We start from the raw sequence: 72089 nt of genomic DNA on the forward strand, positions 1-72089 counted from the left end.
GGGGGTTCATGGCCACCAAGAACAAGTGAGTGTTCTTGGTGTTCTTGGTGAAAAGATGAAGACTTGAAGATCTAACCCAAAAGAGATGAATTCACAGATGAAATCAAAGGGTTTCATAAGATCAAGAAGGATATCTAGAAATAATGGAAGAATCACTTACAAATTTAAAGAGAAAAGGAAGTTTTCTTGATGATACTTGAGAGAGAAATGAGTGTTCTAGAATTGAAGATGTGAGAAGTGAAGAGATAATGAAGGAAGTGTATTATATAGGGAAAGGTTCACGGCTACCAAAAATTTACGGTCGTAAACTCTATTTTGTGGCCGTAAACTCCTTGTGATGGAGTTTCTGGCTTGAATGCAACATAATGAACTATAGCTAACACATCCTATAAAACAATCCTTGAATGTACTAGGCTTAGAACACTCAAACAGACCCTTAACAATGCTAAAAGATAGCAGAAACAAGTCTGACTTGTGATTGAATTGATTGGCTTTACAAGATAGAAATTGTGGGTTGTCACATCATGCCCCCCCCCCCCCCCTTTAATAGAATTTCGTCCCGAAATTAGAGATTAAGTAAATAAAAATAACTAAGTAAAAAGATGAGGATATTTCAGTTTCATTTGATCCTTGCACTCCCAAGTGTATTCAGGTCCCCGCTTGGCATTCCAACGAACCTTCACTATCAGGATACGGCTTTGCTTCGTTTGCTTGACCTCTCGGTCCACGATCTCTACTGGTTCTTCCATGAAGTTAAGGCTCTCATTGATCTCAATCTCGTCGAGTGGGATTACAAGAGTCTCATCGGATAGACACTTTTTCAATTTTGAAACATGGAAAGTAGGGTGTACGTTACTAAGTTTGTGAGGTAGTGTAAGTTTGTAAGCTACAGGGCCGATTCTAGTGAGAGTCTCGAAAGGCCCTACGTATCTTGGATTTAGCTTTCCACGCTTTCCGGAGCATATCAAGCCCTTCCAAGGTGAGATCTTCAATAGAACACGATCACCAACCTGGAATTCCAAAGGTTTCCTTATCTTGTCTGCGTAGCTTTTCTGTGGGTCTCTAAAGGCTTTCAATCGGTCACAAATCTGAACGATCTTCTCGTTAGTTTCTCCATCTTGTCAGTTTCTTTAATAGTAGGAAGTGTGTGGACTTGGTTAACCTGTCTACGATCACCCAAATGGTATCAACACCACTTGTTGCCTTGGGCAACTTGGTTATGAAGTCCATTGTTATCCACTCCCACTTTCATTCCAGTATCTCTGGTTGCTGTAGTAAACCCGAGGGTTTTGGTATTCGACCTTAACCTTGGCGCAAGTAAGACACTTACTCACGAAGGTAGCAATCGCTACTTTCATGTTAGGCCACCAGTATAGCTTTTTGATATCCAAATACATCTTATCTAAATCTGGGTGGACGGAATATCGAGTGTTGTGCGCTTCAGTCATGACCAGGTCTCCAAAACCACCGTGGCTCGGTGTCCAGATCCTATCCATGAGGTATAAGGCTCCGCCACCCTTGACTTCCAATTTTTTATCCATCCCTCTCAGGGATTCACCCGCCACATTTTTAGGTTTCAAGGCTTCTAGCTGAGCCTCCTTAATTTGTGTGGACAGATGTTAATGGATAGTCATAGTCAATGATTTAACTCTACGACCAGAGTCTTCTTTCTGGCTTAGGGCGTCAGCTACTACGTTGGCTTTACCGGGATGATAACGAATTTCGCGTTCGTAGTCATTGAGTAGCTCGACACACCGTCGTTGTCTCATGTTGAGCTCCTTCTGGTTGAATATTTGTTGATGGCTTTTGTTTTCTGCAAAGATAGTGCTTTTTGTACCATACAGGCAGTGTCTCCAGATCTTCAGAGCAAATACTACTGCTCCTAACTCAAGATCATGTGTGGTGTAGTTGACTTCGTGTGTCTTTAGTTGTCTTGAGGCATAGGCGATGACCTTTCCTTGTTGCATAAGAACACAACCAAACCCTTGGTTGGATGCATCGCAATAAACCACAAAGTCTTCTATCCCTTCTGGGAGGGATAGTATCGGTGCGCTGCATAAGGCTTGCTTCAACGTTTGGAATGCCTTTTCTTGTTTCTCTTCCCAGTCAAAGGTCACGCCTTTCTGGGTCAATATAGTAAGCAGTTTCGCGATCCTAGAGAAGTTCTGAATAAACCTACGATAATAGCCAGCAAGACCTAGAAATTGACGAATTTTTGTAGGCGTCTTCAGGGCTGACTGGTTCTTAATGGCCTTTATTTTGGAAAGGTCCATGTGAATTCCTTCTTCGCTAACCACGTGACCCAAGAATTCAACTCCTTGAATCCAAAATTCGCATTTAGAGAACTTCACGTAGAGCTTCACCGATCGTAGTGTTTCTAAGACCTGACGTAGGTGTTGACTATGCTCCTCCTTGCTATGAGAGTAGATAAGTATGTCATCGATGAATACAATGATGAACTGATCCAAGTAAGGACGGCACACCCGATTCGTTAAGTCCATGAATAATGTGGGCGCATTGGTCAATCCGAATGGCATCACTACAAACTCGTAGTGTCCATAACGAGTTTGGAAGGCTGTCATGGGAACATCCTCCTCTAAAACTCGTAACTGGTGATAGCCGGATCTCAGATCAATCTTTGAAAAGTAATTCACCCCTTGCAGTTGGTCGAACAAATCGTCTATGCGAGGTAGAGGGTAACGATTTTTGACGGTAAGCTTGTTTAGTTCTCTATAGTTGATGCACATACGGAACGATCCGTCTTTCTTCTTCACGAACAAGACCGGTGCTCCCCAAGGTGAGAAGCTTGGTCTTATAAGGCCCTTGCTGAGCAGTTCGATAAGTTGACCGAATAGCTCCTGCATCTTAGCTGGTGCTAGAAGATAGGGCGATTTGGCTACTAGGGTAGCCCCTGGAACTAAGTTGATTCTGAACTCGACTTGACGTTGTGGTGGTAATCCTGGTAGTTCTTTTGGAAAGATGTTGGGAAAGTCGCATACTTCTTGGATGTTCTTTATGTCTTTCGTTTCTTGGCTCATATCAACCACATGAGCAAGGAATGCATGGCATTCCTTTCGTAAGTACTGATAGGCTTGTATACTCGAGATGATACAAGGGTTCGTGCTGGGTTTGTCGCCATAGATAACTAGAGTTTCGTTAGATGGTAGATTAAGACGAATGGCCTTTTCATAACACATGATGTCAGCATGATGAAGACTCAACCAATCCATGACGATAATGACGTCGAAACTTTTAATTGAGACTGGCATGAGGTCGATCGGAAATGAATGGCTATCTAGAGATAGGGTACAACCTATTTATATGCAGCTAGTGCTCTTAGTCTTTCCATTAGCCATTTCTACAGTGAATGGTTCTTTCAGTGCATGTAGTTTTTGTTTACGTATGTGTGCAAATTTCTGGTTCACGAAACTCCTCTCTACTCCAATCTTAAACAGTATGCATGCATATGAGTTATCGAGGAGAAACATACCAGCGACCATTGTAGGGTCTGCTACCGCTTCCTCGTGACCTATAGCCAAAACCCTTCCCACTCCGCTAGTGTTCCCTTCCTTCGAGCAGTTCCTCTTGTAGTGACGTACCTCGCCACATCCGTAGCAAGCCTAACCCACACCAACGTTAGGGACTTGGTTGATTGGCCTAGTCGGAGACTTGCAGAAACAGGCAATGTGCCCCTTCCTGTTGCAGTTAATGCACTGCATTTCCCGACAGGGCCTGTTGTGGTGGAAGCTGCACTTGGGCAAGCCTCCAGCATACTACTTCACCGACGCAGTGGCAATAGGTGCTATCGCGGCATGAATAGCCACGACCTGCTGCTTTTTGGCAGATTTTTGCACGGCATTGTTGTTCTTCTTGTTATCCCAAAACTTCCGCTTGTTGTTAGCGGCCTTGGATGGTTCTGGGATGTCCATGGTTGTTGTTGTCGGCGTGCGGACTCCGTGATCGATGAGCCAATGTGCCAGTCATTTGGCACTGTCGAAGGTGGTGGGGTTTGAAGCTAACACATTCCCCTGGAATGGAGGCACCAGCCCCCAAATGTACCTTTTTACTTTATTCTCCTCAGTATGGACCATTCCCGAACATAGAGCCACCAGATCGATGAACCTGGCGGTGTAGGCAACTATCTCGGAGCCCTTCATGGTTATAATTCAAAGCTCCTGTTCAAGTTTCTGAACCTCGCCCCTCGGGCAATATTCCTCAATCATAAGCTCCTTCAGAGCTTCCCAGCCCATTGCATTAGCCACTACCAGAGTAAGTGACTTAACATGGACATTCCACCATGTCAGGGCTCTGTCCGCAAAGGTGAAGGCAACAAATTTAACTTTGCTCCCTTCCGGACAGGAGCAGATCTCGAAGATCGACTCCATTTTCTCGAACCATTACGAGAGGCCAATAATTCCTCCAGTCCCGTTAAAGGTCCTAGGCTTGAAGTTGGTGAATTCATTATACGAGCACTCTCTAGAGCGCATGGGAGCATCACCTTGAGTAGAATGTACAGCTATTCCACTCACGCTAGTATCATTAGCGCTGAATTAGGCTAAGGCTGCCGTAACAGTTGCATATACCGTAGCTTGGAAAGTTGCAGGATCATATTGTGTAGGAGGTGGTGGTTAAGTTGGAGTTATCGGAGGGTTATTTCTCAGAGAGCGACGTGGAGGCATCTTTCAACTAAAAGTTTACAAAGATAAAGATGATAGTAAGAATTTGATAGTAAGAATAATGAGAGTGCTCCACGAACTAACTTGCCATAATTCAACAAATAAATGAGAGTATGATTGAAATAGAGATCTAAAAATAGAAGGATGAAAGTATTTGTATAAAGATTTCCCATGAGTTTAGATGTCTGTCAATATCATTGGCATTAAAGATGTAACAAGTTCGGGAAAAATGACCTTGGAGTAGGTCTTACATCAAACGAGAAATGAGAAAATTTTGATAGCACTAAGACCTAATAGACTGAAAGTTCAAGGTCTTAACCTAAGCAGGAAGTTAGTACTAGAGTCTATACATAGACCTAATTATATCCAAAAGGCAGAGTAGAGTAGACTCTACTTGCGAGGGGAGTTGTTTTGGTTGGTACTTGATTTAGCCTTGGCTTCAGCCAGCCGCTGTTCCATTTCCTAAACACGTCTCTGTAGTGCCACCTGGTTCTGACAAAGATCCTTGATCTTAGATTGACACGTATTCAGCTCCACTTGTAGGGCGTCAGTGCGAGACCTTTCAAAGTCCTGGTCATCGGGTAGATGATGAAGACGGACTGTGTTGACTCCAGAGTTAGCACGGATCTCTATGACTTGGTCGAAGTTCACTCTTCCCTGCTCAACATTGCGAGAAATACGCTGCACCAAGATAGGAAGGAATCTGTTTGCTGAGCCTCCCTCATTTAAGTTATAGTAACTCCGTTCTCCGTCATAGGGTTCTGGTTGTCCCTGCTCGTGGCTCCACCTGCCCAAGTTCACTGCCCATAGAGGCGTCCGACATTGAAAAGTCGGACGAGGGTTAGGATTTTCTACAACTTGGGGTGGATTGTAGACCTCCGGTTCTGAGTCTGAGTCTTCTTGTACTTGCTCCTCATTCTCTTCATCAGAACTCTCTTCGGGGTCTTCTTCTGCTGGGACCATCGGATTCTCGTTTTCAGGTTCAACCTCGAGCCATCCACCGACTCCTTGCTCGGGAAAGTATAGGTCGCCAGGGAGATGGAATCCAACCATGTTATCTAAGCGAGAAAAGGGATGTAAGAATCATATAATAGACGTACTACTTAAGATAATTATAGGAGGATCCTTATCAGTTACTCCAATACTTGCGTAGTACATACCAGGTATATGTAACCGAGATAGAATAGGCCTTCGAATAAGTGACCCTATCTTAAAATCCACAGCCAAACAAGGAACAAGAAATAAAGCAAAGATCACAGATTCTAAGTCTATGACACCCTAGTAACATATAACCTTAGCGTATCCACTCAACAACTATTGACATACTAATAAAGATCCTTTTAGTTCTCAAATAAGTAATTATAGTAACACAAAATACTCCTAAAGTATTTTAAGTTTATGTTATGTTCCAAAGTTTTCATTGTAGTAGTGTTGGTAAGTTTTTAGACTTGTTGCAACACCACAACCATTCCTAGGCACATGTTAATCACTTCTCGGAAAGATATAGTTGATCCAGCTATATCACTCCCAGATCTGATTATATATCCCCAAGCCTACTTGTGTTGTCCAACAACTGCAATACTTTTGTTCTGTTCTAGTATGCACTGATCCTAGTATGAGCGCTTGTATGTATACTTTAGTTAAATATTTTATTATTTAAAAAGTATAAACTCTTGGTCAGAGTATTTTAATCCCATTGTGTTTATAGTTGTATATCTTTCATGGGTTGATATACTCAATTCACTATAAACAAAGCTCTGATACCAATCTGTCACACCCCCAAACCAGAACGGCGGAAAGGTTCAGGGGCGGAGGACGTCATGTACAGTATCATAACAATGCACAATAGTAAGCAAGCATTAACATCATCCATTGCATTAATAATACAATTTAATACAAGTGTTTTGTGTATAGTTTGAGAGAAACCAAAATATGAATTAAAATAAAAGACGAGTCTCAAATGTGCTCCGTCTTCTCAAAACCTGGTCAATGTACCTGTCTACTGGTGACCTGAGAATACAAGTTATTTTGAAAGAGTAGATCAACATTTAAGCCGGTGAGTTCATAAGTATTTTAATTTCAATGTTTATATAAGTTTGATGAAAGTGTTTGTAAGTGTTTAATGTAAATGTTTGTAAGTGTTTGATGTAAATGTTTATATCTCCTAGAAAATCCAATATTTTCTACTTATAATGAAATGTAGTCTTTTACCAAGACCCGACTGTTCTGCATGTTTGTTCTTTTGTAAAAATCCCAAGTATAACTATCATTTCCATAAAATAGTTATAAATCACATGTGATTGATACTATAACTATAATGTTTTTTACTTGTCTTCCCCTCCCCCCCCCCCATAAAAGCATTTAAAATCATTTAAAAGATACGTTTAGGGGTATGAACTCACCTGTAGTGAGTGACTCGAATGAAAGATTGATATAGGATGCTAGGTATGCCAAGTGATGTCTTGAGCACAAATGGATCCTATTAAGCATATAATGACACATATATGTATATAATTAGTGTATATAACAACTAATCATGTAGGAGAACAACTTTAGGGACTAGGAAACACTTGGAATGAAGTTTTACAATCACATATGATTGTATGAAGGTTGTTCACGGCAACACAAGGATATGTTCATAGCAAAGGGGTGTTCACGGCCAACATGTTTACAGCCGAAGAGTGTTCACGACCAATGAGTTTACGGCCTACATATGAACTTGAAGGGTTTACAGCCATGACTTGAAGGGTTCACGACTATCATGATCTTATGAAGGGTTTACGGCCACTTGAGGAGTTTACGGTTATAAACTCTTGAAGATCAAGCATTTTTGTTCTTGATTCATGAATAAAGGGTGTTTGTTTCATGTGGTTTCAAGAGTTTCAAATGGGTAACAAGAATATGGAAAGGATACTTACGATTTGGAAGCCCTTGGGGGTTCACAGCCACCAAGAACAAGTGTGTGTTCTTGGTGAAAAGACGAAGACTTGAAGATCTAACCCAAAAGAGATGAATACACGGATGAAATCAAAGGGTTTCATAAGATGAAGAAGGATATCTAGAAACAATGGAAGAATCACTTACAAATTTGAAGATAAAAGGAAGTGTTCTTGATTATACTTGAGAGAGAAATGAGTGTTCTTGACTTGAAGATGTGAGAAGTGAAGAAATAATGAAGGAAGTATATTATATAGGGAAAGGTTCACGGCTGCCAAGAGTTTACGGCCGTAAACTCCATGTGATGGAGTTTCCGCCTTGAATGGAACACAATGAAATTTAGCTAACACATCCTAACACACAATCCTTGAATGTACTAGGCTTAGAACACTCAAACAGACCCTTAACAATGCTAAAAGATAGCAGAAACAAGTTTGACTTTTGATTGAATTGATTGGCTTTACAAGATAGAAATTTCGGGTTGTCACACCAATTATGTAAGTCACCTCCACAACTGATCACTCAAGTTCCTAGCGTTGGAGTAGTTCGGGCATGTTATGAATGCGGTGACACTGGACACTTCAAAAAGGATTGTCCAAAGGCGAGGAATGCTGGTGGAGTAGGAAGAATACTAGCTATTGGTCATGAGGAAGACGTGGCAGACCCTACGGTGGTCACGGGTACGTTTCTTCTCAACAATACATATGCATGCATTCTATTTGATAGTGGTGTAGAAAAAAGCTTCGTGAGCCATAAATTCGAACACCTACTTAAACAAAATTCTCACCGCTAAAAGATACCTTTACCGTAGAAATGGATAACGGGAAAACCGAGAACACTAACAATATATACATAGGATGTACCCTTACTCTAAATAACTTTTCCTTCCCAATCGACCTGATGCCGGTCTCCATAAAATGTTTCGGGATTATCATTGGTATGGATTGGTTAAGTCCTAATCGTGCTGACATCCTATGTTACGAGAAATCCATTCGCCTTAACCTACCTAGCAACGAAACCCTTATCATTTACGACGACAAATCTGACGCGAACCTACAAATCATTTCTTATATCAAGGCGCAAAAGTATCTTCGCGAGGAGTAATATGCTTTTCTAGCGCACGTGGTAGACAAGAAACAAGAAGTGAAGGACTTCGAGATCATTCCCGAAGTCTGTAATTTCCCCGACATTTTCCCCGATGATCTTCCAGGAGTCCAACCTGAAAGACAAGTCGAATTCAGAATCGACTTAATCCATGGAGCTACCCCCATAGCCAAATCACCTTATCGTCTTGCACCGAAAGAAATGCAGGAACTATCTAGCCAGCTGAACAAACTTCTTAGCAAAGGATTTATTAGACCAAGCTTCTCACCCTGGGGAGCACCGGTCTTGTTCATGAAGAAGAAGGATGGATCTTTCTATATGTGCATAGACTATCGCGAGCTAAACAAACTGACCTTCAAGAACCGATACCCTCTACCGCGGATAGACAAATTGTTCGACCAAATTCAGGGAGCAATCTACTTTTCAAAGATTGACTTAAGATCCGGGTATAACCAGTTACGAGTTTTAGAGGAAGACGTTCCCAAAACAGCCTTCCGAACTCGTTATCGTTACTATGAGTTTGTAGTGATGCCTTTCGGATTAACCGAGGCGCCCGCGGTGTTCATTGACTTGATGAACATGGTGTGTCGTCCATATTTGGAAAAATTCATAATAGACTTTATAGATGATATCCTTATTTACTCACGAAGTGAGGAGGAGCATAGCCAACATCTCCGACAACTCTTGCAAACATTTAGAGTAGAGAAGCTATATGCGAAGTTCTCAAAGTGCGAATTTTGGATTAGGAAAGTAGCTTTCCTAGGTCACGTGGTCAGTGAAGAGGGAATACACGTGGACCCATCCAAAATAAAGGCAATCGAGAATTGGTTAGCACCTAAAACGCCTACAGAAATCCGTCAATTCTTAGGCCTTGCTGATTACTATTGCATATTCATTCAGAATTTCTCCCGAGTTGCTAAGCCACTTACCACCCTGATACAAAAGGGTGTAACTTTTAACTGGGAGAGAGAAACAAGAAACAACATTCCAAACGCTAAAGCGAGCCCTATGCAACTCACCTATTTTGTCTCCACCAGAAGGGACAGAAGACTTCGTAGTATACTACGATGCGTCTAACCAAGGGCTAGGCTGTGTTTTTATGCAGCAAGGAAAGGTCATATCTGATGCCTCGAGACAGCTTAAGACACATGAGGGCAATTATACTACTCACGATCTTGAACTGGGAGCAGTCGTATTTGATCTGAAGATATGGAGATATTACCTTTATGACACGAAATACACAATATTCACAGACCATAAAATTCTTCAGCATATCTTCGACCAGAAAGATCTAAACATGAGACAACGACGTTGGGTAGAGCTACTAAACGATTACGAATGAAAAAAATCGTTATTATCCAGGTAAAGCCAATGTAGTAGTTGATGCCCTTAGCAGAATTGAATACTCGGGACGTCGAGTAAAGTTGTTGACCATGACTATCCATTCACAACTGATCACACAGATCAAAGAGGCTCAACTTGAGGCCTTAAAACCCATGAATGTGGCAGGTGAATCCTTAAGAGGAATGGACAAAAAATTAGAAATCAAAGGTGATGGAGCCTGATATCTCATGAACCGGATCTGGACACCAAAGTTCGGTGGTTACAGAGAGGTTGTCATGAATGAAGCACACAAGACACGATACTTTGTTCACCCGGGATCAGACAAGATGTATATGAACCTTAAGAAACTTTATTGGTGGCCTAACATGAAGGTTGATATTGCTACCTTTGTGGGCAAGTGTTTTACTTGTGCCAAAGTCAAGGTAGAGTACCAAAAGCCTTCATGTCTACTATAACAACCGGAAATCCCTTAATGGAAGTGGGAGTGGATTACAATGGATTTCGTAACTAAGTCACCCAAGATAACGGGTGGTCATGATACCATTTTGGGTAATCGTCGATAGATTAACCAAATCCGCACACTTCTTACCAATAAAGGAAACAGACAAGAGGCAGAGGCTAACTAGAACATACATTAGAGAGATAGTTAGATTGCACGGTGTACCCATATCTATTATCTCTGACCAAGATAACAGGTTACCTCCTGATTCTCGCAGTCACTTCAGAAAACTCTGGGAACTAGGATGGACATGAGCACAACCTACCATCCACAAACAGATGGACAGAGTGAGAGAACGATTCAAACGTTAGAAGACATGTTAAGAGCATGTGTGATCGACTTTGGTAAAGCATGGGATACCCATTTACCACTAGTCGAGTTCTCGTACAATAACAATTACCATACTAGCATTAAACTTGCTCCATTCGAAGCCCTCTATGGTCGCAAGTGCATATCACCTCTGTGTTGGGATGAAGTGGGTCACACAAAACTAACTCGAGGTCAAGTTCCAAACAGTACTCTCACTGGCCCGGAAATCATTTAAGAAACTACTGAGAAGATAATACAAATCCGAGAATGACTTAAAGCTTCCAGAGACAGTCAGAAAAGCTACGCTGACAAGAGAAGAAAACCCTTGGAATTCCAGGTTGGTAACCGCGTCATGTTGAAGGTCTCACCCTGGAAGAGCATGATACGCTTCGAAAAGCATGCAAAACTTAATCCAAGGTACATCGGACTGTTCAAGATTCTTTCTAGAATCGATCCAATAGCTTACAAACTCAAACTACCTCAAGAACTCAGTAATATACATCCTACCTTCCACGTGTCTACCCTAAAGAAGTCCTTATCCGACGAGATTCTTGTAATCCCACTCGATGAAATCGAGATAAATGAGAGACTCAACTTTGTGAAAGAACCAGCAGAAATCCTAGACAGGGAAGTAAAGAGAACTAAAAAAAGCCATATCCCGATAGTGAAGGTTCACTGGAATGCAAAGCGGGGACCTGAATTCACTTGGGAGCATGAGGATCAAATGAAACAAAAGTATCCACATCTCTGTCCCTAGTCTTACTGTATCTCTATAGTCTTAATTTCGAGATGAAATTTCCTTTAATGGGGGGATGATGTGACAACCCGTTATTCCCTATCTTGTAAAAGTCAATAAATGTCAAACATATCAAACAAAAGTCAAACATATTGATTTGTTAATTTAATAAAATAAAATTAATGTTTTTTAGTAAAAATGTTGTAGAAATAAGAAGTTGAAACCCAAGGAAATCCGAGGATTCTCGCCCTAAACGAAAACCCTCGCAAATCCCTTCTTTCTTCGGACCACAAACCGAAGGCATCAAACCGTTTGCAATCGAGAACCTCGGACCGCAAACGTACGAGGCCGAGAACTACCTTCAGTAGAAAACTTCCTCGGAGGGTTTCCTCTTAGGACCGAAAATGTTAAGCCGACATAAGGTTTACAGCCGTAAACCTCGCATGCTGATCCCTCAGTTTTAGTTCCTAACCGAGAACCCTTCCTCGGGTTGGGTTCTCGGCCGAGAACCACTAATAGCCACACTTTACTCTTCTTATATACATGATGTCCGAAAACACTCCTCATTTATACAAGATTCAGCCGAAAACTTCCCTTTTCTCTAAAGTATCATCAACCGAAGCCTCCACTCTCCTCTCAAGAACATGCGAAACCTCTCATTTCTTTGATTTCCATGCGGAAAAACCATTGATTCTTCTTGAAGATCTTGCAAGTATCATCCATTGATCTTGTTATCATTCCAACAACACTTTTTAATCTTCATAGATTGGGCCGAAAACACCCAATTTAGCTAGTTTTCATCAAAAACACACGAAGAACACGAAAAACACCTACACGCTATTCTAAGGATTATTATAAGTATTTTACAATAATTAAGTGTTGTTTAACACTTTAAACTTCATTAGATTATCTAATTTATACTTAATATAATGTTAATATAAATTAGGATTCGGTTTTTATCGCGGGTTCTAACTTGTGGAATTAACGATACTAGACTGTATCTTCAACCGGAAACTCACAAAAGGTGAGTTCATACCCTGTGTTTTTACTATTTTTCACAGTTTTAGGGGAGGGGGGATACAATTCTAACACAAGAAAATTGTGTTTACAATCAAAGGATATTTAAATATTTCTAAATCAACTTTAAATTACTGAAACTCTTTTAAATATTGTCAAACTCTTTTAAATGTTTTAAAAATTCTTTTAAACTTATATTTTACCAGAATCATATATATATATATATATATATATATATATATATATATATATATATATATATATATATATATATATAAGATTTAAAGGGCTTAGGACTAATAATTCGCTTTATTTCTTTTTCCTTGTTTGGATGTGGGGTTAGGATAGAGTTATTTGTCCGAATGTTGTTTCAATTTTAATTATATATATATATATATATATATATATATATATATATATATATATATACACACACACACACACACATATATATATATATATATATGTATATATATATATATATATATATATATATATAAGTTATTTCAATCAGATTCATATTCCCTTTGTAACATGTCGAGCAAAAGGGGATATACTTTCCTGAATATTACATATCAAGTAGAACACATATATAAATTATAATATGTATAATTTATGGAACTCTCAAACTATTTTCACTAACCAGTTATATAAATTTTAACGGTATACTTACGTACAAATACTTTACATTCAAGTATATTAGAGAAAGATCATACTATCAGTTCATTTATTTCAAAATGCCTTTTCACTATTGTTATATATGTAACCATCAATATGGTTTTTGTGAGACAATGTTCAGTTGCTTATTCATTTAAGCAATACTATTAAAGTCCAAATATTATAACCAGAATCTCCCACCAGATTGTTCGCTAAAGTTGGGTTGGTATGCCTATGAGTGACAAATGTCGTTACAATTCTGATGCCTACAAAGCGTCATATCAGGCCATCTAGTCATTTCATGGTTATAATAACGCACAAAAGATATGAACAGATACGATTAGTATATAATTAATTAAACCAATGAGTACGAATACAAAGTACTAGTTTTACAATAGTACGATTTACATTATTACATTACAATTTACAATTACAGCTGGTGGAGCCAGGCATACTCACTTTTACATGGTTTTCAAAGAATACAATTACAGAACTTGGAAAACTTAAACAATACAGACAACAGTTCTCTTATAGTTTTACAGTGAACTAAAATTATGTTACACTATTTTATAGTACAACAACACTTATACAGAACGGTTTTATGGTATTAAATCTACTTTTCAGTTAAAATAGAAAATATTGGATTTTCTTGAACAGTAAACATACTCGCTATTTCAAGGAACAGAAAACAAACTTTTAAACATAAATACTTATGCACTCACCAACTTAAATGTTGATACTCTCCTTTTCAAAACACTTGTAGTCTCAGGGAACCAGTAGACATGTACGTTCCCCAGATTTTGAGAAGACGGAGCAGTATAGAGTTGCGTCTTTTGTCTTTTGCTATATATAACTTTTAATGTCATATATACAATAACTTGAATACTATGTAAAATTTATACATTATTAATGAAATGGTTGTTGTACTTTGATTACTATGATGCATGTGTTGTGATACTTAACATGAAGTCATCCACCCCTGGACGTTTTCGTCGCTCCGCTTTGGGGGTGTGACATTCTTAATTATGATTTAACATTCAATAGTTTTATAACTTATATTATGTTTAATTAGCATTTAGTGAAAAGTTTACTATAAAAGCCCAATCTTTTGGGTAGACATGCATACAAATCATATACAAATTTCAGAAAGAAAACAAACTTCAAGATTTTTGTGTTGGGTTTAGGTCTTATGACCACTTTTGGAGATATGCTATTATATTAGATCTTTTAATTTGTAAGTTTGTTATACTAATTCGTTTTTTATATTTTCTTCATTTTTGGATTATTGTGATACACTTTTGGAGATATGCTATTATATTAGTGCTTTTTAATTTGTAAGTTTGTTATACTAATTCGTTTATATATTCTTTTCGTTTTTGGATTATCGTAATACAATCGTTGTATATTGTGGTTTAATTGTTAATATATTGATCATATGTTATGTATGGTGATGTCGAAAATAATTAATTAAATATTTTAAATATGTTTTTTTGTTTTGTAATTGTACCGTTTCAAAAAGATAATTAATTAAAACACATACATATATTATACTTTCCATCTCTCTCTCTCTCTCTCTCTCTATATATATATATATATATATATATATATATATATATATATATATATATATATATATATTATAATAGAGGTCAAAACACTTCAACCAAAATTCATTTGAAATATAATATTTCAAATGCTTTTGAATAATGATTGTAAAAATTTCAACATGTGTTACTTAATTGATTGATTAATAAAAATATTAATGTTTTGAAACCCCTAACTCATAAACTTATATTATTTAATTTGTTATTTAACTAAAATATTTTTCATACATAAAGATAACATTTTTATGTTTGGTTACTCATATTTGTTTATGTAATTAGAAAGCAAGGTGTATATAGAATGACTACTTCAATTTCACATAAGAATCGATACCACTAGAGAGCTATGTTGTCTTTAACCAGTGGTAAGAGATCCACATACCCTTTTTAATTATTTATATTAATGTTTAGTAATATCTATTTTATATTCCTATTCGCCTTAATTTTTTAGGTACAAATTAAGGAAGAGGATTCTCGACGCACCAACATAAAGTGAAACGTACGCCTTGAAAAATATGTAATTAAAATTAAATATCATATTTACTAATCGACTTAATTTTAAAACCCTTGATGACATTTATGTATAATGATATATTTTGTATGAATTCATTCTTAATTTCAATGTTTAATATTTGAAAGTTCATATATGAAACCTTGGATGTTTTGGTGTAATATAAATAATGTAATACAAAGTTTATTAGTTCAATATTTTTATTAATAGCTCATTGAAAAAAACTTATTTCTTATTTTATCCAAAAAAATATTATCGTACATAAAAAAAGTAGATTATATTAATGTTATATAAAAACTTATAATATATATTGGATATTATAAAAGTAAAAGTAAAGTTTATAAGGTATGGACTATATTAGATAGTATCAAAATATAAGTTGATGGAATTTTATGTTATTTGATAATTCGGTTAATGCCCAAAACATTGCTAAAAACGTGAATTTCCAATAATTATTTTAACCACTTAAATGAATTCTTGCGCAACACGCGAGGTTACGCCCATTATATATATATATATATATATATATATATATATATATATATATATATATATATATATATATATATATATATATATATATATATATATATATCATTTCATTTCGTTATCATATCATATCATATCATCATATTATATACTATATTATAAAGAAAACATGTTTTCTTTCACCACATTCATTTGAAACTCCCATTCATTTTTCCTTTCACCATATTCATTTGAAACTCTCATTACTTTTCAATTTCTTTCTAATAATGATTATAAGTTGGTTAATAAGATTAAATAAATATCAAACCTAAAGTGTAATCATATATAAACTAAATTTCAATATTAAAAGATTATCTTTACTTCTATTTAGAAAATTATGTTTTTTTTTTTAACTTTTTAAATATTATACTTAATTTATTAGTTTTAATATATTGTTGGATGTAACCATTATCATTTTAAGGCTACAACTTTTGAAGAATTTTTATAAAATATTTAAGTTATAAATTTAAATATAACATTATAGGACCAACTTAAATATAAATTTTAGTTTAACTTAAACAACCCAAATAATATTTTGTAAATAGTTAAAAGTGATAAGTTGTAGTGTATTTCTAATAATGATTATAATTTGGTTAATAAGGTTAAATAAATAACAACCCTAAATTGTTATCATAAATAAACTAAACTTCAATATTAAAATTATATCTTTACTTATACTTATACAGTTATGTTATTAACTTTTAACATATTATACTTAATTTATTAGATTTAATATGTTGTTGTATGTAAACCATTATCAATTTAAATCTACAACCTTTGAACAATTTGGAAAAAATAGTTAAAGTGTTAATTTAAATATAACATTATAGTGTCAACTTAAATATAAATTTCAGATCCACTTAAAAAACACAATGAATATTTTGTTAATAGTTAAAAGTGAAAAATTTTAGTGCTAAACGTAAAAACTAAATTATAATATCAATTTAACTAAAATATTTCCTAAAATTATTTGTATAATTGTTAAAAGTTTTCAAATAAGTAGCTTAAAATAACTTACAATAACAATAGTTTAAAATAACTATATATAAATGATTATATTGTTACCTTTAAAAATAAAACACAATGTTTGATGTTTTAAATAATTAAAATGATAGAGATTAAAACGTTAAACTAATAAATCTTAAAAAATAATTAACAATAACAACAACTATATAACATTAAACCATATATTATTTTTATTTCTATTCATGAGTAACCCGCGGGTAGAGGTCATTCAAACGATTGAGATAATGCAGTTTTAATAGATGTATATATTATCATATAATTCAAAATAATAAATATATTATATCAACTTAGTATACGAATTATTATATCAAATTTAACAACAACCTTATTGTTATATTTAAAAAAACATATGTTTGTAAAGTTTTCAACTATATATGTGTTTCTGCACAACGCACGGACATTCACCTAGTATACTTATAAAGGAAGCATTTTTCCTTTCATCACATTCATTTGAAACTCCCACACATTTTTCCTTTTACCACATTCATTTGAAACTCCCATACATTTTTCCTTTCACCACATTCATTTGAAACTCCTATGACTTTTAATTTATTCCTAATAATGATTATAAGTTGGTTAATAAGGTTAAATAAATATAAAACCTAAAGTGTAATCATATATAAACTAAATTTCAATATTAAAAGAAAATATTTTCTTAAACTTATAAAGTTATGTTTTTAACTTTTAACATATTATAATTAATTTATTAGGTCAAATATGTTGTTGTATGTAAACTATTATAATTTTAAAGTTACAACTTTTAAACAATTTGTATATAATACTTAAATTGTTATTTTAAATATAACCTTACAGGATCAACTTAAATATAAATTTAAGTTCAACTTAAACAACCTACAGAATATTTTGTAAATAGTTAAAAGTGATAAATTGTAGTGTATTTCTAATAATGATTACAAGATGGTTAATAAGGTTAAATAAATATCAAACCTAAAGTGTAATCATAAAAAACTAAATTTCAATATTAAAATAATATTTTTACTTCTACTTAGAAAGTTATTTCTGTAACTTCTAACATATTATATTTAATTTTTTAGATTTAATATGCTGTTGTACGAAAACCATTATCAATTTAAAGCTACAACTTTTGAACAATTTGGACAAAATACTTAAATTGTTAATTTAAATATAACATTATAGTATCAACTTAAATATAAATTTCAGTTCCATTTAAAAAACCCAACGAACATTTTGTGAATAGTTAAAATTGATAAATTTTAGTGCTAAATGCAAAAACTAAATTATAATCTCAATTTAACTAAAATATTTCCTACATTTATTTGTATAATCGTTAAAAGTTTTCAAATAAGTAGCTTAAAATAACTTACAATAACAATAGTTAAAAATGATTTTATATAAATGATTATATTGTTACCTTTAAAATCAAAAAACAATGTTTGATGTTTTAAATAATTATAATGATAGAAATTAAAACGTTTAGCAAATAAATTTTAAAAAATAAATTAAAAATAACAACTATAAATAACATTAAACCATATATTATATTTAATTTTATTCATGAGTAACCTGCTGGTATAGGTCATTCAAAAGATTAAGATTATGGAGTTTTAATAGATGTACATATTATCATATAATTCAAAATAATCAATATATTATATAATCTTAGTATATGAATTATTATATCAAATTTAACATTAACATTATTGTTATATTTAAAAAAACATATATTTGTAAAGATTTCAGCTATATAGATGCTTTTGCGCAACGTGCGAGCATTCGCATATTCATCATATCATATTATATCATATCATAATTTACTATAAAGGAAGCATTTTTCCTTTAACCACATCAATTTGAAACTCCTAACTATTTTTCCTTTCACCACATTCATTTGAAACTCCCATGACTTTTCAATTTTCCTTATAATAATGATTATAAGTTGTTTAATAAGGTTAAATAAATATCAAATCTAAAGTGTAATCATAAATAAACTAAATTTCAATATTAAAATAATATCTTTACTTCTACTTATAAATTATGTCTTTAACTTTTAACATATTATACTTAATATATTAGATTTAATATGTTGTTGTATTTAACCATTATCAGTTAAGGCTACAAGTTTTGAACAGTTTGGATAAAATACTTAAATTGTTAATTTAAATATAAGATTACATGGTCAACTTAAATATAAATTTCAGTTCCACTTATAAACCCCAAATAATATTTCTTGAATAGTTAAAAGTGATAAATTGTAGATGTAAATCCAAAAACTAAATTGTAATCTCAGTTTAACTAAAATATTTCATAAATACATTTTTATAATCATTAAAAGTTTTCAAATAAGTAGTTTAATATAACTTACCATAAAAATAGTTAAAATAACTTTATATAAATGATTATATTGTTACATTTAAAAACAAACAAAAAAAACATTGTTTGATGTTTTAAATAATTACAATAATAGAAATTAAAATGTTAAGCAAATAAATTTTACAACGATTGAGATTATGCAATTTTAATAGTTGTATATATTATCATATAATTCAAAGTAATCAATATATTATATCAACTTAGTATATGAATTATTATATCAAATTTAACAACAACTTTATTACTATATTTAATAAAACATATATTTGAAGACTTCAACTATATATGCATTTTTACTTGCACCACATGCATTTGAAACATCCATGACTTTTCAATTTCTTTCTAATAATTATTATAAATTGGTTAATGATGTTAAATTAATGCAAAAGGTAAATTCTAATAATAAATTAACTAAATTACATAGTTAACTTATTAGTTTAGGTATGTTGTTTTATGTGAGCAATTGTCAATTTAAAGTCACAACTTTTCTATAATTTATGATTTTATGCAAAATAGTTAAAATATTAATTTCAATATAATGTTAAACGACTAACTTAAATTAAAATTTCAGTAAAACATTAAAAAAATCGAGAGACTATTCTATAAATATCTAAAAGTTATAAATTATAGTGTTAAACCTAAATTGCAATCCTACATTAACAAAAAAAATGAAACTACTTTTTATAATAATTAAGAATTTTCAAATAAGTAGCTTATAAATAACTTACAATAAGAATAGTTAAAACTAATATTATATAAAAAAAAATTATATTTTGTCTTTAGAAACAAAAACAATGTTTTTTTTAAATAATTACAATCAAAGAAACTAACAAAGTTCATCAAAAAAAATTTTAAAAATTTAAAATTTTGAAACCAAATTAAAATAATTAAGAGTTTCCAAATATTTTATTTAAAATAACTTACAACAACAATAGTGAAAAGTAACATTGTATACAAAAATTATATTGTTACCTTTAAAAACAAAAACAATGTTTGATGTTTTAAATAATTACAATGATAGAAATTAAAATGATAAACAAATAAACTTTTTAAAATTAACTAATCGTAACAACAACTATAAACATCATTAAACCGTATATTATATTTAATTTTATTCATGGGTAACCTGCAGTTAGAGACCATTGAGACAACTGAGATTATAGAATTTTAAAAGATATCTATATTATCATATAATTCAAAAAAACAATGTTATAAGAGTAAACAACAACATCATTGATATATTTAGAAAACATATATTGATAAATATTTCAAATATATTGTTGTATTTCTTTCAACGTGCAGGTATTCGCCTAGTCTATCTATATTTATCTATCTATATCATTATATCATTATTATCATTATCATTATCATTATCATTATATCTTTATATACTTATAAACCTATCATTTTTCCTTTCACCACATTCATTTGAAACTCTCATTCATTTTTCCTTTCACCACATTCATTTGAAACTCCCATTACTTTTCAATTTCTTTCTAATAATGATTATAAGTTGGTTAATAAGGTTAAATAAATATAAAACCTAAAGTGTAATCATATATAAACTAAATTTCAATATTAAAAGAGTATATTTTCTTTTACTTATAAAGTTATGTTTTTAACTTTTAACATATTATACTTAATTTATTAGGTCTAATATGTTGTTGTATGTAAACCATTATCATTTTTGTGAAAACCCGAAATTTTCATTTGTATAATTTCCACATTCGAACACTTCAAATTGTAACATCCCGGAATTCAGGTTCAACCATTTAACCCTTCATCTTTTCCAAGTTGTCATATTAGGTCCCTTTGTGTTAAGTGCTAAGCTTGTGAGTACGCTGCGCGTACTCGCGCTCTTATTTTGTACACGGTTTCATCCAGGTACGCTGGGCGTACCTAAGGTTACGCCGGGCGTAACCGGCCCAGATTCAAAACCCTAATATGACTTTAGGTCTATAAAAGGAATGAGATGGTCTTGTCCCTCAGCCACCATCTTTCAGAAAGAAACCCTAAGAGAGTATTTCCTTCGTTTTTAGCTTGGGTGTGAGTGTTCTAAGCTTCAAAGTGCCATTTCAAGGTGGTGAAAGAGAATAGGAGACCATTGTGGAAGCTAGAAGTTGCTGGACAAGTGTAGATCTGAGGACTACAAAGGTTGGAGCTTCTTCCTGAGGTAAAAAGTTCGGATCTTGCCTTGTAGTTTGTGTGGTGTGCTTCTTGGACCAATTTCTAGGGTTTTTGGTCCCAAGATAGAGACTTTATGAGCAAATAGTCTCCATTGGCCTAGATCTATCATATTCTAGGACTATATGAGTTGTATGTTCATAAAAATGCAATCTTGGTCGTGAATGTTGAGCCATGCATGAGATCTAGACTTTTGGAGGAGAAAGGAAAGGTGTTAGAAGGTGTGGGGAACCTTTATAGCCATGCAAAGGCTTAAGGGTTTCGACTTTACGGATTAAGAGGTATTAGAATGGCCAGATCTGAAATGTGGGGTTATGTCTTAACCGTTTAAGACAATAAAATGAAGAAGTAAGAAACTGGGATGTACGTTGGGCGTAATCCCTGTACACGCCGCGTAGTGGGTCGCGTCCCCCGTTTCTGGAGTGCAAGGGTACACCCCGCGTACAGGAGCTGCTATGCCCCGCGTACTGCTTGCTGTTGACTTTTAGGGTATTGGTCAACATGTGGACTTTTGAGTCAGGGAGGGGTAAATGGTCTCTTACCCTTCTTTGGGATAGTTGAAACGAGTGTAGCATAGCCTTAAAAGCCGTTAATGATTGGAATGATTATTTGTTGTGATTAGGCGAGGCTAGGTCGTCGTTTCGAGATTCAGAGATATCGAGCACGTGAGATTCTAGACATCATACGAGGTGAGTCTTCTCACTATACTGTACCTAGAAGGGTACCTATGTGTGACCGGAAGGTCTGGTATGCTATGACATATATGCGTTGCATGCTATGCGTTGTCTATTTATGTGCTATGTATGTGATATGTATGCTATGTTTGATATGGGCTGGAAGGCATTATGATATGGACCGGAAGGCATTAAGATATGGGCCGGAAGGCATTATGGTGTGGACCGGAAGGTCAAGGAGTTATGGACCGGAAGGTCAACACGGGTAGGACTGGAAGGTTTACCGGGTTGGGACGGAAGTCCCCTGAGACACATGGACCAGAAGGTCGTGTGGAGTATGGCCTGGAAAGGCGTATGTTTGTAAGTGGTATTTTGGGGAACTCACTAAGCTTCTTGCTTACAGTGTTTATGTGTAATGTGTTTCAGGTACTAGTGAGGACCGTGGGAAGGCGCCGGCATGACTCGTACACACACGCAGACGGATTTGGATATGATTGATCTTGGGGTCGATATGTTTTGTATTATGACTATGTTACATTGGATTTTATGGTTGTCTTAAATGAAATTATGTTTTAAAGAAATGAAAAATTGTTTCGAAGATTTACGTTGTTACACGTTGGTATCAGAGCCTTGGTTTGAGGGATTCGGATGCACCTTCGGGCGTAACTGAACTCAAACTGAGGATTTGAGGAAAATTCCAAACGATAAAAACTAATTTTTCTAAAAAGCAAGAGATTTTGAGACAACCAAAACGGAGCAGTGTGTACGGTCAGCCAGCGCCCGAACGGTGAATCCCCCAAAATGCCCTTACGTATGTGTTATGAGATATGATATGTTATATTATGCATGCTAGAGCTGGCTAGGTATTCATATTAGGACTAGAGTGGCCTGATTTTGTGATGCCTTAGCCTAGGAAGGAATGTGCTGCCATGTGATGCTTGTGAGCGAGTAGGTAGCAGTGAGGGGCTAATGAGAGGTCTACCGAAGGGTAGCCTATGCCAGTGAGATATAGAGTACTTGTGATCTAGGTTCCAAGGATGAGGACTTAGGGTGAATACTGATGCGGTGTAGGCGGTAGTATAAGGGCCCGTACTACCGAAGACACCGGAGCAATGCGCACTCTAAGTAATAATCTTTTGGGTACTAAGGAACAAGTAGGGTCGAGATATTGAGTGTGAGCATGCTCGAATGAGTCTTTGATATTATTATGTTATATTTCAGAGACATCATGGTTGGGACACACCACAGACCTGAGGCGAGCGGTGTGAGTGACGAGGAGCTTCGTCAGATGATCGATGATGAGGTGGCTGCGGCGATCAGGGCTGAGATTCCGGAGATGTTTGGGTCTATCAAGACCACACTGATGGAGACTTTTGATGAGCGGTACGCCGCGGTGACTAAGGCTGCAGCCGCTGCAGCTACAGCAGCTGTGGCTGCTGCCAGACCTCAGGGAGGCGACTCATTGTTGTTCCAGGAGTTCAGCAACACGAAGCCACCCGAGTTTCATGGGATGCAGGATCCGATCGCTGCGATGAGATGGATTGCTGACATTGAGGGATGCTTCTATACGTGTTCATGTCCGGAGCATCTGAGGGTACGGTTCGCTTTGAACCAGCTTCGCTTGGGAGCGAAGGATTGGTGGAAGTTCGTGACAGCGAGCTTCACTCTTGCAGAGATTTCAGCGGTGACCTGGGAGAGGTTCACCACCATGTTCAGAGATGAGTATGTTCCCCCAGTGGAGAGGGAACGATTGGTTCAGGAGTTCTTGACCCTCAAGCAGGGTAATGATTCGGTTACTATGGTCACCCGGAAGTTTCATGAGAGGGCGATGTTCTGCCTTGAGCAGGTGTCTACTGAGCAGCCACATATGAGCCGGTATTTGGGAATTATGAGGAGGGACATTCGGGAGTTCGTATCGAACTTGACGTACCGAACATTTGCTGAGCTCCAGGAAAATGCCCGAAAGAGGGAGATTGAGTTGGAGACACAGGTCAGGGAGGAGGCCGAGTTTCAGAGGATGGATCGGTGGCCGGCTCAGTCTCAGCCGAAAGGCCAAGCGGACCAAGTTCGCTGATTCGAGGACTGGAGGCCAGAAGGGCCGCACTTGCGGGAAGTGCGACAAGGGTCATGAGGGGGCATGTTGATCGGGTGCTTGCTAAAAATGTGGCAAGGAGGGGCGTATCGCCAGGGATTTCCCCAAGGGATTTATGGTTTGCTTCCATTGCAACCAGACTGGCCATCGGAAGGCTGAGTGCCCACAGTTCCATCAGGGGTCAGCACAGGGATCTGCACCTACTGCTAGGGTTACCGAGGTTCGACCGGTGAAGGCTGAGGCCCCGAAGGCTCGTGGGAGAGCTTTCCAGTTGACTGCGGATGAGGTCCGCACGGTGCCCGATGTTGTGGCTGGTATGTATTCTATATTTTATCTTTTGTTTGAGATATTGTGCTTATATGATGATATGCATAGGTACTTTTCTTGTAAGTTCTGTACCTGCTTTGGTGTTATTTGACTCGGGTGCAAGACGGTCATTTTTTTCCTTGACATTTAGTCAGCACATTAGTATCCATCGAGAGGCATTGAGTCGACCTCTGCGAGTTTCTATAGCTGATGAGCGAGCAGTGTATGCTTCGGATGTGATTCGAGGATGTATCCTTGAGATCTTCGGTGTAGAGTTCCCGATAGATCTGGTCCCGACTACGATGGGGGATGTGTGTGTTATAGTGGGCATGAATTGGTTAAGCCGATTTGGAGCTGTTATAGACTGCGAGCGTCAGTTGGTGACGATACGAGACCCCAGTGGGGGAGTGCTTACGGTGTATGGCGAGGGAACCCGATGTGCGTCAGCGTTTTGCTCAGCTGCCAGGGCAAGACAGAGTTTGCAGCAGGGTTGCAGTGGATTCATAGCCTATGTGTTGGACACGCGAATGACCGCAGGGAGGCCAGGTTCGATTGACAGGGTTCCGATAGTGTGCGAGTTCCCGGATGTTTTTCCTGAGGAATTGCCGGATGTCCCTCCCGAGAGGCAAGTGGAGTTCCATATCGATTTGGTTCCGGGATCAGCACCTGTCACCAAGGCGCCTTATCGCCTCACGCCGCCAGAGATGCAGGATTTATCCTCGCCGCTTCAGGAGCTGCTGGGGAAGGGGTTTATTCGACCGAGTAGCTCGCCTTGGGGATCACCGATCCTTTTTCTCAAGAAAAAGGATGGTTCACACCGGATGTGCATTGATTACCGAGAGTTGAACAAGTTAACAGTCAAAAATTGTTATCCGTTGCCGAGGATCGATGATCTATTCGATCAGTTGCAGGGGCGTCTTGGTTCTCCAAGATAGACTTGAGGTCGGGTTATCATCAGATGAGGGTTCGGGATGAAGATATCCAGAAGACAGCATTCAGAACTCATTATGGGCATTACGAGTTTGTGGTGATGCCTTTTGGGCTCACCAATGCACCAGCTGCGTTCATGGATCTCATGAACAGGGTATGCAGGCCGATGCTGGATCGGTCGGTGATAGTTTTCATTGATGATATTTTGGTATATTTGAGGTCTAGAGAGCAACATGAAGAGCATTTAAGGGAGATCCTTGGTGTTCTGAGATCGGAGAGGCTATATGCCATATTCTCCAAGTGTGAGTTCTGGTTACGAGAGGTTCAGTTCTTGGGACATTTCGTCAACTAGAATGGGATATTGGTTGATCCGGCCAAGATTGAGGCAGTCATGAGGTGGGAGGTGCCGAGATCGCCCACCGAGATCAGGAGCTTTCTGCGATTGGCCGGTTATTATCGGAGATTTATTAAGGATTTCTCCAAGATCGCCGTGCCACTTACCAACATGACCCGGAAGGGTGTCGCTTTTTCCTGGGGTCCGGAGCAGCAGACCTCATTTGAGACACTTCGCCAGAAGTTGTGCGAAGCCCCGGTGCTCGCACTCCCAGAAGGGGTGGAGGATTTTGTGGTGTACTGTGATGCATTGATATCTGGGTTGGGAGCAGTGCTTATGCATAGGGGGCACGTGATAGCGTATGCATCGAGGCAGCTGAAGCCTCATGAGTCGAGATATCCCACCCATGACCTAGAGCCGGGGGCTGTGGTGTTTTCCCTCAAGATCTGGCGTCACTATCTGTATGGGGTTCGGTGTACCATATACACAGACCACAAGAGTCTGAAGTACTTGATGGATCAGCCCAACCTAAATATGCGCCAGAGGAGATTGTTGGATGTGGTAAAGGATTATGATTGTGAGATCCTGTACCACCCGGGCAAGGCTAATGTTGTAGCCGATGCTTTAGTCGTAGGGCGGAGAGCGCCCCGATTCGATATGTTTGTATGAGGTTGACAGTGATGACTCCGGAGTTGTACACCATTCGAGGGGCCCAGGTGGAGGCCATGAGACCGGAGAACCACAAAAGGGAGCGGGTGATCGGGCAGGTATCGGAGTTCGTTACCGATAGTCGAGGACTTATGACTTTTCAAGGCCGGATTTGGGTAACATTTGTGGGCGGAGCGCATACCATCTTGATGGAGGAGGCCCATAGGTCGAGGTTCTCGATCCATCCCGGGGCCACTAAGATGTTTTTGGACCTAAAAAGGGATTATTGGTGGCCCTGTATGAAGAGGGATGTCGCGTGGTTCGTGGAGAGGTGCTTAACCTGTCATAGGGTTAAGGCCGAGCACCAGTGTCCACATGGTAAGTTGCAGCCATTGGAGATTCCCGAGTGGAAGTGGAAGCAGATTACCATGGATTTTATCACCAAATTGCCAAGGACTGCTAGAGGTGTCGATGCAATTTGGGTGATTGTGGGCAGGTTGACGAAGAGCGCTCACTTTCTTACTATCAGTGAGAGCTCTTCTGCGGAGAGTCTGGCAGAGTTGTATGTGAGGGAGGTGGTATCGCGGCATGGAGTTCCGATCTCGATTGTTTCAGATCGAGATGTGCGGTTTACTTCCAGGTTTTGGAAGAAGTTTCACGAGGAGTTGGGTACGAGGCTTCATTTCAGTACCGCATACCACCCACAGACGGACGGACAGAGTGAGCGGACGATTCAGACGCTTGAGGATATGCTTTGGGCATGTGTATTGGATTTTGGAGGGAGTTCGGACACGTATTTGCCCTTGGCTGAGTTTTCCTATAACAACAGCCATCACTCGAGCATTGGTATGCCACCCTTTGAGCTGTTGTATAGGCGGAGGTGTCGGACCCCCATTTGTTGGGGTGAAGTAGGGCAACGTGTGATGGGTAGTACGGAGATAGTGCTTCGGACGACAGAGCAGATACAACAGGTCAGACAGAGGTTGTTGACCGCTTAGAGTCGCCAGAAAAGTTATGCAGATAGGCAACGATCCGAGCTCGAGTTTCAGATTGAGGATTTTGTACTCCTGAAGGCGTCTCCTTGGAAATGAGTGATTCGATTCAGGAGGAGGGGCAAGTTGGGGCCCTGGTATATTGGGCAGTTTAGAGTGATTGCGAGAATAGGCAGAGTAGCATATCGATTGGAGCTACCTGTAGAGTTGAGTCAGATTCATGATACCTTCCACGTGTCTCAGTTGAGGAAGTGTATAGCCGATGAGTCGGCAGTAGAGCCACTGGAGGATATTCAGGTGGATGCGGGCCTGAATTATGCCGAGAGACCAATCGCGATTCGGGATCGGAAGATCAAGGTTCTGAGGAACAAGGAGGTGCCTTTGGTGCAGGTTCAGTGGCAGCATCGGAAGGGGTCCAAGCTGACGTGGGAGTCAGAGTCAGAGATGCGGGAGCAGCATCCGGAGTTGTTTTTGGTATAAGACTTTGAGGGCGAAGTTTGGTTCTAGTGGGGGAGAGTTGTAACATCCCAGAATTCAGTTTCAACCATTTAACCCTTCATCTTTTCCAAGTTGTCATATTAGGTCCCTTTGTGTTAAGTGCTAAGATTGTGAGTACGTTGGGCGTCCAAGGAGTACGTTGTGTGTACTCGCGCGCTTATTTTGTATGCGGTTTCATCCGGGTACGCTGGGCGTATCTAAGGTTATGTCGGGCGTAACCGGCCCAGATTCAAAACCCTAGTATGACTTGAAGGCTATAAAAGGAATGAGATGGTCTTGTCCCTCAGCCACCATCTTTCAAAAAGAAACCCTAAGAGAGTATTTCCTTCGTTTTTAGCTTGGGTGTGAGTGTTCTAAGCTTCAAAGTGCCATTTCAAGGTGGTGAAAGAGAAGAGGAGACCATTGTGGAAGCTAGAAGTTGGTGGACAAGTGTAGATCTGAGGACTACAAAGGTTGGAGCTTCTTCCTGAGGTAAAAAGTTCAGATCTTGCCTTGTAGTTTGTGTGGTGTGATTCTTGGACCAATTTCTAGGGTTTTTGGTCCCAAGATGGAGACTTTATGAGCAAATAGTCTCCATTGACCTAGATCTATCATATTCCAGGACTATATGAGTTGTATGTTCATAAAAATGCAATCTTGGTCGTGAATGTTGAGCCATGCATGAGATCTAGACTTTTGGAGGAGAAAGGAAAGGTGTTAGAAGGTGTGGGGAACCTTTATAGCCATGCAAAGGCTTAAGGGTTTCGACTTTATGGATTAAGAGGTATTAGAATGGCCAGATCTGAAATGTGGGGTTATGTCTTAACCGTTTAAGACAATAAAATGAAGAAGTAAGAAACTGGGATGTACGCTGGGCGTAATCCCAGTACACGCCGCGTAGTGGGTCGCGTCCCCCGTTTCTGGAGTGCAAGGGTACACCCCGCGTACAGGAGCTGCTATGCCCCGCGTACTGCTTGCTGTTGACTTTTAGGGTATTGGTCAACATGTGGACTTTTGAGTCAGGGAGGGGTAAATGGTCTCTTACCCTTCTTTGGGATAGTTGAAACGAGTGTAGCATAGCCTTAAAAGCCGTTAATGATTGGAATGATTATTTGTTGTGATTAGGCGAGGCTAGGTCGTCGTTTCGAGATTCAGAGATATCGAGCACGTGAGATTCTAGACATCATACGAGGTGAGTCTTCTCACTATACTGTACCTAGAAGGGTACCTATGTGTGACCGGAAGGTCTGGTATGCTATGACATATATGCGTTGCATGCTATGCGTTGTATGTTTCGTATGTGCTATGTATGTGATATGTATGCTATGTTTGATATGGGCCGGAAGGCATTATAGCGTGGACCGGAAGGTCGGGGAGTTATCGACCGGAAGGTCAACACGGGTAGGACCGGAAGGTTTACCGGGTTGGGACGGAAGTCCCCTGAGACACATGGACCGGAAGGTCGTGTGGAGTATGGCCTGGAAAGGCGTATGTTTGTAAGTGGTATTTTGGGGAACTCACTAAGCTTCTTGCTTACAATGTTTATGTGTAATGTGTTTCAGGTACTAGTGAGGACAGTGGGAAGGCGCCGGCATGACTCGTACACACACGCAGGCGGGTTTGGATATGATTGATCTTGGGGTCGATATGTTTTGTATTATGACTATGTTACATTGGATTTTATGGTTGTCTTAAATGAAATTATGTTTTAAAGAAATGAAAAATTGTTTTGAAAATTTACATTGTTACACAAATTTTAGTCAAAAATATTTTAGTACATTTTTGGCCGGATTTAAGTCCGTATGGTGTTTTATTTTATTTTTCGTCAAACGGTTAAATAAAAAGAAATGTCGTTATTAGTGAGGTGTAACGAGCAAAACAATCCAACACCTTAGCTAGGTGTTTACGGCCAAACAAGAGGGTTTGGGCCACAAACACCATTTTCCCAAGACTCATGAATATAACATGAGTTTACACTTCTTATCCTCATTTTTCCACTTCCCACTCAAGAACACCAAGTTTTTCTCTCAAGTAGCATAAGCTCATTCTTCCAAATCCGCCAAAAATGTAAGTTTTCCTTCCCAAAGTCGTTCATACAACACTTAATCTAGTGTTTATACATCATTTCATCCATGGTTTTTCTATTTTTACATAGCTCTTCAAGCATCTTAAAAACACCAAGAACACACTAGTGTTTTTGGGTCCTAAACACTCTTAAGAGCTTCCTATAAGTAAGTATACTCTTCCTAACTAGTTATTTACTTAGTGTGCTTGCAAATACATGGAATGAACACCAAAATCCCCCAAGAACATGTGTTTACGGTTTGGGAACCTCCCAAAACCGTAAACACCCCCAAAGGGTGTTTTAATGCCCTTAACACATTCTAATGCTTGGACAAGAGGCTAACAACTTGCATGCATGATCTAAGAACCACAAAACACGAAATGGTTGGAGCAACCATGAGTTTACAGCCGTAAACTCATGGTTTTACAGTAGTAAACTCCCAAAGATGGTCTAAGGACCGTAAACTCCAAAAAGTGTGCCATTTCGAGCCCTAACCACTTCCTAAGCCTTTGATTCAACCCTAGGACCTTTCTTTGTGAAGCATGAGACCTTGAAACACACAAATACACCATTCCCATGAGTTTACGGCCATAAACTAATGGGGAAATGGTCCCTTAACCATAAACACATATAGGGTGACTATTTGAGGTGTAAACTCCATAATGAGACCATACACTCCTTTGATGCAACCCGTAGCACTCCTAGAACTTGAAGCAAAGTGTTTTCATGCATTAGAGTGTCTTTACTTACTTAATTAATGATTAAATAACTAATTAGATTCAATTATGTATCACTACATGTTACATAGGATCCGCTTGTGGGTTCAAGACCTCACTTGATACCTAGCATCCTACTCGGCACTTCCATCCACTCCACTCACTGCAGGTGAGTTCATACCCCTTAATTGACCTTTTAAATGTTTTTAAATGCTTTTATGGGGGGGGGGGAATACAAGTTGAATCCAACTAGTTATAGTATCAATCACATGTGATTTATAACTTCCAACCAAAAAGGATTTTCTATATTTTTAACTGCTTTGCCAACAAAATTGCATTAAATGATGGTCAAACTAATTTTTCATGTTAAATTGTTATAAAAATATTTCCAAACTCTTTTAAACTTCTTTTTTTCCCAAAATATATCTACACCCATATATTTATATAAGTGAGCCTTGAAGGACTTAGGACTGATAGCTCGCCTTACTTCCTGTTCTTGTTTGACTGTGGACTTAGGGTATATTGTTATCTGTCCGACTGTCGTTGAATTCTTATTTATATATCATATATATTTGTGTTGTATATAAAAGTCTTCACTTCCGTTCTTTACCTTTGTGTATCAAAGGCATGCAACCAACACATCTATTTAACTATAATAGGTATAGTTAAAGATTACAGCTCATTACTACTATTACCATGACGCTTACTATAGTTAGTACAGTTACGAGTCAATACGTGTTAAATACTGTGCAAAGAGAATACTATATACTATACAAGAGAACACTCTATACATTATACCAGAAAGTACATTATACACTAATACAAGAGAATATATTAAAACAGAATGTGACATACTATTCATCGATACGACACTTCACTGTGCTATCACCGTGTAACCAGAGTCTCCTGGAGGGAGAGCGGGCATTATGTGTATAGATCTATACGGGACAGACACTCCCACATCCCGACTGCTAACTACAGTCCGAGCCGACTAGGCCCAGGGGTGACAAAATGTAACCATACTATGTGTGACCTGGAGGGTCATTAGTTATTCGATCGTCAACGGCATGGTTACATACGAGTTCACCTTCGGACCTTTAATTAACACATTAGGAATTAAAGGCGAAACAGACTCCCCGAGGTGTATTGTACATTCGATACTACCTGGAGTCTGCATTTTTATTACATTCAGCCGGCAGTGACACTGCTGGGGTAAAACATTATTTTCCCAATTACTTTACATGTATAAAGTCTAAAACTATATTTTCGTATTGATAGTTTCATTGGGAAAACTTTTAAACTTTCAAAGGATCACACATACAAATAACCGAGTCTTGGTAGAAGACTACTTTTGCTGGAAAATATAGGATTTTCTAAGGATCATACTATTTTCAAACATTGATAACAACTAATATATTACATGATTATAAACACTTTTATACAAGCAATGACACTAAATACTTATGAACTCACCATCTTTAAGCTGATACTCATTTTCAAAATAACATGTATTGTCGGGTCATCAGTAGACAGATACAGATGCAGCTTTTGAGAAGATGGAGCACATACAAGACTCATCTTTTATTTTGATTATACTTTTGGTGTCTAATAAACTGTACAGAACACGCTTGTATTACAATTATTATATTAATGCAATGGATGTTGTTGCTTGACTTTACTATTATGCATTGTTATGATACTGTACATGACGTCCTCCACCCCAGAACGTATTCCTCCGTTCTCGGTTTTGGGGTGTGACAGATTGGTATCAGAGCATTGTTTATAGTGAATCAAGTATATCAACCCATAAAAGATATACGAACTATAAACACATCAGGATTAAAACACTCTGACCAAGAATATATACTTTTAAATAATAAAATATTTAACTAAGTATATGTATACATCCATTAATACAAAGGGTCAGTATCATACTAGAACAGAACAAAAGTATTAAGATTGTTGGAACAACACAATTAGGCTTAGAGACATATAGTCAAATCTGGGTGAATGTAGCCTGATCAACTACATTTTTCCTAGGAGTGACTAGCATGTGCCTAAGAGTGGTTGTAGTGTTGCAACAAGTCTAAAAACTTACCAACACTACCACAAGAGCATTAGAACAAGAATACTATAGGAGTATTCTGCATTTCTATAATTTACATATGTGAGAACTAAAATGGTCGTTACTAGAAGAGCAATAGTTGCTAAGTGGATACTCTTGTGATTAAGGCGTTATAGACTTAGAATCTGTGACCTTTGCTTTACTTCTTGTTCCTTGTTTGGTTGCGGATTTAGAGTTAGGGTCACTTATTCGAAGGTCTATTCTGTTTCAGTCACATGTAATTAGTATGCACTATGCAAGTATTGATTTAACTCATAATGATCATCTTATAAGTATCTTAGATTGGAACGTCTATTAACTATTCTTTCCCCATTCTTGCGTAGATAGCATGGCTGGCTTCCACCTTCCTGGCGATCCGTACTATCCGAACCAAGGCATTAGAGGATGGCTCGATGAGGAGCCAGAAGATGATCACCCGATCCCTTTCGACGATCACTGTGTTGAGGGCTTTTCGGATAGCTCCGACTCCGAACCAGAAGTCAACAACCTACCCCCACTAGCTCCAAACCCCAACCCCCGTCCAACATTTCAAGGTCCCACTCCCATGTGGGGAACAACCTTGAATTGATGGAGTGATGAACAAGGTGAGCATGTACCTTTCAACGGAGACCGAAGCTTCTATAACATAAGCGAGGGTGGCTCGGATGATCGAGCCCTACCCGTCATGGTCTGTAGGATTTCTAGGAACGTCGAACAAAGTCATGCAGCCATCAGCAGAGTTGTGGAAATTGATGCCAACTCTAAACTTAACACTGTCTGTATCCGCCAATTGGAAGAAGCCATGGATAGGACTAAGAGGACAAATGAGGCTCTGCAGCAAGAGCTAGCTGCATCCCGAGCCGAAGTCAGGGAACTCCAAGTGCGTCAAAGGGCTCAGGAGCAACATCTTCAGGAAGTTGTACACCAACTGGCTGATCTTAGGGTTCACCCAAGAGATAACCATCGCCAGTAGAAGATGTCAACTCATCTTTCTCTTTTGTTTAAGGAATAGCCTTTTCTTTTCTATGATAGGTAGATCACTTGTTTGTAAACATTCCTAAACTTGAAAGTACTCTAACTAGACTTCTAAACTGTCAACATTTTCCTTATGGTTTGATGTAAGACCTACTGTTAGGTCGTTTTTCCTGAACTTAATTACATCAGTAATACCAGTAATATGGACAGTTATTTAATCTGTTGGAAAAGTCTATATTCTTACGTTTCCCTACTTTGCGTTATGACCCTATCTGTTAGTTGGATTATGGCGATTTAGTCCATGAAACACTCTCATTATGCTCATAATGGATTCTTACTGTTATCATCACTTATCATAAATTTTCAGTAAAAGATGCCACCTCGTCCTCGTCTAACCAGGGGCAGACTTGCGACTCAAACTCCACCTCCGCCACCTCCTCCTCCGCAGTTCGATGCAGTGATGTTTCAAGTAGCCCTAACAGTAGCTGTGACCATAGCTATGGCCCAAATAAATTCCGGTGATGCAAGTGGAGCTGGAATGGGCATCAACTCTAGACATGGCGAAATCCACCCACGTGCACAAAGGTGTACCTATAAGGATTTCATGAACTGCAAACCAGCATTCTTCAATGGGACCGGAGGGATCCTTGCATTGTCCCAATGGGTCGAAAGAACTGAAGCCGTCTTCGAAATGTGCTCGTGCCCCGAGGAAAGCAAGATAAAGTTCGCTGCTTCCACCTTCACTGAAAGGGCCCTGACATGGTGGAATGGCCATGTCAATTCACTCTCTTTAGTAACAGCCAACGTCATGGGCTGGGACACAATGAAGGACCTTCTGACAAGGGAGTACTGTCCTAGGGGTGAAATTCAGAAACTCGAGGAGGAACTTTGGAACCTCAAGATGAAGGGGACCGACATAGTGGCTTATACAGCCAGGTTCTGTGACCTGGTAACTCTATGCCCTAACATGGCCCCCACTGAGGGCAAGAAAATTGCACGATACATCTGGGGTTTAATGCCCCCGAATCGAGGGAACGTTTTAGCATCACACCCTACGACCTTTGACAGTGCCAAGGAATTGGCCCAAAGGTTGATTGATCATGAAGTTCTTAATACTCCATCAACAACCACAACATTTGCCACTGCACCGACCAAGACATCCGACAACAAGAGGAAGCGGTGGGACCGAAAGAAGGGCAAGTCAACTCAATCCTCTTCCAAAAACCAACAAATTGTGGTTGTCCATGCTACCACTATTCCTGCTACCCCTGTACCAGCTAAAACATATGTTGGAAACCTACCCAAGTGCACCAAGTGCTCCTTCCATCATAACGGCCCCTGCCATGAAATGCACTGCACTAACTGTGACCGGAAGGGCCATACCGCTCGGTTTTGCAGATCTCAACCCAAACCCACCAATCAAGTTCCCAGTACCGTAGTGAGTCAAGCTTGCTACGGGTGCGGTGAGACAGGGCACTTCAAAAGAAACTGCCCAAAAGCTGGGAATACGGGAGGAATAGGAAGACTACTTGCTATTGGCCACAATGAAGCAGTAGCGGACCCCATAGTAGTCACGGGTACGTTCCTTCTTGATAACTCTTATGCTTGTATCCTATTCGATAGTAGGGCAGAAAAAAGCTTCGTAAACCAAAACTTTAAACACTTACTTAAACAATTCCCACAACCATTAGAAGAAACCTTTGTCGTAGAAATGGCTAACAGAAAGACAGAGAGTTCTAACGAGATCTACATAGGTTGTACCCTCACGCTAGATAATCATTTGTTCCCAATCGACCTCATACCAGTATCGATCAAGAGTTTCGATGTTATTGTGGGTATGGACTGATAGAGTCTCCATCGTGCTGATATCCTATGTTTTGACAAAGCAATCCGTCTAAATCTACCGAATAACGAAACCTTATTAATCTACGGAGACAAACCCAGTACGAGTCTTCGTATCATCTCAAGTATGCAAGCCCAGAAGTACTTGCGTAAGAAATATCGTGCATTCCTTGCACACGTCGTCGATACAAGCCATAAAACAAAAGACCTAAAAGACTTCCCCATAGTGCGTGACTTTCTCGACGTCTTTCCAAAAGAGCTACCAGGTTTACCTCCCCAACGTCAGGTCGAGTTCAAGATCGACTTAATTCCAGGAGCTACTCCCGTAGCCAAATTGCCCTATCGCCTAGCGCCTGTTGAAATGCATGAACTGTCCTGTCAACTTAACGAGTTGCTCAGAAAGGGCTTTATAAGACCAAGCTTCTCACCCTGGGGAGCACCGGTCTTGTTCGTAAAGAAGAAATACGGATCGTTTCGTATGTGCATCGATTACAAAGAACTCAACAAGATGACGGTCAAAAATCGTTACCCTCTTCCTCGTATAGACGATTTATTTGACCAACTGCAAGGGGCGAGTTACTTTTCCAAGATTGATCTGAGGTCCGGGTATCACCAGTTACGAGTGCTTGAGGAGGATGTCCCGAAAACAGCCTTCCGAACTCATTACGGACACTAGGAGTTCTTGGTGATATCGTTCGGATTGAACAACGCGCCCGCAGTATTCATGGACTTAATGAATAGGGTGTGCCATCCTTACTTGGATCAGTTCATCATTGTCTTCATTGATGACATACTTATCTACTCTCGAAGTAAGGAGGAGCATAGCGATCATCTACGACAAGTCCTGGAAACCCTACGATCGGAGAAGCTATACGCGAAGTTCTGAAAGTGCGAATTTTAGATCCGAAGAGTCGAATTCTTAGGACACATGGTTAGCGAAGAAGGAATCCATGTGGACCCGTCCAAGATTAAAGCTATTGAGAACTGGTCAGCACCGAAGACGCCTACAGAAATTCGTCAATTTCTAGGCCTCGTTGGCTACTACCACAGGGTCATACAGAACTTCTCTCGAATTGCGAAACCCCTTACAACATTGACCCAGAAAGGCGTGGCCTTTGATTGGGGAGAGAAACAAGAGAAGGCATTCCAAACCTTGAAGCGAGCCTTATGCACCGCACCGATACTATCCCTCCCCAAAGGGATAGAAGATTTCGTGGTATACTGCGATGCATCCAATCAGGGGCTCGGTTGTGTTCTGATGCAACGAGGTAAGGTCATCGCCTACGCCTCAAGACAGATGAAGAAACACGAGGTAAACTACACCACACACGACCTCGAATTAGGAGTGGTTGTATTCGCCCTAAAAATATGGAGACACTACCTGTACGGTACGAAGAGTACTATCTTCATAGACCACAAAAGTCTACAACACATATTCAACCAGAAGGAGCTCAATATGAGGCAACGACGGTGGGTCGAGCTACTCAATGACTACGAATGCGAAATTCGTTATCATCCGGGTAAAGCCAATGTAGTAGCAGACGCTCTAAGTCGGAAAGAATATTCTGGTCGAAGGGTCAAGTCATTAACAATGACTATCCATTCGCATCTATACGCCCAGATTAAGGAGGCTCAGCTCGAAGCCTTGAAACCTGAAAATGTAGCCGGAGAATCCCTGTGAGGAATGGATAAGAACCTAGAAGTTAAGGGTGATGGAGCCTTATATCTCATGAACCGGATCTGGACACCACGACACGGTGGCTTCAGAGACTTGGTCATGAAGGAAGCGCACAACACTCGATATTCCATCCACCCAGGTTCAGATAAGATGTATCTGGATCTCAAGAAATCATACTGGTGGCCTAACATGAAAGCGGAAATCGCTACCTTCGTGAGTAAATGCCTTACTTGCGCCAAGGTCAAGGTCGAATACCAGAAACCATCAGGTCTACTCCAGCAACCGGAGATACCTGAATGGAAGTGGGAGCGGATCACTATGGATTTCATAACCAAGCTACCCAAGACAATGGGTGGACTTGATACCATATGGGTCATTGTAGACATATTAACCAAGTCCGCACACTTCCTACCCATCAAGGAAATAGACAAGATGGAGAAACTCACAAGAACATACATTAGGGAGATCGTACAGCTGCACGGTGTTCCTACGTCTATTATCTCCGATAGGGATAGCAGATTCACTTCGAGGTTCTGGCACTCATTACAAAGCTCTTTAGGAACGAGACTGGACATGAGTACAACCTACCATCCGCAGACCGATGGACAAAGTGAGAGAACTATCCAAACCTTAGAAGATATGTTGCGAGCCTGTGTGATTGACTTCGGGAAGGCGTGGGATACTTACTTACCCCTCATCGAATTCTCTTACAACAACAATTATCACACGAGCATCAAGGCTGCTCCATTCGAAGCCCTCTACGGCCGAAAGTGCAGGTCCCCTCTATGTTGGGCTGAGGTGGGTGACACTCAGTTAGCTAAAGGGCGAGTTCTTGACAGCACTCTCACGGGTCCGAAGATCATTCGAGAAACGATTGAGAAGATCGTTCAGATTCGTGAACAATTGAAAGCCGCTAGAGACCGACAGAAAAGCTACGCAGACAAGCGAAGAAACCCTTGGAATTCTAGGTGGGAGACCGAGTCCTTTTGAAAGTCTCACCTTGGAAAGGCTTGATACGCTTTGGAAAGCGTGGAAAGCTGAATCCAAGATACATAGGGCCTTTCGAGATTCTTACTAGAATTGGCCCCGTAGCTTACAAACTCAATCTACCCCGTGAGCTTAGTAACATACATCCTACCTTCCACGTCTCGAACTTGAAAAAGTGCCTATCCGACGAGACTCTTGTAATCCCACTCGACGATATCGAGATCAATGAGAGCCTCAACTTCGTGGAAGAACCTGTGGAAATTATGGACCGAGAGGTCAAACGAACGAAACAAAGCCACATCCCAATTGTGAAGGTTCGCTGGAACGCCAAGCGAGGACCGGAGTTCACTTGGGAGCGCGAGGATCAAATGAAACTTAAATATCCTCATCTTTTCGCTTAGTTATTGTGTAATAACTTACTCGTTTGAACTCTAATTTCGGGACGAAATTCCCTCTGAAGGGGGGATGATGTGACAACCCGAAATTTTCATTTGTATAATTTCCACATTCGAACACTTCAAATATTAGTCAAAAATATTTTAGTACATTTTTGGAGGGATTTAAGTCCGTATGGTGTTTTATTTTATTTTTCGTCAAATGATTAAATAAAAAGAAGTGTCGTTATTAGTGAGGTGTAACAACCAAAACAATCCAACACCTTAGCTAGGTGTTTACGGCCAAACAAGAGGGTTTGGGCCGCAAAGACCATTTTCCCAAGACTCATGAATATAACATGAGTTTACACTTCTTTCCCTCATTTTTCCACTTCCCACTCAAGAACACCAAGTTTTTCTCTCAAGTAGCATAAGCTCATTCTTCCAAATCCGCCAAAAATGTAAGTTTTCCTTCCCAAATTCGTTCATACAACACTTAATCTAGTGTTTATACATCACGTCATCCATGGATTTTCTATTTTTACATAGATCTTCAAGCATCTTCAAAACACCAAGAACACACTAGTGTTTTTTGGGTCCTAAACACTCTTACAAGCTTCCTATAAGTAAGTATACTCTTCCTAACTAGTTATTTACTTAGTGTGCTTACAAATACATGGAATGAGCACCAAAATCCCCCAAGAACATGTGTTTATGGTTTGGGAACCTCCCAAACCGTAAACACCCCCAAAGGGTGTTTTAATGCCCTTAACACATTCTAATGCTTGGACAAGAGGCTAACAACTTGCATGCATGATCTAAGAACCACAAAACACGAAATGGTTGGAGTAACCATGAGTTTACAGCCGTAAACTCATGGTTTTATAGTAGTAAACTCCCAAAGATGGTCCAAGGACCGTAAACTCCAAAAAGTGTGCCATTTCGAGCCCTAACCACTTCCTAAGCCTTTGATTCAACCCTAGGACCTTTCTTTGTGAAGCATGAGACCTTGAAACACACAAATACACCATTCCCATGAGTTTACGGCCATAAACTCATGGGGGAAATGGTCCCTTAACCATAAACACATATAGGGTGACTATTTGAGGTGTAAACTCCATAGTGAGACCATACACTCCTTAGATGCAACCCGTAGCACTCCTAGCACTTGAAGCAAAGTGTTTTCATGCGTTAGAGTGTCTTTACTTACTTAATTAATGATTAAATAACTAATTAGATACAATTATGTATCACTACATGTTACATAGGATCCGCGTGTGGGTTCAAGTCCTCACTTGATACCTAGCATCCTACCCGACACTTCCATCCACTCCACTCACTGCAGGTGACTTTATACCCCTTAATTGACCTTTTAAATGTTTTTAAATGCTTTTATGGGGAGGGGGTAATACAAGTTGAATCCAACTAGTTATACTATCAATCACATATGATTTATAACTTGCAACTAAAAAGGATTTTCTATATTTTTAACTGCTTTGCCAACAAAACTGCATTAAATGATGGTCAAACTCATTTTTCATGTTAAATTGTTATAATATTTCCAAACTCTTTTAAACTTCTTTTGTTCCCAAAATATATCTACACCCATATATTTATATAAGTGAGCCTTGAAGGACTTAGGACTGATAGCTCGCCTTACTTCCTATTCTTGTTTGATTGTAGACTTAGGGTATATTGTTATCTGTCCAACTGTCATTGAATTCTTAGTTATATATCATATATATTTGTGTTGGATATAAAAGTCTTCACTTCCGTTATTTACCTTTGTGTATCAAATGCATGCAACCAACACATCTATTTAACAATAATAGGTATAGTTAAGGATTACAGCTCATTACTACTATTACCATGACGCTTAATATAGTTAGTATAGTTACGAGTCAATACATGTTAAATATTGTGCAAAGAGAATACTATATACTATACAAGAGAACACTCTATACATTATACCAGAAAGTACATTATACACTAATACAAGAGAATATACTAAAACAGAATGTGACATACTATTCATCGATACGACACTTCACTGTGCTATCACCGTGTAACCACAGTCTCCTTGAGGGAGAGCGGGCATTATGTGTATAGATCTATATGGGACAAACACTCCCACATCCCTACTGCTAGCTACAGTCCGAGCCGACTAGGCCCAGGGGTGACAAAATGTAACCATACTATGTGTGACCTGGAGGGTCATTAGTTATTCGATCGTCAACAGCATGGTTACATACGAGTTCACCTTCGGACCTTTAATTAACACATTAGGAATTAAAGGCGAAACAGACTCCCCGAGGTGTATTGTACATTCGATACTACCTGGAGTCTGCATTTTTATTACATTCAGCCGGCAGTGACACTGCTGGGGTAAAACATTATTTTCCCAATTACTTTACATGTATAAAGTCTAAAACTATATTTTCATATTGATAGTTTCATTGGGAAAACTTTTACACTTTCAAAGGATCAAACATACAAATAACCGAGTCTTGGTAGAAGACTACTTTTGCTGGAAAATATAGGATTTTCTAGGGATCATACTATTTTCAAACATTGATAACAGCTATTAAATTACATGATTATAAACACTTTTATACAAGCAATGACACTAAATACTTATGAACTCACCAGCTTTAAGCTGATACTCGATTTCAAAATAACATGTATTCTCAAGTCATTATTAGACAGGTACAGAAGCAGCTTTTGAGAAGATGCACACATACAAGACTCATCTTTTATTTTGATTATACTTTTGGTGTCTAACAAACTGTACAGAACACGCTTGTATTACAATTATTATATTAATGCAATGGATGTTGTTGCTTGACTTTACTATTAAGCATTGTTATGATACTGTACATGACGTCCTCCACCCCAGAACGTATTCCGCCGTTCTTGGTTTTGGGTGTGACAATTTTAAAGCTACAACTTTTGAACAATTTATATAAAATACTTAAATTTTTAATTTAAATATAACCTTACAGGATCAACTTAAATATAAATTTTAGTTCAACTTAAAGAGCCTAAAGAATATTTTGTAAATAGTTAAAAGTGATAAATTGTAGTGTCTCTCTAATAATGATTATATGTTGGTTAATAAGGTTAAATAAGTATCAAACCTATAGTGTACTCATAAATAAACTAAATTTTAGTATTAAAATAATATTTTTACTTCTACTTATAAAGTTATGCCTTTAACTTTTAACATATTATACTTAATTTATTAGATTTAATATGTTGTTGTATGTAAACCATTATCAATTTAAAGTTACAACTTTTGAACAGTTTTGATAAAATACTTAAATTGTTAATTTAAATATAACATTACAAGGTCAACTTCAATATAAATTTCAGGTCCACTTAAAAAACCCAAAGAATATTTTGTGAATAGTTAAAAATGATAAATTGTAGTGCTAAATGCAAAAACAAAACTGTAATATCAATTTAACTAAAATATTTCCAAAAGATATTTTTGTAATCGTTAAAAATTTCAAATAATTAGCTTAAATAACTTACAATCACAATAGTTAAAAATAACTCTATATAAATGATTATATTGTTACCTTTAAAATAAAAAAATTGTTTGATATTTTAAATAATTACAATGATTGAAATTAAAACGTTAAACAAATAAATTTTAAAAAATTAATTAATAATAACTACAACTATAAATAACATTACTATACATTATATTTTATTTTATTCATGAGTAACTCGCGGGTAGAGGTCATTCAAAAGATTGAGATTATGCAGTTTTAATATATGTATATATTATCATATAATTCAAAATAGAGTAAATTACATGAATGGTCCCTATTGTTTAGAGTAATTTGTATGTTTGGTCCCTGACTTATTTTTTTAATTCGGAAGGTCCCTACTATTTAATTTTGTTACGCACATGGTCCATGTCTTGCCTGAAAAGACTATTTTTTCCCTTGATTTTCTATTTTTGTTTAAATAAACATACCCCCAACCCCACCCATTCACCTTACCTTACCTACCCCACAATTTTTTCCTATTTAAACAATAGTCTTTTTAGTTAAGATAGAGACCAAACGTGTAACAAAAACAAACAGTAAGGACAAAGCGCGTAACAAAAACAAATAGTATGCACCTTCCGAGTTAAAAAAAAAATAAGTTAGGGACCAAGCGCGCAAATCACTCAAACCATAGGGGCCATTCGTGTAATTTACTCTTCAAAATAATCTATATATTATATCTCCTTAGTATACAAATTATTATATCAAATTTAACAATAACATTATTGTTATATTTAAAAAAAACATGTAAAGATTTCAGTTATATAGATGCTTCTGCATAACGCGCGGGCATTCGCCTAGTCATATTATAAAGGAAACATTTTTTCTTTCACCACATTCATTTGAAACTCCCATACATTTTTCCTGTCACCACATTCATTTGAAACTTCTATGACCTTTCAATTTCTTTCTAATAATAATTATAAGTTGTAATAAGGTTAAATAAATATCAAACCTTAAATGTAATCATATACAAACTAAATTTCAATGTTGAAATAATATCTTTACTTCTACTTATAAAGTTGTGTTTTTTTAACTTTTAACATATTATACTTAACTTATTAGTTTTAATATACTATTGGATGTAAACCATTATCATTTTAAAGATACAATTTTGGAACAATTTGTATAAAATACTTAAATTATTAATTTAAATATAACATTATAGGGTCAACTTAAATATAAATTTTAGTTTAACTTAAACAACCCAAAAAATATTTTGTAAATCGTTAAAAATGATAAATTGTAGTGTCTTTCTAATAATGATTATAAGTTGGTTAATAAAGTTAAATAAATATCAAACCTAAAGTGTAATCATAAATAAACTAAATTTCACTTTTAAAATAATATCTTACTTCTACTTATAAACTTATGTCTTTAACTTTTATTATATTATATTTAATTTATTAGATTTAAAATGTTGTTGTAAGTAAACCATTATCAGTTTAAAAAGCTACAACTTTTGAACAGTTTGGACAAAATACTTAAATTAATAATTTAAATATAACATTACAGTATCAACTTCAATATAAATTTCAGTTCCACTAAAAAAACAAAGAATATTTTTTAAGTAGTTAAAAGTGATAAATTATAGTGATAAATGCAAAAACTAAATTGTATCTCAATTTAACTAAAATATTTCCTTAAGATATTTTTATAATCGTTAAAAGTTTTCAAATAAGTAGCTTAAAATAATTTACAATAACAATAGTTAAAAATAACTCTATATAAATTGTTATAGTGTTACCTTTAAAATAAAAAAACAACGTTTGGTGTTTTAAAAAATTATAATGATAGAAATTAAAACATTAAACAAATAAATTTTAAAACATTAACTAACAATAACAACAACTATAAATAACATTAAACTGTATATTATATTTAATTTTATTCATGTGTAACTCGCCGATAGAAGTCATTCAAATTATTGACTAAACTACAATATTAAAATCTCATATTATATTTCTATTCAAAAAATTATGACTTTAACCTTTTAACATATTATAGTTAACATATTAGTTTAAATATGTTATCATATGTGAGCAATTATCATTTTAAAGTCACGACATTTGTATAATTTATGAGTTGATGCAAAATAGTTAAATTATTAATTTCAATATAACATTAAACAATTAACTTAAATCAAAATTTCAATTAAACTTGAAAAAAATCGAGAGGCTACTTTATAAATAGTTAAAGATTATAAATTATAGTGTTAAACCTAAATTGTAAAGCTAAGTTAAAAAAAACATGAAACTACTTTTTATAATTATTAGTAGTTTTCAAATAAATAGCTTAAAAATAAGTTATAATAAGAATAGTTAAAAGTAATATTATATAAAAAAAACTATAATATTTTTTATAATCATTAAAACTTTTTAAATAAGTAGCTTAAAATAACTTACAATAACAATAGTTAAAAATAACTTTATATAAATTATTATAGTGTTACCTTTAAAATAAAAAAACAACGTTTGATGTTTTAAAAAATTATAATGATAGAAATTAAAACATTAAACAAATAAATTTTAAAAAATTAACTAACAATAACAACAACTATAAATAACATTAAACTGTATATTATATTTAATTTTATTCATGTGTAACTCGGCGGTAGAAGTCATTCAAATGATTGACTAAACTACAATATTGGAATCTCATATTATATTTCTATTCAAAAAATTATGACTTTAACTTTTTAACATATTATAGTTAACTTATTAGTTTAAATATGTTGTCACATGTGAGCAATTATCATTTTAAAGTCACAACATTTGTATAATTTATGAGTTGATGCAAAATAATTAAATTATTAATTTCAATATAATATTAAACAATTAACTTAAATCAAAATTTCAATTAAACTTGAAAAAAACCGAGAGACTACTTTATAAATAGTTAAAGATTATAAATTTTAGTGTTAAACCTAAATTATAACTCTAATTTTAAAAAAAACATGAAACTACTTTTTATAATTATTAGCAATTTTAAAATAAATAGCTTAAAAATAAGTTATAATAAGAATAGTTAAAACTGATATATAAAAACTATAATATTTTATTTAAAAACAAAAACAAAGTTTTTTGTTTTAAATAACTACAATCATAGAAACTAACAATATTCATCAAATAAATTTTAAAAACATTAAATTTCTGAAACCAAATGAAAATAATTAAGAGTTTCGAAATATGTTACTTTAAATAACTTACAACAATAGTTAAAAGTAAAATTGTATACACAAAATATATTGTTGTATTTAAAAACAAAAACAATGTTTGATGTTTTAAATAATTACAATGATAGAGATTAAAATTTTAAGCAAATAAACTTTTTAAAATTAATTAATCATAACAACAACTATAAATATCATTAAATCGTATATTATATTTAATGTTTTTTCATATGTAACCTGCAGGTAGACGTCATTAAGACACTTAGGATTATATAATTTTAAAAGATATCTACATTATCATATAACTCAAAACAAACAATATTTATACCAACTTATTATAAGATTTATTATATAAAAACTAATAACAATGTCATTGATATAATAAAAAAAACATATATTTGTAAAAATTTCAAATATATTGTTGTATTCTGCGCAACGTGCGAGTATTCGCCTAATACACTTATAAATGAAACATTTTTCCATTCACCACATTCATTTGAAACTCCCATGCATTTTTCCTTTCACCACATTCATTTGAAACTCCCATTACTTTTCAATTTATTTCTAATAATAGTTATAAGTTGGTTAATAAGGTTAAATAAATATCAAACCTAAAGTGTAATCATATATAAACTAAATTTCAATATTAAAATAATATATTTCATTCTACTTGTAAAGTTATGTTTTTTAACTTTTAAAAGATTATACTTATGTTATTAGTTTTAATATATTGTTGGATGTAAACTATTATCATTTTAAAGATACAAATTTGGAACAATTTGTATAAAATATTTAAATTATTAATTTAAATATAATATTATAGTGTTAACTTAAATATAAATTTTAGTTTAACTTAAACAACCCAAAAAATATTTTGTAAATAGTTAAAAGTGATAAACCATAGTGTCTTTCTAATAATGATTATAAGTTGGTTAATAAAGTTAAATAAATATCAAACCTAAAGTGTAGCCATAAATAAACTAAATTTCAATTTTAAAATAATATCTTACTTGTACTTATAAAGTTATGTCTTTAACTTTTAACATATTATACTTAATTTATTAGATTTAAAATGTTGTTGTATGTAAACCATTATCTGTTTAAAGCTACAACTTTTTAACAGTTTGGAAAAAATACTTAAATTGTTAATTTAAACATAACATTATAGTGTCTAATTAAATATAAATTTTAGTTCCACTTAAAAAACCAAAGAATATTTTGTAAATAGTTAAAAGTGATAAATTGTAGTGATAAATACAAAAACTAAATTGTAACCTCAATTTAACTAAAATATTTTATAAAAATATTTTTATAATCGTTAAAAGTTTTCATATAAGTAGCTTAAAATAATTTATAATAACAATAGTTAAAAATAACTCTATATAAATGATTATATTGTTATCTTTAAAATCAAAAAACAATGTTTGAAGTATTAAATAATTATAATAATGATAGAACTTAAAACATTAAGCAAATAAATTTTTTAAAAAATAATAAACAATAACAACAACTATAAATAACATTAAACCATATATTATATTTAATTTTATTCATTAGTAACTCGCGGGTAGAAATCATTCAAACGATTGAAATTATGCATTTATAATAGATGTATATATTATGATATAATTCAAAATAATCAATATATTATATCAATCTAGTATACGAATTATTATATCCAATTTAACAACGTTTGAACAATTTGTATAAAAAACTTAAATTGTTAATTTAAATATAACATTACAGGGTCAACTTAGATATAAATTTTAGTTGAACTTAAACAACCCAAAAAATATTTTGTAAATAGTTAAATGTAATAATTTGTAGAGTCTTTCTAATATGATTATAAGTTGGTTAATAAGGTTAAATAAATATCAAACTTAAAGTGTAATCATAAATAAACTAAATTTAAATATTAAAATAATATATTTACTTATATTTATAAAGTTATGTCTATAAGTTTTAACATATTATATTTAATTTATTAGATTTAATATGTTATTTTATATAAACCATTATCAGTATAAAACTACAACTTTTGAACAGTTTGGAGAAAATATTTTAACTGTTAATTTAAATATAACATCACAGTGTCAACGTAAATACAAATTTCATTCCATATAAAAAAAATCAAAGAATATTTTGTGCATAGTTAAAAGTGAGAAATTGTAGTGCTAAATGCAAAAACTAAATTTGTAATATCAATTTAATTAAAATATTTTGTAAAGATACTTTTTATAATCGTTAAAAGTTTTCAAATAGGTAGCTTAAAATAACTTACAATAACAATAGTTAAAAAAAAAACTCTATATAAATAATTATATTGTTACCTTTAAAATCAAAAGATAATGTTTTATGTTTTAAATAATTATAATGATAGAAATTAAAATGTTAAGAAAATAAATTTAAAAAAAAATAATTAACAATAACAACAATTATAAATAAAATTAAACCATATATTATGTTTAATTTTATTCATTAGTAACTCACGGGTAGAAGTCATACAAACGGTTGAGATTATACAGTTATTGTTGGATTAGTGTCTAAGGCTGTAACTATATTTGGTAAGTACTTGACCCGGTTATGCATGGTCCTTTTGGGTTGCCTTCACCATAGCAACTTGACAGGGTGATTTAGAGAGAAGAGATATTATTATTAATGTATTATAAGAATAATATGTTAAAGGAATAATAATATTATTTGACTAATATAAGTCATAAATTAATTAGGAATTAATTTAGTGACTTAAAGAGATTAATTGAATAAAGGGATATAAACTGTCAAATGTGTGAAAGTTGTATTTTGAGCTAAGAACACTTATGGATATGGGTTGGACGATTTTAGGGATGTGGATCACGTAGAAATCGTCCAAGACCTTATCTAGAAGTGGATTTGGATTGCTTTGTGGCTAAGTTATCCAATTAGGGTTTTAGGGTGAAACCTTAGGAGCTCACAGTATAAATAGACCCATAGGGTTGAGGAAATCGGCTACCCTTGTGATTGGAGTAACCCTAGATCCGATTTCCCTCTTCCTCATCTCTCACAAATCATCTTCTTGCTAGTTGGTGTTTGTAAGCCATTAGAGGAGTGACATTTGTGACTCTAAGCTCCAAGAAGAAGAAGCTTTTCAAGCAAGTAACTCAAGGTATTATTCTAGATCTGTTTTCATATGTTTTAATTGTTAGTTTACATTAGATCTAGCCATGAAAGTCTTGGATATGTTGCATGTTCAATTAGTGAAACCTAGATCCAAGCTATAGGGTTGTATGTGCACATAGAGAAAGTTCTTATGTCCAAAACCCATCAGTGGTATCAGAGCCATGATTGGTTTCAATTGAATATGATGTTTAATTGTTTTGCTTTTTGAAAATTGTTTTTCTTGCCCTCTATCGACCCAACTGGGCGAGTCAATGTTTGGACTCGGCAAGTTGGCCCTACTCGGCGAGCCCAAAGCTTGACTCGGCGAGTCCGAGCATCAGACAGAGGATAATTCGGGATTTTGTTGCTGTTTTGTCTTGGATTGATACCTAAATCGTTTTATTATGTATAAATCCGAATTTTAACTTAATTTAATGATTATCCTTGACATAAATATAGATAATTTCAAATCTTTTAAATATTGATTATTTATATGATAAATATTGGACTATTTAAGATTATTTGGTAATTATCTAAAGACTAAAAAATTAATTAGGTCAAATATAGATAATTATGAAATTAATTATTTAATTTGAATTCTTTGTTATTTGATCCCTATTGTTTTGAAAAGTTCAATTTTATCCCGAAGTTTTGAAATTTGAATTTTGTGATTAATAGTTTAATTTAGAAGAATTTAAATTTCAACCCCTAGAGTTTTACAAGTTTAAAATTCAACCCTATATTATTATATTATTAAAGGCTTAACAAATATATAAGTAAAATTAAAATGCTAGTCTCACCGTTAGTAGGCCTCATTCACGAAGCCGGTCTATAAGGTGGGTATAAGGTTGCTGCCTATAAAATGGCGCTTAATGGGTGTACACTCACACCCACCGCTTGCTTGACCAGTGGAGGGTCGTTAGCTGAACGGGTAGGATAGGGCGACTCTCTCTCCTCATTAATAAGTATAATGAATCTATAAAGTAACTACACTATTGTATAAAATTCCCAATCTTAGTTACTTTAGGAAAAGTGAATTGATGCAATCCCATGAAATTGCACTTTGCACCCTTGCTAAGAAGTTAGTGGAGCGTGTGTGGTTTACCAGCACACTAATGGGTTCTAAGCAAAGGTGGCAAAGGGTGATTCATTGTTTATCATAGTTCGATGGAGCGTGTGTGGTTTACCGGCACACTGAATAGATGATTGTAACAATGAAGGCACCATGTAGATTTGCATGGTAATTCACACCCACTTTGTGATCCTCGGTATCCCAGTCACAAACTAGAGGGGCATATCGAGATTTAAACATGCCATTGAAGAGTTAAATGAATCTCTAAAATCTAGGAATTCTCAATAAAACTTAAAGTAATGTTTTCGTGGAGAAGAATTAGTGAATCGTCATTCACTTACCTCCAAATTATTTGCATGATTGGATTACGGCATCCCTTTTCTAATATGTAAATAATGCTATTGGGTCCTAGCCCTAATTTTTCATTTTGGGTGTTTAATTAGGGATCCAATTCTAATCAAACTTTGTCCTTTCTATTTGTAGATGTCGAACGCAAACAAAGTTGTTGCTAACTCATTCACGTTAATGAGTCTTTGCCAAAAGGTGACCTTCAATGGTACGGACTTTAGCGAATGGATAAGATACATTCGCACCATTGCACGCTACGAGGACAAAGAGTATTTCCTCGACGAAAAGCTCGAGAAGGTCAACCCGTAAATCGCTACTCCTGAAGAGATGGATGTCCTTGAGACACACGAACGTGATGCAACGAAAGTCCATTGCATCATGATAGCCACTATGAACCAAGAATTCCAAAAGTCCTATGAGGACATGTATCCCTATGAAATGCATCAAGACTTGATGGAGTGGTACCACCAAAGCGCGAGGCAAGAGCGCTACGAGATCATCACTAACATGATCACCGCTAAGATGGGAAATGGAGAATCATTGACTGTGCACCTGCAAAAGATGCAACGATATGTTGATTGTCTTTGCAAGTTAAATGTTAACTTTGGGGAGGATTTGGCCATCGACATTGTTCTTCATTCCTTGCCTTCATACTACAACCAATTTAGGATGACCTACCACATGAACAAGGAAGAGGTCACCCTAAGCAAACCCCAAGGACTCCTAAGGACTGCTGAGAGCAACCTGAAGGACAAGTCTGTTGCACCAACTCCCGCACCAACCGTTGCTCCTGTTTTGGCTATAGGGTAGGGAAGGGGAAAGAAGAGAAAGGCTCCATCAAAGAGCCACCGCAAGGGAAAGTCCCAAGATGGTTCCTCTTCTAGTGGGACCAAAGTTGATCCCGTTAAGCCCCACCCTAACCCGAAGGAGGCAGAGTGTCATCATTGCCACAAAATAGGGCATTGGAAGAGAAGCTGCCCGGAATATCTGCAAGCCATCAAGGATGGAAAGATCAAGCCATCTTTTGCAGGTATATACACAATTAAATCTAGTAATTCATCTCACACTATTTCTTGGGTTCTTGATATAGGATGTGGTTACCACATTTGTTCTGATTTGCAAGGACTAAGAAGAGATAGAGATGTGGAGCAAGGAAGAATAAATCTCATCATGGGAAACGGAAGATCGTCGCCTGTCACCAAGATTGGAGTGTATTCTTTAGTGCTTAGTAATGGATTAAGTCTAGATTTAAATACTTGTTGCTACTCGCCTGATATGGCAAGAAACATCATTTCATTTCATGGTTTGTTTAGACAAGGATTTAGATATTCGTTTAATAATATGAATGGTTCTATTTATGCTTATCTAAATGGTGTTTTATACTTTGAAGCAATGCCTTGTAATGGAATTTATGAGACTGTTATGGTTGTAGATAACCTAGGAAATGATGTGTTGTGTATAGATTCTTCCAATAGTATGGACAAAGCATCTTTGTGGCATTGTCGTCTTGGACATGTCAACAAGAAGCGCATAGCCCAACTCCAAAAGGATGGAGTGTTGGGGTCTTTTGACCATAGGGAAGATGACACGTGTGAGTCTTGTTTACTTGGAAAGATGACCAATTCACCCTTCACTGGCACTTGTGAGAGGGGTGAGGGTTTATTGGATCTCATACATACCGATGTATGTGGACCCTTTAGATCCACCACAAAGGATGGAAACCGCTTCTACGTGACTTTCACCGATGATTATAGTAGATATGGGTATATTTACTTAATCAAGCACAAGTCTGAAACGTTTGAAAAGTTCAAAGAGTTCAAGAATGAAATGGAGAATCAATTAGGCAGGAAAATCAAGATGCTTCGATCCGATCGAGGAGGAGAGTACCTAAGTCTTGAATTCCACGACTATCTCAAGGAATGTGGAATAGTTTCACAATTGACGCCACCTAGGACACCGCAGTTGAATGGTGTGGCAGAAAGGCGCAATCGAACCTTGTTAGACATGGTTCGTTCTATGATGAGTCGTGCTTCACTACCTATCTCATTTTGGGGATATGCCTTAGAGACTGCCGCCCATATCCTTAACCGAGTCCCTACAAAGAAGGTTGCCAAAACACCTCACGAGATGTGGACAGGGAAAGCTCCCTCGATGGCACATATCAAGGTTTGGGGTTGTGAAGTTTTCGTAAGACGAGAAACTCATGACAAGCTCGAACCTCGTAGTGAGCGATGTATTTTCATCGGCTACCCGCAGAAATCCTTTGGATATCTCTTCTATAGACCGAGTGACAATGTTGTCTTCGTTGCGAGGAGAGGGGTTTTCCGAGAGAGAGAGAGAGAGAGAGAGAGAACTCATAAGCCAAGGAGACATTGGGAGGCATATCGATCTTGAAGAGATTCAAGAGTCGAATGACAAAGGAACCTCTACCGCTGGCGCTCAACCCGAGGAGGAAACTCCGGTTGAACCAATTGACGAGTCATTACCTCTTATATGTTCCGAAAGAGTTAGAGTTCAACCCCAGTTGTATGATTTTCATATTACTACCGAAGGGGACACATATATTAGTGATAGTACACTAATAAATCTAGATGAACCTAATTGCTATAAGGAAGCCATGGCAGGCCCGGAGTCTGAAAAATGGAAAGAGGCAATGGACAACAAGATTTAGTCCATGTATGACAAGCAAGTTTGGAATTTGGTTCACAATGTGCCCGGACGTAAGAAGGTTGTGTGCAAATGGATCTTCAAGAAGAAGACCGACATGGGTAGGAATGTGCACACGTACAAGGCACGATTGGTTGCGAAGGGCTTTAATCAAACTCCCGGAGTTGAGTATGATGAGACCTTCTCACCAGTTGTGAAGATAAAATCTATTAGAGTGATGCTAGCTATTGCCATATTTCATGATTATGAGATATGGCAAATGGATGTCAAGACCGCTTTCCTTAATGGGAAGTTGGCTGAGGATGTTTACATGGCTCAGCCAGAGGGTTTTGTCGATCAGAAGCATCCAAATAGAGTGTGCAAGCTTGAGAAGTCCATTTATGGACTTAAGCAAGCGTCTCGCAGATGGAATCTTTGCTTTGATGAGAAAGTCAAAGAGTTTGGATTTGTACGAAGCGAAGATGAATCATGTGTATATGTCAAAGCCAGTGGGAGCATAGTTAACTTTCTTGTTTTGCATGTCGATGACATACTACTCATAGGAAACAACATCCCGACTCTGCAGGAAGTAAAGTCCTGGCTCGGGAAGTGCTTCGCTATGAAGGACCTCGGAGAGGCTTCCTATATTTTGGGAATAAGGATAGTGAGAGAAAGAAGTAAGAGACTAATAGGACTTAGTCAGAATACTTACTTAGATAAGGTACTAAAACGTTTTAGTATGGAGAACTTGAAGAAGGGAGAACTACCGATACAGAGTAATACCAAGTTGAGTAAGACTCAAAGTCCGAGTACCGAAGCCGAGATAGCTGAGATGAGCCGAGTACCTTACGCTTCCGTAGTTGGCTCGATCATGTATGCTATGACTTGTACTCATCCTGATGTGGCCTTTGCTTTGAGCATGGTCAGTAGATATCAAGGGAATCCTGGTAGAGCGTATTGGATTGCGGTCAAGAACATCCTTAAGTACCTTCGGAGGACCAAGGAATGGTTTCTAGTCCTTGGAGGGAGTGATGACTTAAAGGTGCGAGGGTATAGTGACGCCAGTTTCCAAACCGACAGGGACAACTACCATTCACAGTCGGGATGGGTCTTTACCCTTAATGGAGGAGCAGTACTTGGAAAATTTCCAAACAGGAAACTGTAGCTGATTCAACGTTTGAATCAGAGTACATTGCAGCGAGCGAAGCGTCAAAGGAGGCAATATGGTTGAAGAACTTCATTGGCGATCTTGTAGTTGTGCCTTCCATAAAGGAGCCCATGGAAATTTTTCTGTGATAATGAAGGAACGGTTGCCTTGACCAAGGAACCGAGGGATCATGGTAGATCTCGGCATATCGACAGAAAATATCACTTTATTAGGCATCGAGTAGAAGGACACCTCATGGTTAAGAGGATATCATCAGAAGATAACACAGCAGATCCGCTTACGAAGGGACTGAGCAGGGTTAAGCCCTTGCAGCATGCTAGGAGTATTGGGCCGAAGGATGATATTAGTTTAGATTAGATAGTATTAGAAACGTGTAATAGATAAATGTAATTGACATTTGATGATTAAATAAAGGAGTATTATTTGTAAGTAAAGTTACTGTCTTATGTTAATTGTTTAGCTATTGTTTCACTTTGCATGTTTTGACTTCCAGAATAATTAAGTTTATTAAGAATAATCAAATTATTCAAACTGTCCACAATCGTTCATATGTTGGAAGTAGGTGTGAATGAAGATTGTCATGAATTGGTGTGTAGATTGTCTAAATGGTATTATACATAGCAAAGGTTTGCTGCAACATTCATTAGTGCTTATGAACAAGTTTTGAGCATTAGAATAAACCCGCGCTTGCTGGAATCATTTTGGAGTGATCGCAAGACGATAATATCATATGGTCTTAACACCTAGATATATGGTTTATTATTTACTAATTGGTTGTACATTGATAATGCGAAACCGCATCAGTAAATTGATGTCATAAAACTCATTGTTGTGTATAGTCGGTTAGTCGATAAGTAAGTGCATATAAGTCGAAGTTTATCTGTTACTTTTATCCTAAGAGGGTAAAAGCGATATCACGGCCGCTCGATGATTTGATTTGACTTATGTGTCGGGCCCGGTCAAGACTGAATTGATATGTTCAATTAAGTTCTATGTCAAATGAATATGAGATCGAGAAAATTAGTTGTTGGACGACAAGTGTGATAATCGTCTGCACGATATCAAAACAGAGGACTGTACGATCCCTTATCTAAAGGACAGGTTACTAATAAGATCAGAGTTAACAGCGTCTTTGGGAGCTACGATTGCTAATCAGATTGTGCTTGCGTTTATAGTTACTAGAATTATCCAAGTGGGAGACTGTTGGATTAGTGTCTATGGCTGTAACTATATTTGGTAAGTACTTGACCCTGTTATGCATGATCCTTTTGGGCTGCCTTCACCATAGCAACTTGACAGGGTGATTTAGAGAGAAGAGATATTATTATTAATGTATTATAAGAATAATATGTTAAAGGAATAATAATATTATTTGATTAATATAAGTCATAAATTAATTAGGAATTAATTTAGTGACTTGAAGATATTAATTGAATAAAGGGGTATAAACTGTCAAATGTGTGAAAGTTGTATTTTGAGCTAAGAACCCTTATGGATATGGGTTGGACGATTTTAGGGATGTGGATCACCTACAAATCGTCCAAGGCCTTATCTAGAAGAGGATTTGGATTGCTTTGTGGCTAAGTTATCCGATTAGGGTTTTAGGGTGAAACCTTAGGAGCTCACAGTATAAATAGACCCATAGGGTTGAGGAAATCGGCTACCCTTGTGATTGGAGTAACCCTAGAGCCGATTTCCCTCTTCCTCATCTCTCTCAAATCATCTTCTTGCTAGTTGGTGTTTGTAAGCCATTAGAGGAGTGACATTTGTGACTCTAAGCTCCAAGAAGAAGAAGGTTTTCAAGCAAGTAACTCAAGGTATTATTCTAGATCTGTTTTCATATGTTTTAATTGTTAGTTTACATTAGATCTAGCCATGAAAGTCTTGGATATGTTGCATGTTCAATTAGTGAAACCTAGATCCAAGCTATAGGGTTGTATGTGCACATAGGGAAAGTTCTTATGTCTAAAACCCATCAGTTATAATAGATGTATATATTATCATATAATTTAAAATAATCAATATATTATATCAATTTAGCATACAAATTATTATATCAAATTTAACAACAATATTGTTATATTTAAAAAGAACATATATTTATCAATATTTCAATTATACAGGTGTTTCTGCGCAACGCGCAGACATTCTTCTAGTATATATATATATATATATATATATATATATATATATATATATATATATATATATATATATATATATATAGAGAGAGAGAGAGAGAGAGAGAGAGAGAGAGAGAGAGAGAGAAAATGATCAATTATGAATGGGTAAAAGGTTGCGAATGCGAGAACGAATGTGGGCGGATCATCCGATAAGGACATAAATGGTATTTTACAATCTAATTAAATATGGATAACTTATGTATAATTAATAAATTCCTACAAATATGGAATGTAACCTTAGTAATTAATTTTTTCCCCAAATATTAGGAATAAATATAATATATTTGTAATTAACAAACTCAATAAAAATATCATTTTAACATTATTTTAATAAAAACGATTTTTAATAGATAATATTTTTTCTATCAAAATAATTATAACATTTTTTTTCTTATACTATTTCATTCATGTGATTTCATTCATAAATGAATATAAAACGTAATCAATTTTATAATTTTACTAGATTAGTTTTTTTTTAACTATATTGTTCTAGAGATGAAAAATAGAAATACAATTATAAGGATATATTTTAAAGTTGTAAATATAAAAAGAATATAACACAATGTAATGATAAAAAAAATACAATAAAATTGTAATCTAGAATAAATAAAACACAATGTAAATATAAATAAAAGTAAATTTGTAAAAATAAATGGCACCATATATATATATATATATATATATATATATATATATATATATATATATATATATATATATATATATATATATATATATATATATATATATATATATATATATATATATATATATAAACTACATCTGTAATCGTAAATAAATATATTACAAATTCCATAGAAAGAAAACTACAATGTAGTTTTAATTATAAATGATTAAAGCATAATGTATTATATGTTTCTTGTGTTTTTTCTTAGGCTAAATCTTTTGACTTGAAATGACTGCTTTGACATGAACTTGAAATGGTATGCTTTGACGTAAACTTATACACCTCCAACATTGCATGAGAAGAATCTTGATTTTACCTATATATTTTCAAATCATCATCCTATATTTATAAATGAAGCATTTTTCCTTTCACCACATCAGTTTGAAACTCCAAACTTTTCATATTTTCATATAATATACTTTTAACTCAAATATGTTATTAATTGCAAATATTATCATAAATGAAAGACTTCTTAAATTATCAATAACTTCAATATATTGTTAAATGCATAACCTAAATTAATATATCAAACAAACTTAAAAATATATTGTAAAATTTAAAACCTAAAGTAAAATATCAAATAAAGTTTAAAAAAAACTCAATGTATATTTTTTACAAGGAGTTAAAAGGAAAATATTAAATATAATAAATTTAAAAGAACATAAATCTAAAAGTAAATTTAACTAAAAGATCTCCAAAAACTATATTTTTATAATAAATGAATAAGTTGTTTTTGATTAATTTATACTAATAATAGTTAAAATAGCATAAAGTTATAAATTGAATTATGTTACATCACAAACAATGATTGATAATTTGAAAAATCATCATGATGAAATTAACGTCGCCAAGTTTTTTAAAGTTAATAAATCGTAACATTAGTTAATTTAAATAGATGAGGAATATAATTAATTTTACACACATAAAGCATGAGTAGATACCTTTACATAATTCTATTTTAGTAAGTGTTATATTATCTATTGTTCAAATTAATTAATGACATAAATATTTTCAATAACATATTATTATTAAAAGGTTAACTAAATGTCTAAATGTAATAATAATTATTTTTTAGTTAATATAAATGACATAAATATTTTCAATGACATATGATTATTAAAAGGTTAACTAAATAATTTTATTCCGCGCAACGCGTGGATATTCGCCTAGTACAAAATAAATGAGTATTTTTATTTTGTATTTTATAATGTTTACAATCTATGACTGTGGTGAACATAGGGTGTTACACATATGTCTCAAAACCATCATAATACAAATGTACCTAAAAATGTTTAAACTACAAGCCGTAAACAGAAAGTGAGTTCCCCAAGAATACCACATACCATACAAATAGGGCCAACCCAATATGTAAATGGTCCCACCTTAAAATATAATCATGCAAATGGGCCTAACACAACATATAACAAATGTGTAACGCCCCAAAATTCAAGACTAAAAATTTCTTTTAATAAAACATTACTTTAACCAAATTCATCATTTCAAAACATAAACAGAGTATTAGTTTCCAAAATACATGTTCGTTATCAGAGTAAACATTCCTAGGATGTCTAAACTATGGTGTGTGCCATGCGATCACCCCGAGCTCTTCCCTCCGCTACCGGAAGTACCTGAAACCAAAACTGAAAACCGTAAGCACGAAGCTTAGTGAGTTCCCCACCCTACCACATACCATGCATAACCACATACTGCACATACTGGGCCACGCCCGCTATCCTGGGCCTCGCCCCCTACCTCGGGCCTCGCCCGCTACAACGGCCCCGCCGCTCCAGGCCCCGCCTGGCTTCGAGCCCCGCTCGGATACAGATCTGTTTCACTTAGGCCTCGCCTGTCACAGGGCCTCGCCCACTAACATATAATAGCATGTAAACATATCACATCACATCACATAAGCTCAACATATACTAACGGATCTTGTCCTAAGGCCTCGCCTATATCTGGGCCCCGCCCTTGTCCTGCTACTGATGAGTCATGGAACCTCGTCCATACTCCTGCTGATAGTGAGGTACGGGCCCAGCCCACCATCACTCCTTCCCTAACTTGGGCCTCGCCCATGATCTGCTGCTACTGAGATGTGGAACACCATCCACACTCTGCTATTGGTGAGATACGGGACCTCGCCCACACTCACCTCCCTACCAGGCACATACAGGTATCACACAGACAACAAGTATAAACTATCACATAAACCATTCCTTGGGCACCCGCCCTATGTCATTGGACCTCGTCCCAAATATCATACTAGCATACTGTGCCTAGGGCTAACCCCCAGGTCTTCTACTCATAACTACATGGGCCGGCATTGTGGCCGTAGACTCATTCATACAAAGGGAAACTCACCTGCACTGGCTGAACTTGCTGATGATCCCACTAGCCGCTGCCCGGCAACTCTCTGAACTCCGGCTCCACCCGCTCCCCGAGCTACCAATAACAATGCAACACTGAGTCTAACTGATCCCCGAAAGACTACCAAGTCAACTCATGTCAAAGTCAAAGTCCTGGTCAAATTCAACCTTCCAGGTCAACCCTACTCGTCGAGTCACCCTACTGACTCGCCGAGTTCATAAGTTTAGAGTCCTTCCACTCGCGACTCTACTCGCCGAGTCTACCGATTTCCGAGTCCTGACCTGTCCAACTCGCCGAGTATCTAATCGACTCACTGATTCGAGTCTAAACTCAAAAGGTTTGGGGTTTCGCGACCTGACTCGCCGAGTCCAAGAACAGACTCGCCGAGTCCAAGACAACCTTCAACAGACTCACCGAGTTGTTCATCCAACTCGCCGAGTTCCTGCCCAACATCATCTGACTCGACGAGCTGTTCATCCCACTCGTCGAGTTTCTCCAAATCTTCATGCTACTCGCCGAGTCCACTCAAAGGACTCGCCGAGTCCATTCAGCTCTCCAAACATGCAGAGGACTTTTGAGTCATGCAGGGACTCCAAACCATAGATCCATACTTCCAAAGCTCAATCCCCATGTAAAGTTGCAAACTTTACGTATAACTAAAGAGATCTAGGCTCAAAACATACTAGGGTTTGGCTTAAGGACAAAAGGGCTTCACCAACTACTCATCTTCTAATGCTTTATGACATATTGGACCATCCTAACACTAGATCTGAAGTGGCAACAACATATCTAAGCCCCTAACTCGAATTGGGTCTCAATCAATCATAAAACCCCCAAATCTCATAACAGAATAGATCTAGATGCAAAGAAGGAAATGACTGCTTAATACCTCCAAGATGAACACAAACTGAAGTAGATCTCGGATATACACCTCTCCTTTGAAGCAACCTTCTTGATCTTCAAGTTCCTTACCAAAATTTCCTTCCTCCAAAGCTATTTCTCTCAAATGATGGAAGCTCACACGAAAACTAGGGTTTACAGGTTCTCTAGGATGATATGGAGGCTGAGGGAGGGACATAACACCCTTTATATAGGATACAACTCCCGGAATTAGGGTTTTCTTCGCACAGACCAGACTCGCCGAGTCGGTCACTTACTCCTTGACCCGGATCCCGCCCGGACTCGCCGAGTTCCTCCTTGGACTCGCCGAGTCTCCCCTTAAAATTAGGGTTTTTCTTTCCTTTCTTGGCCTTCAAAACTTTGGGTGTTACAACTCTCCCCCACTTAAACTAAACTTCGTCCTCGAAGTTTGCTATGGCCCACTGCCTGCGATCTGCCTCCAATAACTCACCAATTAATCCAACACCAGTTGTCTACCTTCAAAGGCCTCCCGCTCGGTCATTCCGGCTAACACAAATCCTTGCGAATAGTAGACTCGGGTCACCCTGACCCTGAACATCTTGGAAACACAACTTACTTACCGACAATCCTTCTGGTACTCACCGACTACTGCACTGAACCTATAGGGGTTCACCCCTTCTTTCCTTGCACAATTCCTTGCCTTCCCACGGCAAAGCTCCATAACCAACTATTTCTTTTGTCACTGTGAAGGCCCTATCCTTCACCAACTCCATCACCCCCGCTATTTCCAGTACGGGTCATCACCTTCAGTAACCACTGACACTCCTCTCTGCCAAAACATGGTACCGAGCACCCCTCGATTCAACTAACTGAATTCCACCATACACCGCTTACCCGCAGTACCACTGACTGAAAATTCTGCTATTCCTTGTCTGCCTTCCGGATGAACTGAGACCACCATGGTCCCTACCAACCTATCAATTCCTGGATTACCGGCTCTCACCGGTAGCTAGTCCCAACACCACCACTAGTCGCTCCCAGCGACTTCCGAAGAAACTTCGACCACCTATAACTGCTCAATCTATTCTGCTATTCAGGCACTACAAACCTGGGATCCCCGATCCCCTAACTTGACACTAAGGTCCCTACCAGGTCCCACCTACGCTGCTAAAACTCACGGGTCTCGCCCACGGGTCCCACCCGCCTCTATCCTTCTAGTCCCACTAGTCTAATCACTCTCGCTCGGGCCTCGCCCACGGGTCTCACCCAACCATACTACTGAGCAACCCTGCTCTCATGTCTCATCTACACTGCTAATCTCATACGGGCCTCGCCCACGGGTCTCACCCAACCATACTACTGAGCAACCCTGCTCTCAAGATCCTCATTCCGACTCCCTCGAGTCCTACGGGCGATCCACAACCTGAATTCCCAACCATGTACTAACCATTACCATCACACGCACTAGCTGATGGGGAGTTTCTCAAACTCCCAACCCTGAAATCCTCAATCCATCAAATGCTGAACTACTTCTTTTCCTTCTCGGAGGTCGCACACTCATTCTGGATCTGTGTGCTCCTACCTTTGCACACTCGGAGGATTCTCCCCCACTTCGATCCTGCTTACCCCTTGTTTCTCAATACTCAAAAGAAATCCTTGCTACCATTCCATAATCAATTTGCTGAGGGAACCAAGCTTACCATAGCTAGGGATCTAACCAATCCATTTCTAACGCTATACAACTCCGATCTAGCGAGACATACCAAGTCCCTCCCAAGCATGCTACAGTTACTGCATCCTATGTAACCTTCTCCAATAGGGCACATCCCCTCACTACCATTCAAATATCCAAGGTATGCAGATGGCATATAATTCAATCACAATCAACCGCTCGAAAAAAATAAAATACTCATACCGATAATGATGCAGAACCATAACAATATAATCATGCACAAATAAAAGAACTGAAAACGGAAATCGCATACCTGCAACGTCCGGTGCTGATCGCGCCTCCAAGGTAGTCATATGAAGAGCTCTGCCTCCTACCGCAGACGCCTCTGCACGGCCCTGACGGCCGTCTGTGATCCTTAAAGTTGCAGGGGCAGGTGCCATCACCCGTCCTGCTGAAAACAAACTGGGGCATTGGGCCTTCTTGTGGCCCCGCTGGTTGCAGTGAAAACATAACAGGTTTGATCCCTGTGAGGTGGTAACGGTACAATCCCTGCTGAAATGACAAGTCCGACCGCACTTGAAATAGCCAGACTCACCACCGCTACCACTCCTGCACGCGCCCCTGTGAGTCCTGCCACACTTCCCGTACCGGCTGCGGTCCTGATAATCCCTCAACCTCGAATCCGATCCCTTGGGCCTTTTGCCCGAACCTGTAGCTACCTGAACCTCATCCGGCTTCCTCTTCCGGATCTGATCCAAATCAATTTCCCTCTCTCTAGCCCGAGAAATCATATCTTCCAGCGTCTTACAGCTGGATCTGCTCACGAACTCCCTGATTTCATCCCTCAACATCTCATGGTATCGGGCCTTCTTCATCTCCTCATCCGCGACATACTGCGGTACAAGAAGAGCCCTCTCCCTGAACTTGGAGGTGATCTCCGCCACAGTCTCAGTGGTCTGCATCAAATCCTGAAACTCTCGTGCCAACTACTGCACCTCAATAATCGGAGAAAACTCCGCCCTGAACCTGGCCGAGAAATCGCTCCAAGTCATCGCGTCCAACGCGACATCATCCCCCAAAGCATGACCAATCTCCTCCCACTAATCCCTCGCTCTGTCCTTCAGAAGACAAGAAGCGAGTATGACCTTGTCCCCCTCAGGACACCGGCTCGTACGGAATGTATTGGCAACATCAGCCAACCATCTGCTGCTAGCGATGGGGTCCCTAGCCCCATGATAATCCGGTGCCCCGCAAGCCCTGAACTCCCGAAATGTCAAGGTACGCGCTCCCATCAAAGCCATCATCTCAGTACGGAGGGCTCCCAGTCTCTCATCCAAAATCTCCAATATACCCTCCTTGACCGTGCCAAAGATCATAGGAGTCTGATCTAGAATACCGCGCGTAACCTCGGAAGATATCAACTCCCTCGTTCGCTCCTCGAGCTGTTCGGCTCCTGAACCCGAGCCTGATCCTTCTCCGGCGCCTGATCCGCCCGCTGGCATCTCTCTCAACGTCACCATGCTGAAAGCATAATACAATCACTATCAGAATACTCATCAGTGCTGCGAGACCCAACACACTCCCTACCAGGTTCCCGGTCTTGTCTCAGCCTTTCCCGAATCGAGTACGAATCCTCTGCTTTCAGTAGTACGGGCCCATACTACCTTCCACATCTATCCGTACTTTCCTCAAGAACTGCCTTGACTCCACCAGGTCCCTTTCTACTACTTCTGCTCCCAGCACTACCTCATCCTAGGCTGACCCTAGGGAAACCTCTGACTCAACTCAAACCAGTCATCAGCTACTGAAGGCCTCCTCGCGATGCCAATTAGCCATCACCTGGATACCATCACATGTGACGAGGCTTAGATAATCCTTCGAGTAAAAGACTCGTCCCTACAATGGTTAGACTCAAACGAGAGCTGCTCAATAGGGCTAAATCCAGCACTCTGAGATTATTCAAACCTGATCACATGTGATGTGGCGTATCCACTTAATGGCTAACTCCCATCACTCAAAATCCCACAATGCACAAAGCAAGCAGCATTCAGACAAGGGGAAAATCTAACCACACCATACTCAAGCAATCATACACACATAGCAAAAATCTGAACTAGCATCCAACACAAACTCATAACTCAGGCATAACCTAAACAGGCTATCCTACTACTGTCTAATCAGCACTACTATGCAGCTCAAAAGCACAAATAACAGGCACATAAGGCATCATCCCTAGATCCTTATTTCTATTCTAGCATGCTGTTCTATTAACTGATAATCAAAACATAGACTTGTATGGGTATTTTGGGGTACTTACTTGAGCTCGGTTGATTGCATGCACCACACCCTTTTTCTCTTTTCAAAGTTCTTTTCTTTCTGAATTATTTTTGCTTATCAAAAACTGTTTTCTTTCCCAAAACTCTCTTTTTACAAAACTGTCTTTTCATTTTGAAAACTTCTATACCAATTCCTCGGTTTGAGTTCAGACACACCCGAGAGCATGTCCGAATCCCTCAAACCAAGGCTCTGATACCAACTTGTAACGCCCCAAAATTCAAGACTAAAAATTTCTTTTAATAAAACATTACTTTAAGCAAATTCATCATTTCAAAACATAAACAGAGTATTAGTTTCCAAAATACATGTTCGTTATCAGAGTAAACATTCCTAGGCTGTCTAAACTATGGTGTGTGCCATGCGATCACCCCGAGCTCTTCCCTCCGCTACCGGAAGTACCTGAAACCAAAACTGAAAACCGTAAGCACGAAGCTTAGTGAGTTCCCCACCCTACCACATACCATGCATAACCACATACTGCACATACTAGGCCATGCCCGCTATCCTGGGCCTCGCCCCTACCTCGGGCCTCGCCCGCTACAACGGCCCCGCCGCTCCAGGCCCCGCCTGGCTTCGAGCCCCGCTCGGATACAGATCTGTTTCACTTAGGCCTCGCCTGTCACAGGGCCTCGCCCACTAACATATAATAACACGTAAACATATCACATCACATCACATAAGCTCAACATATACTAATGGATCTTGTCCTAAGGCCTCACCTATATCTGGGCCCCGCCCTTGTCCTGCTACTGATGAGTCATGGAACCCCGTCCATACTCCTGCTGATAGTGAGGTACGGGCCTAGCCCACCCTCACTCCTTCCCTAACTTGGGCCTCACCCCTGATCTGCTGCTACTGAGATGTGGAACACCATCCACACTCTGCTATTGGTGAGATACGGGACCTCGCCCACACTAACCTCCCTACCAGGCACATACAGGTATCACACAGACAACAAGTATAAACTATCACATAAACCATTCCTTGGTCACCCGCCCTCTGTCATTGGACCTCATCCCAAATATCATAGTAGCATACTATGCCTAAGGCTAACCCCCGGGTCTTCTACTCATAACTACATGGGCCAGCATTGTGGCCGTAGACCCATTCATACAAAGGGAAACTCACCTGCACTGGCTGAACTTGCTGATGATCCCACTAGCCGCTGCCCGGCAACTCTCTGAACTCCGGCTCCACCCGCTCCCCGAGCTACCAATAACAATGAAAAACTGAGTCTAACTGACCCCCGAAAGACTACCAAGTCAACTCATGTCAAAGTCAAAGTCCTTGTCAAAGTCAACCTTCCAGGTCAACCCTACTCGTCGAGTCACCCTACTGACTCGCCGAGTTCATAAGTTCAGAGTCCTTCCACTCGCGACTCTACTCGCCGAGTCAGTCCATGACTCGCCGAGTCTACCGATTTCCGAGTCCTGACCTGTCCAACTCGCCGAGTCTCTAATCGACTCACTGATTCGAGTCTATACTCAAAGGGTTTGGGGTTTCGCGACCTGACTCGCCGAGTCCAAGAACAGACTCTCCGAGTCCAAGACAACCTTCAACAGACTCACCGAGTTGTTCATCCAACTCGCCGAGTTCCCGCCCAACATCATCTGACTCGACGAGCTGTTCATCCCACTCGTCGAGTTTCTCCAAATCTTCATGCTACTCGCCGAGTCCACTCAAAGGACTCGCCGAGTCCATTCAGCTCTCCAAACATGCAGAGGACTTTTGAGTCATGTAGGGACTCCAAACCATAGATCCATACTTCCAAAGCTCAATCCCCACGTAAAGTTGCAAACTTTACGTATAACTAAAGAGATCTAGGCTCAAAACATACTAGGGTTTGGTTTAAGGACAAAAGGGCTTCACCAACTACTCATCTTCTGATGCTTTATGACATATTGGACCATCCCAACACTAGATCTGAAGTGGCAACAACATATCTAAGCCCCTAACTCGAATTGGGTCTCAATCAATCATAAAACCCCCAAATCTCATAACAAAATAGATCTAGATGCAAAGAAGGGAAAATGGCAGCTTAATACCTCCAAGATGAACACAAACTGAAGTAGATCTCGGATATACACCTCTCCTTTGAAGCAACCTTCTTGATCTTCAAGTTCCTTTCCAAAATTTCCTTCCTCCAAAGCTATTTCTCTCAAATGATGGAAGCTCACACGAAAACTAGGGTTTACAGGTTCTCTAGGATGATATGGAGGCTGAGGGAGGGACATAACACCCTTTATATAGGATACAACTCCCGGAATTAGGGTTTTCCTCGCACAGACCAGACTCGCCGAGTCTCCTTGGCTGACTCGTCGAGTCGGTCACTTACTCCTTGACCCGGATCCCGCTCGGACTCGCCGAGTTCCTCCTTGGACTCGCCAAGTCTCCCCTTAAACTTAGGGTTTTTCTTTCCTTTCTTGGCCTTCAAAACTTTGGGTGTTACAAAATGGGCCCAACCTAACATACGCATAAATGGGCCCAACACAAGATATAATAAATGGCCCAGTCCAAAATACAATTAAAGATATAATAAATGGTCCCAACCTAACATACACATGTAAGAGTCACAAAGACAGCTATCATCCTACATAGTATAGTGAGAAGAGTCACATATCTCATGAAATCAGCCACACCACAGCTCAATGTCATACTACCGGCGCTATAACGCACTATCGAATCGAACAAGGTCCAACCTCAGTCTATGCTCTAAAATGATACATGACTAAAAGTCAACTTGAGTCAACGTCAATAAGTCCACAGTCAAATTCAACAGACCAAAGTTGAGTTCAGAGGGTCGCCACGTTGTGGCCTCCTATTGGTCACGTCATGGCCTAATAAAGACAAAACAAACACGTGATGCCCCAAGCGCCACACCATGAAACCCAATCGCCACGTTGTGGGAACTGGGTCAAAACAGCTTAAAGGGTTAATCCATTTTCCATTGGCCCAAAGGATTCCAAATCTCATATCTATTTCTTCCCATGGTATTAATGGATACAGTTTCCAATTTAAGTCCTGAGACATCCCACTAAGCCTAGACTGTAGTTACGATTTAATTGAGTATGTAATATGAGATTAGAGTCAAGAAAGAATTAAGAGCACAAGATCTAAATATAATTTGGTTGGCTCGATTATGCTTTCTGGAAAATAAAAATAAATATAGAGAGTACAAGTCGAATGAAAAAAGCTACCCTCTAACTCTAGTATTCATCCCATATATATAGGGATAAAGAAAGCGTACAAAAAATATAAAGGACTAAGACACTGAAGCTTCGAAAATAAACTCCTTTATAATAAACAAGCATACAAACAAACTTCGACACTAAAAATGACCTAGACAAACTTCGAAACCTCACAACATCTTTAGACCTCAACATTCTCCCCCTTTGTGAGAAGTGTCGAATCTAAGTCATCAACATCTAAGCAACTTGATGTATAACCCTACTAATTTTTGTATACAAGTTAACCACCTTGCGAATTTCAGTAGTGCCACCTTCATTGTTCTTTGCACAACTATTCATTCGAACAATAAGTTTTGTGTGATGAGGTGTGGTATATCTTTCAACATCATAAGTTTAAACAGAAACTTCATAATATTCCCCTTCTTACTCTTCCCAACAAACACAATCCTCAATGGCTTCAAACGAATCTCCCCATCTTTATAGCTCTTCAAACTAGCTTAGCTTTTCAACATTGATTGAGGCACAATGATTTGTTTACCAATAGCCAATGCTAATTTGACATCAGTTAACGTAAGATATTCATAGTAATTGTCTATGACAACTTGATGTGATCAAATCCAATTAGGAAATCTTCTTTGCTTGTTAACTAAAGTTTTGAAAAGTCAGTCCCCTTCAAAATTCTTGCAACAAAAATCAAATCATGAACATTCATCAAAGGGAAGTCAGCAACAGAAAAATCGAAAGCAACATTACTTGCTTTGACAACATGCAAGTGATAATTCTGCAACATTCCTTCGAACATAACATCTTTGGAACTATTGAGAACTCGAACTATCTTGACCAACGACCAAATTTACTCTTCCCTTTTTCCGAGAACAACATGAAAACTAATCTTCAAGTTTTTGAATTCTTCTTTGTCTTCGAACTTTTCAGTAATCCGATATTGTTCTGCCATGAACATCATCTTGTTGATTGGAAAATCTAATTGATTAAAATCAAAATTTTCTGTGGCATAGCTCCTCTTGGGAGTTTTCTCAAAGTCATGTGTTTCACCAGTTAAGACTTGAGCTTCAATGTATTCATAACAAAAATGATTTGAAGGATCTCCCTTATCAAGACCAGGAGGGTCATTAGCCCCTTACCGAAGAATGCTTTGAATCTGTCTTTATTTCTCCGTTTCTTTCTCAACATCAGCTTTCTTTTCTTCGGCAGTAGGTTATATAGAAACACCTTTCCCTTTGTTTTTCATCTCTTCTATTGATGGAGGTGTCTTCGATGAACTTAAATCCCCCCCCCCCCAACAGTAGAACCAATCACAATCCCTTTTATCAATAGTCTTGTTCTTGTTGTTGTTGAAGTAGTTGTAATTGAAGTCTTTGGCAACGAAGTGCGAATTTGAGTAAAGATGACTTTCCCAACTACTTTCACATCATCACCTACTTTCGAAGAACCACTTCCTCCCATACTTGGCTTCGAACCCATGCCCATGCCAACACTTATCTTTTCTCCCCCTTACACCCCTATGTGAACAGGCGGGGCATCCATTGGCATTAAAGTAGCCAGTTTTGCAAGTGCAGCTAATTCATTGTGAATAATAGGTTACAACAAGCGAAACTTCTGATTTAAAAACTCAGGAGTAGATGACGAACTAGACTTCGAAATCAATTCCTTAAGAGTATTCAACAACTCTTCAGCTTTTTCAAAGCTCTGAACATCAAGTTCAACCTTCTTATCAACCTTCGGAAGTGGTGAATGATAACACTTAACAACATTCATGACAACATCAGCGAGTATATCTACTTTGGTGTGTAGAGAAGAATAATCATGACTAATAGTTGTAACTTCCTTCGCCAAATCAACCCTTAGTTCTTCAATTTTCAAATTGACATCTTCACGAACCTTCTTGACATCAACAAATAAAAGATGCCTTTCTTTGGCCACATATTTCAACTCCTTAAGCTCACGACTGAAAGTCGAAGATTGAGATTTAACTCGATTCTCATTATTCTGGTCCAGAAGGTCCAATTCATGTCGTAAACGAAGCTGTTGAGCCTTGAGCATCACATATACTTCAATCCCAGAAACATAGTTTCGACCCCCTGCATCAGCTTGAAGTTGTAACAAAGAATTAAGCTTCATGTTGAGAATCTTAAACTACTTCCCTGACATTAACATGTGATCAGGAATGTTTTCTTCTTCTTGATCAAATTCAATATATGCAAAAGTTCCCATAAACTCTCCATCTTTAGTGGTTTCATCTTCTTGAACAGTTCTAGGGCCTTTGGTGGATTGTGATGGAAACAATGAAGTGATGGGTTGATTCATGATGTTTTCAAAGGTTGGTGATTGAGTGGATTGAGGTAAGGTGAGAGGAATAGAAGTATGGAATGGTGGTAATGAAACAGTGGTGTCAATGGTAGATGTATCGAAGGAAGATGAAATAATAAGATGAGAAGTACCTTGGGTTTCTTTTGTCGACACTCCTTCACCCATATTGACATTTACGTCCGTATTAGATACGTTCGTAGGCATGCCTGAAGTTCGAACCTCCTCAGAAACTGACTCAATAATCGAAACTTCGGGTGGTATGATAAATGTATGCTCAGGAGTGGATATCTTCGAAGTATCACCATGATTAGTGGTTATGTACACAGTAAATGTTTTCACAGAGCCACCAGGACCTCCAGTCTCCTTGAAATTTGACTTGAGTAGAGAGCCCCTCGTTGGTGATGGAATACCCATATTAACATCACGAAGTGGTGACTGACACTTACCACTTCCATCAAAATCTGACTCAGGAACAACTTCTTTCATATCATCCTCAATAACTTTCGTCTTCTTCTTCTTCTTAGATATGTGTTTCGCCATATCTTCAGCTCTTCTCTTTTTGAATGCGGAAGACACCGGAGAAGGAATTTCGCGAATAACAACGCCTTTGCTATTGAGTTGAGGCTTGCGAATATTTTTGGATTTCACACCTTTATCACTTGTCTTTTCTGGGGAATGACGAGGCCCGTGAGCCATTTTCTTCAAACGTTTAAGAACCATGGACTTCGAAGGCATAACTTCCTTAGCTGGAATAGACATGTCTTTGACAATTAGCTTAACAATTTTCTTTGCAACCTTCTTTGGAGAAACTATAACAACTTTTTCAACAGGCTCTGGACTAGGCTTCGAAGGACTAGTCTTTACTCCTTTTTTAGTTCCTTTACTCTTCTTGGATAGACCACCAGCTTCTTTTGAAAAAAATACTCCAGTTTGAATCGAAGGATTGATAGTGGTGAAATAAGCCACTAGAACTGGATTCATAGGTTCAACTCTGCGAAGCATAGCATCATGAATACGAGCAACCGTTGGAAACTCATACTGATTATCTTCCACTGTCTTTGGATGATGATACAAAGAAAATTAGGACTTAGGTTCATCTTCAGGAACAACAACACCCTCATTTTCATACGCATACTACAAGATTAAACTCCAGTATCGAGCACACATAATCACATTCACCACATTTGTGTTGCTGATGCTCTTAACAAACTCATCCCATAATGGTGTCGCGTAATCCACCTAGAGATCATAATAAATCCCTAGCATATATGTCCAATTTTGCCTTATCCAGTCCAACACTTCGACCCGTCAGGCATCGAAGGAAAATACCAAACAAGAAATTCCATATGCAAGGTAAAGAAGATTTCTTGAAATCACTTATCTTGGTTAAAGTTTGTTGATACCCTATTTCATTGAACATGTGAAGCACTTGTTCATTCGAGACTTCATAAAATGGGCCAACATTGGGAAGTTTCAGGATCTGAGCAAACACCTTATTTGTCAATGTGAACTTCTCAGTAGACAGTTGAAAAGTAACCACTTTGACTATCTTGTTGTACACCACAGTTGAACCAGCAAGAGACAACCACGACATCGGAACAAAAAAAGATGCCAACAATGTCGTAGATAAAACCGAATGATTCAAAGCAACGATGAACATCTTCAATTCACCAGGATACTGAGTAACATCCGTTTGAACTCGGTAATTTGTGCTTTGAATCTTCATCAAAGTTTGAGAAGTAATGTCATATGTGGTTTGAGATTGATCAACTTTATCATGAACAACCACCATTATTAGAGTTTTAAAAGAAGTTAAAGAACAAATCGTATTTGGGCAAGAAGATATTTAGGAAATCTTTTATCATGTAAATTTGGAAAGAGATAACACAAAACCCTTTTATACGTAAACCCCAATTTGAATTTGAAGTGGTTTGAGCATTAAATGCAATCCATGTGTCACCTTGAAAACCGAACCAGTAGTCGTAAAAGTAGCCACGTCTGAAAAGTGATGATCACTATTTCCTTGAAAATCGCAAGGTAACCAGAACGTCACATCAACCAGTCTGTTCGTTTTCCCCAAGAAGATAGGAACCATTAGTAACCCTTCAATACTCGACCATAACAACTTGACCATCGACCACAGTGCTTCGTTCTCAAGCCATTAACCAACGGATCCAATGACTTCACACATCAAAATTTTAAGACCCTTCGCACATCGACCAACAGTCAACAATCTTCGAAATCAAATACTCGACTCCAAACCCAAAATGATTCAGCCTTTGTTTTTTCATCACTGTTTCCCCAAAAATCAAATACCCTCATTCGCTTTCAAACTCCATAGCTTCCCATTCGTTATGAATCATTCCTCAAAACTTAGTCTTCGCTTTTTCAAACAACCAGCCATCGACCATTATACATCAATACATACAGCAAGCCTTCAAAATTACATCCATCAGCCATTCGATTATCAAACAAAAATCAATTAATGAAATGCAAACCAATAACCAACATCAGTCTTTGCTTTTTATATCAATTGACCATTCAATCACTAGTCTTCACATACGATCTCAAACGAACTTCGATTCCCAATATTAAACACATCTCCTTATTCAATTTCAAAACTAATAGACCAACATCGACTAAAATTTGCATCGCAACTTCAATCGACTCAACTTTTCACTTTTAAAAACCA

This window comes from Lactuca sativa, chromosome 8 (genome assembly GCF_002870075.4).
Source record: "Lactuca sativa cultivar Salinas chromosome 8, Lsat_Salinas_v11, whole genome shotgun sequence".
Classification (NCBI taxonomy): Eukaryota; Viridiplantae; Streptophyta; class Magnoliopsida; order Asterales; family Asteraceae; genus Lactuca; species Lactuca sativa.